This window comes from Triticum urartu, chromosome 5 (assembly GCF_003073215.2).
Source record: "Triticum urartu cultivar G1812 chromosome 5, Tu2.1, whole genome shotgun sequence".
Classification (NCBI taxonomy): domain Eukaryota; kingdom Viridiplantae; phylum Streptophyta; class Magnoliopsida; order Poales; family Poaceae; genus Triticum; species Triticum urartu.
Window position 1 is genome coordinate 635,107,887 of NC_053026.1, and position 72,089 is coordinate 635,179,975.

General features: G+C 45.6%; 1 protein-coding gene and 1 pseudogene across 1 annotated transcript; one reads left to right on the top strand and one right to left on the bottom strand.

Annotated features, from left to right (window-relative positions):
- Nucleotides 1–17,332: 17,332 nt before the first annotated feature.
- LOC125506400 lies at nucleotides 17,333–19,251 on the bottom strand (annotated as a pseudogene).
- A 3,041-nt stretch (nucleotides 19,252–22,292) lies between these two features.
- Nucleotides 22,293–26,224, top strand: LOC125506401 (phospholipase D beta 1-like). The gene is made up of 10 exons (XM_048671220.1): nucleotides 22,293–23,323; nucleotides 23,498–23,614; nucleotides 23,704–23,898; nucleotides 23,993–24,241; nucleotides 24,322–24,390; nucleotides 24,479–24,626; nucleotides 24,856–25,004; nucleotides 25,126–25,296; nucleotides 25,424–25,621; nucleotides 25,705–26,224. The coding sequence occupies exons 1-10, from the start codon at nucleotides 22,418–22,420 to the stop codon at nucleotides 25,996–25,998; spliced, it is 2,496 nt and encodes an 831-aa protein (XP_048527177.1). The 5' UTR covers nucleotides 22,293–22,417; the 3' UTR covers nucleotides 25,999–26,224.
- Nucleotides 26,225–72,089: the final 45,865 nt, after the last annotated feature.

A 72,089-nucleotide genomic window follows, 5' to 3' on the forward strand; every position in this document is an offset into this window, starting at 1 on the left:
CTCGGAGGTGCCGGAGTAACGGTGCTTGGATCGGTTGGACCGGGAAGACGTACGACTACTTCCTCTACGTTGCGTCAACGCTTCCGCTTCGGTCTACGAGGGTACGTAGACAACACTCTCCCCTCTCGTTGCTATGCATCACCATGATCATGCGTGTGCGTAGGAATTTTTTTGAAATTACTACGTTCCCCAACAGATACGTCTCCAACGTATCTATAATTTTTGATTGCTCCATGCTATATTATCTTCTGCTTTGGACATTATTGGGCTTTATTATTCACTTTAATTTTATTTTTGGGACTAACCTATTAACCGGAGGCCTAGCCCAGAATTGCTGTTTTTTTGCCTATTTCAGAGTTTCGCAGAAAAAGAATATCAAACGGAGTCCAAACGGAATGAAACCTTCGGGAACGTGATTTTTGGAACGAACAAGATCCAGGAGAGTTGGACCCTACGCCAAGCAACCAACAGGGAAGCCATGAGGTAGGGGGCGCGCCTACCCCCCAGGCGCGCCCTCCACCCTCGTGGGCCCCCTGTTGCTCCACCGACGTACTCCTTCCTCCTATATATACCTATGTACCCCCAAACGATCAGATGCGGAGCCAAAACCCTAATTCCACCGCCGTAACTTTCTGTATCCACGAGATACCATCTTGGGGCCTGTTCCGGAGCTCCGCCGGAGGGGGCATCGATCACGGAGGGCTTCTACATCAACACCATAGCCTCTCCGATGAAGTGTGAGTAGTTTACCTCAGACCGTCGGGTCCATAGTTATTAGCTAGATGGCTTCTTCTCTCTTTTTGGATCTCAATACAATGTTCTGCCCCTCTCTTGTGGAGATCTATTCGATGTAATCTTCTTTTACGGTGTGTTTGTTGAGACCGATGAATTGTGGGTTTATGATCAAGTTTATCTATGAACAATATTTGAATCTTCTGAATTCTTTTATGTATGATTGGTTATCTTTGCAAGTCTCTTCAAATTATCAGTTTGGTTTGGCCTACTAGATTGATCTTTCTTGCAATGGGAGAAGTGCTTAGCTTTGGGTTCAATCTTACAGTGTCCTTTCCCAGTGACAGTAGGGGCAGCAAGGCACGTATTGTATTATTGCCATCGAGGATAACAAGATGTTTTTTTTATCATATTGCATGAATTTATCCCTCTACATCATGTCATCTTGCTTTAGGCGTTACTCTGTTCTTATGAACTTAATACTCTAGATGCATGCTGGATAGCGGTCGATGTGTGGAGTAATAGTAGTAGATGCAGGCAGGAGTCAGTCTACTTGTCTCAGACGTGATGCCTATATACATGATCATACCTAGATATTCTCATAACTATGCTCAATTCTGGCAATTGCTCAATAGTAATCTGTTCACCCACCGTAAAATACTTATGCTCTTGAGAGAAGCCACTAGTGAAACCTATGGCCCCCGGGTCTATCTTCCATCATATTAATCTTCCAACACTTAGTTATTTTCGTTGCTTTTTTACTTTGCTTTTATTTTACTTTGCATCTTTATCATAAAAATACCAAAAATATTATCCTATCATATCTATCATATCTCACTCTCGTAAGTGACCGTGTAGGGATTGACAACCCCTTATCGCGTTGGTTGCGAGGATTTATTTGTTTTGTGTAGGTGCGAGGGACTCACGCGTAGCCTCCTACTGGATTGATACCTTGGTTCTCAAAAACTAAGGGAAATACTTACGCTACTTTGCTGCATCACCCTTTCCTCTTCAAGGGAAAACCAACGCAGTGCTCAAGAGGTAGCAGAAAGCTGCTGGACTTCATCGTTTTCAATAGAGGGATTGAGGCAAATCCAACCAAAATCCGAGCTTTGTCACAATTGGCTACACCAATCAACCTTAAATAGGTCCAAAAACTAGCCGGATGCGTGGCAGCTTTAAGCCGCTTTATCTCCAGACTAGGAGAAAAAGCATTGCCACTTTATCGCGTTCTCCGACGTACCGACCACTTCGAGTGGACGGAAGCGGCAACGGTCGGACTAAAGGAAATAAATGCTCTTTTAGCGAGCAACCCAATCCTGGCCGCGCCAAACATCGGCGAACCGATGTTATTATACATCTCTGCAACACACCACGTGGTGAGCGCAGTGCTCGTCGTTGAGCGAAAGGAGGATGGACACAAGTTCCCACTTCAGAAACCAGTATACTACGTATCCACCGTCCTCACACCATGCAAATCCGGGTACCCTCATTACCAAAAGATAGCATACGCGGTCTTCATGGCATCCCAGAAGCTACGACGCTACTTCCAAGAGTGTTCGATCATGGTGACTTCCGAAGTACCACTCAGTGATATAATAAATAACCGCGACGCTACGGGTCGGATTGCCAAGTGGGCTATCGAGCTCCTACCATTCGACATAACATACAAACCACGCCGAGCCATTAAATCCCAAGTATTGGCTGACTTCGTCACTGAATGGACAGAGGCCGAACTCCCTAAAGAGTACGATACATATTCCAACTGGGTCATGCACTTCGATGGCTCTAATATGCTAGCCGGCTTAGGATCGGGTGTTGGGGAACGCAGTAATTTAAAAAAATCCTACGCACATGCAAGATCATGGTGATGCATAGCAACGAGAGGGGAAGATTGTTGTCCACGTACCCTCGTAGACCATAAGCGGAAGCGTTATGACAATGCGGTTGATGTAGTCGTACGTCTTCATGATCGACCGATCCTAGTACCGAAACTACGGCACCTCCGCGATCTACACACGTTCGGCTCGGTGACATCCCACGAACTCTCGATCCAGCTGAGTGTCGAGGGAGAGCTTCGTCAGCACGACGGCGTGATGACGGTGATGATGATGCTACCATCGAGGGCTTCGCCTAAGCACTACGATGATATGAGCGAGGTGGATTATGGTGGAGGGGGGCACCGCACACGGCTAAGGGATCAATGATCAACTTGTGTGTCTATGGGGTGCCCCCTGACCACGTATATAAAGGATGGAGGGAGTAGGAGGCCGGCCCTCATAGGGCATACCCAAAGTGTGGAGTCCTGCTAGGACCCCCTAGTCCTAGTAGGATTCCACCTCCCACACGGAATAGGAAAAAGGGAAGGGAGAAGGAGAAGGAAGGAAGGGGACGTCCCCTTTCCCTAGTCCAATTCGGACCAGTCCATGGGGAAGGGGCGCGACCACCCTTGAGGCCTTTCTCTCCTTTCCCGTATGGCCCATTAAGGCCCAATACGAATTCCCATAACTCTCCGGTACTCTGCTAACTCTTGAGCACTGCGTTGGTTTTCCCTTGAAGAGGAAAGGGTGATGCAGTAAAGCAGCGTAAGTATTTCCCTCAGTTTTTGAGAACCAAGGTATCAATCCAGTAGGAGACCACGCACGAGTCACCTCGTACCTACACAAACAAATAAGAACCTCGCAACCAATGCGATAAAGGGGTTGTCAATCCCTTCACGGCCACTTGCAAGAGTGAGATATGATAGAGAAGATAATATAAGATAAATATTTTTGGTATTTTTATGATATAGATTAAAAGTAAAGATTGCAAAATGAACAGTAATGGAAATAACGTTAGATTAATATGATGGAAGATAGACCCGGGGCCATAGGTTTCACTAGTGGCTTCTCTCAAGATAGCATAGGTATTACGGTGGGTGAACAAATTACTGTCGAGCAATTGATAGAATTGAGCATAGTTATGAGAATATCTAGGCATGATCGTGTATATAGGCATCACGTCCGAGACAAGTAGACTGAAACGATTCTGCATCTACTACTATTACTCCACACATCGACCGCTATCCAGCATGCATCTAGAGTATTAAGTTCATAAGAACAAAGTAACGCCTTAAGCAAGATGACATGATGTAGAGGGATAAACTCATGCAATATGATATAAACCCCATGTTTTTATCCTCGATGGCAACAATATAGTACGTGTCATTTCCCCTACTGTCACTGGGATCGAGCACCGCATGATTGAACCCAAAGCTAAGCACTTCTCCCATTGCAAGAAAGATCAATCTAGTAGGCCAAACCAAACTGATAATTCGAAGAGACTTGCAAAGATAAACCAATCATACATAAAATAATTCAGAGAAGATTCAAATATTGTTCATAGATAATTTGTATCATAAACCCACAATTCATCGGATCTCGACAAACACACCGCAAAAAGAGATTACATCGAATAGATCTCCAAGAGAATCGAGGAGAACTTTGTATTGAGATCCAAAGAGAGAGAAGAAGCCATCTAGCTAATAACTATGGACCCGTAGGTCTGAAGTAAACTACTCACACATCACCGGAGAGGCCATGGAGTTGATGTAGAGGCCCTTCGTTATCAATGCCCCCTCCGGCGGAGCTCCTGAAAAGGCCCCAAGATGGGATCTCTCGGGTACAGAAGGTTGCGGCGGTGGAATTAGGTTTTCATGGTGCTCCTGGATGTTTGCGGGGTACGTGGACTTATATAGGAGGAATAAGTAGGTCGGTGGAGCAACGAGGGGCCCACGAGTGTGGAGGGCGCGCCCCCCTGCCTCGTGGCCTCCTTGATTGTTTCTTGACGCCCACTCCTAGTCTCCTGGATCACGTTTGTTGAGAAAATCACGTTCGCGAAGGTTTCATTTCGTTTGGACTCTGTTTGACATTCCTTTTCTGCGAAACACTGAAATAGGCAAAAAACAGCAATTTGAGCTGGGCCTCCGGTTAATAGGTTAGTCCCAAAATGATATAAAAGTGTAAAATAAAGCCCATTAACATCCAAAATAGATAATATAATAGCATGGAGCAATAAAAAAATTATAGATACGTTGGAGACGTATCATACTCCAAAAAATACCCGAATCACTCGGAACCTTTCCGATGTCCGAATATAGCCTTCCAATATATCAATCTTTACGTATCGACCATTTCGAGACTCCTTGTCATGTCCCGATCTCATCTGGGACTCCGAACAAACTTCGGTCATCAAATCACATAACTCATAATACAAATCATCACAGAACGTTAAGCGTGCAGATCCTACGGGTTCGAGAACTATGTAGACATGACCGAGACTCATCTCCGGTCAATAACCAATAGCGGAACCTATATGCTCATATTGGCTCCTACATATTCTATGGAGATCCTTATCGGTCAAACTGCATAACAACATACGTTGTTCTCCCTTTGTCGTCGGTATGTTACTTGCCCGAGATTCGATCGTGGTATCATCATACCTAGTTCAATCTCGTTACCGACAAGTCTCTTTACTCGTTCCGTAATGCATCATCCCGCAACTAACTCATTAGTCACATTGCTTGCAAGGCCTATAGTGATGTGCATTACCGAGAGGGTCCAGAGATACCTCTCCGATACTCGGAGTGACAAATCCTAATCTCGATCTATGCCAACTCAACAAACACCGTCGGAGACACCTGTAGAGCATCTTTATAATCACCTAGTTATGTTGTGACATTTGATAGCACACAAGGTGTTACTCCGGTATTCAGGAGTTGCATAATCTCATAGTCCGAGGAACATGTATAAGTCATGAACAAAGCAGTAGCAATGAAACTGTAACGATCATAATGCTAAGCTAACGAATGGGTCTTGTCCATCACATCATTCTCCTAATGATGTGATCCCGTTCATCAAATGACAACACATGTCTATGGTTAGGAAACATAACCATCTTTGATAAACGAACTAGTCAAGTAGAGGCATACTAGGGACACTTTGTTTTGTCTATGTATTCACACATGTACTAAGTTTCCGGTTAATACAATTCTAGCATGAATAATAAACATTTATCATGAAATAAGGAAATAAATAATAACTTTATTATTGCCTCTAGGGCATATTTCCTTCAGCGGGCATCGTCTTGTCGTCCCCCACTGGAGACATAGTCCAGTACATACTCCAAATATTATACACAGACTCCAACAATGCAGCCGAATACGAGGCCCTATTGCATGGTCTTCGGATGTCTGCATCCATGGGCATACAACGCCTGGAGGTGCGCGGGGATTCAAATATCGCGATATCCCAACTAAACGGAGACTTCAACGCCAAAGATCCAAAGATGGCGGCCTATCTAATGTCATACTCAAAGTATCAGCTCGGTTCAAGGGACTCGAGTTTCATCATTTGGCTTGAGAAAGTAATCAAGAGGCGGATGTCCTTGCTCGCATGGGCGCCAAGCGTGACCCCGTCCTACCTAACATCTTTCTGGAAAGGCTCTTCAAGCCATTCATGGTGTGGCAGGACGAGAGCAGCAACGCCAGTCCAGATCCGATCATACCCCCCAGATTCCAAACACAATACTAATATCATCGGGGGCTCAGCCACCGAGATAACACCATCGGCCCATCTAATAATGGCAGTAATTGCCGCATGGACCGAACCCTTCTTGGCCTACCTTAATAGGCGAGAGCTCCCCGAGGATCAGAATGAGGCTCGCTGCATTGTTCGGCGTTCAAAAGCCTATAAGGTCCATGAAGGAGAGCTCTACAAGAAAAGTGCTACCGGAGTCCTTCAAAGATGTATCTCTGAAGAAGAGGGACAGCAGCTCCTGGCTGAAATCCATGCTGGTCTCGGCGGTCACCATGTCGCGGCTCGGGCCCTTGTAAGTAAAGCCTTCCGTACATGTTTCTTTTGGCCGACGGCCCGAGCAGATGCACATGACCTTGTCCAACGCTGTGTCGGATGCCAGGTTTTCGCCAATCAAAGCCATATGCCACCTACCACTCTACAAACAATCCCCATTACTTGGCCTTTTGCGGTCTGGGGGCTTGATATGGTAAGACCCCTTAAAGGAGGAAGCCATAAGAAAAAATACCTGCTAGTCATGGTAGATAAATTCACCAAATGGATAGAGGCCAAACCAGTGAAAATGGCCGAAGCTGGACCGGTGATAGACTTTATATCCGACGTCGTGCACCGTTATGGTGTCCCACATAGCATCATCACCGATAACGGCTCCAATTTCACAGCCGATGAAGTGAAACCCTGGTGTCCTAAATTGGGCATTAAGCTCGATTATGCCTCGGTCTATCATCCACAAACAATCGTTCAAGTTGGACAAGCTAATGGTCTTATTATGAGCGGCATCAAGCCTAGACTAGTGCGGTCTTTGAAGGAATCAGACAAACACTGGGTTGAGGAGCTCGACTCCGTACTCTGGGGGCTGCAGACCACACCCAATTGCACTACCGAATACACGCCATTCTTCATGGTGTATGGCGCAGAGGCCGTTTTGCCCTGCGACATCATTCATGACTCACCTTGAGTGCGCATGTACGAAGAGAGAGAGGCCGAGCTCGATCGGCAGGACAGTCTAGATGCCCTGGAGGAGGAGCGCGACTTTGCAAAAGCCCGTTATGCATTCTATCAACAATAGGCTCGCAGATACCAAAGCAGAGAAGTGCGGGCCAAGACTTATAATGTTGGTGTACTCGTTCTGCGCTTGCCAGAAAAGAAAAAGGACAAGCTCAAGCCCAAGTGGGAGGGTCCCTTCATCATATAGATGAGGTTCTCACTGGAGGAGCGTACTGCCTGCGTGCTGCATCTGACAATCGCCTAGAGCCGAACCCGTGGAATGCCGCAAGACTCCAAAGATTGTACGCCTAGAGCCATACTCTTTGTTCGTCTTCTTCTCCCTTTGTTTTCATTTTTACCCTCTTTAATTTTCTCTAGCTTTTTAGCTCTTGTGCGGCCAAACCGCACACCTATGATGTGCACATCCTTAAATGTATACACTCATAATACCTAGGGCCTTCTTTTACAGAAGCTTATTATTATTATTTTCCGAGCATCAAGCTCAACACATATGTGTCCTCTTCCGCATATGTAACTTTTCTTCGCCATTATATGCATCGTTATGACTTAAGCTTTTGCCAAGCTGTGTTGCCTGGCTCCTGTGCTTATGCCCTACGTTCCCGTTTGTTCGGCTAGGGCATAAAGGGAGCACCTCTGCAATTGTTACAGCCGAGTCATCCGGACTTGTACCTCAGACTGGGTGAAGCCGAAAGCTAGCGTTCTTAAGGGAATATTCGATCGGCGAACTAAAGACGTTTTACCTTCATCACACCATGAACCCCCAGATGTTACGTATACTACGATTTTTCAATCACAGTTCGGACATGCATTAACGCATATCTGCCCAGGGAAAGGAACCCTTAATGGAACTATTCTCCCTGGAAGATGTTTCTTACAATCAACATGTAATATAACATAGCTAGCCGGATACAACTTGTTTGTTCAAGCAACTATGACCCCTACGTCTGGTTTCCACACATGCCCCGGTCTATGTTACCGAGCGGGTATTCGGAAACACTCCGCACCTTCGGGTCCAGAGGTCGAAGCGAAAAGGTCTGCCATGACAATCGTTTTACAATCCGGCTAGGGACAAATTTGTCAATTGAAGTACATAGTCACTTGGACTCAAAAACTTCTTCCTCTATGCCATCTAACATGTTATCTAGCTTACAATCCTGTTGGGAATACTTGGCGGCTATCTTTACTTTGTCATATACCAGACTAACGGGAATTTCTTTTCCATCTGACCCCCGAGGTCCGCCCCGGGCCATATGATTCGGATCAAGCTTGGTGTACCGTGTTTTTACCATGGCCCAGGCCTCTCGCGCACCTTCTCGGCAGGCCGATATCTTCCATAATCGGAAGCGCTGCCGAGCTCCCTGGAATAGCTTCACAAGCTCCTCCATACTCCCTGGAGGAGAGGCCTCCATACTCCCTGGAGGAGCTCCACATTGCTTGCCGAGCTCGCTCGTGCAGTTGGGACAGCTCTTGCAGCAGGTCGCCTTGAGAGTCGGACATTTCCTCTTCGGGACGGCCAGTCAGCATACCTGCAGACATAAATCGGTTAGATCATTTCTTCGCTGAATTACATAAAGGTAAGGTTAAAGGCATACTAAATATGCCACCTCGTAGCCTCCTATTCTCCTTGACGGCGTCGGCTAGCTGGGCTCATACATCTTTTAGTTCTTCGCCCAGCAAGATGTTGGAATCCTGCAGCTTGTTCTTGTCATCCGTGACCCGCATCAGCACACGTTCGCCTATTGCCTGTTGCCTTTTGGCCTCCTGTTCACCAGCCTGAGCGACTTTCAGTTTCTCTCTCAGTTGATCTACTGATCCTGTCAGCAGAAACACAACAGTATTAATATTACTGGTATATGATTATACTTTTTCTGGATGGAGGGAAACATTACCAGGCTCTGCCTCCTTGGATTTCTCCAATTCAGTGATAGCCGCAGCTAGCTGGGTCTGACACATTTCCAGCTCTTGAGACAGCAGGTTGTTCTTATCTGTAAGTGCCTGATTATACAATGATACTTAAATCAGTTGTATCAACTGCTTCAAGTCTCGAGGGCTACTGGTATATGATTAGAAAGGCTGTACAATGCGTACTTACCCGCATATCTTTCAAATGTTGATCCATGGCTCTGGTAAGCCCGTCCCGAGCAGCTCGGATGTACACATCAGCCGAGCTGAAGGCACTAAATGCCTCTTTTGTAAAACCTGGCTCGCGAAGAGCGGCCCTTCGGTACCGATGATTCATGGCGCTCTCCACTTGAGAGTTCGTGACGGACATATCATCTGAAACCTCTGTAGAAGGACAATTCGGCGTCACTCCCGTGCCAGCCCCCGTCCTTAGGGCAGGGTCTGGAATTTGACTAGTGGAGGCGCGACCGGCAGGACCCCTGGACATAGTCCGGCGAACACTTTTCCTGATAAGACGCAGCGGATAATGTTACAGTTCGATGTGACGGCCAGGAAGCATATTTAAAAAAGCCATACTCTTCGATGAAGGTTCGGCCGGGTTATCGTCTGCCTTCATCTTCGACGACTTGTTTGGCGTGGGCGTCGCGCTCTTACGAGACGCCTCTGGTGTAGCATGGCGTGCCGAGCACCTCCCCTTTGCAGCACGAGATAGTGCGGTGGGTGAGGTACAATGAGGAAGCTCTGTCGGAGGAGATGTCTCCTGATTACTTACATGTGAGGCAGGAAGGAGGCCGGGATAGTCGGCCATGATTGGCACTACCGTGCCATCATAGCTCGCCTGGTAGAATACTCCCTCCTCAAGCTCTACAAATATCTCCGGATCCTCTTCGTATCCGGGGTCAAGGTCCTGGTTACGGTTCTTCGGCTGTGGAGCGGGGCTATAGATCCCCGCTATAACCTTCCGCCATTCCTGTTGCAAATGGATGGATTAATGGCAATTAAACATGACTCAGGGAGAGGATTGAGTAGAGTGATGGGATTAAAAACTCACCCAGCTAGGAGGATTGTACATAGAAAATCCTTCCCGGAGCGTAAGACGAGTGAACTCCTCTTTCTCCCCTTTATACAGATCGGCCAGTATTGCGGCCAGGGCGGTAAGGGAATCCAAACCCTTTCGTCCACAGCGCGAGGCGTCGTCTTCCCCATTGTAGTGCCACATGGGAAGCCCCCTGAATTGGAGCGGCTGAACACCTCGCACTATGGAAGTGGCCATTACCTCGATTATTGATAATCCGGACTGGGCGAGTGTCCTTATCTTGCCCATTAATTGTTGGACTTCCGCACTATCTTCCTCCTCGAGGCTCCGAGGGCGCCAACTGTGGCGTTTCTTCAATGGAGCACTGGTAAATTCAAGAAGGCCCATTCGGACTGGGTCAGGGAGAGCGACGTCCTCAATATAGAACCACTCTGAGGGCCACTCTTCGGACGCCTTCTTCGGCGTGCCGGATAAGTATCCGGTCCCGGCTATGCGCCATATTTCGGCGCCGCCCACCTCAAATATAGATCCCTTTTAGGAGCGAGTGACGAGGCAGAACAGTTTCCTCCATAGCTCGAAATGGGCCTCGCAGCCCAGGAATAGCTCGCAAAGAGCAACATAGCCGGCGATGTGCAGAATGGAACCCGATGTGAGATTGTGCAGTTGGAGGCCGTAGTACTCCAGAAGACCTCGGAGGAAGGGGTGGATTGGAAACCCGACGCCTCTAATTAAGAAGGATGTAAAGCACACTCGCTCCCCCCTGGCTGGATTGGGGAAATTTTCCGCGAGGGCTTCGCCCGTAAAAGAGGTTAATCCTGCCCGGATAGGGACTAGATCCACGGGGGGGGGGGGGGGGGAATCCCTGCGTTTGAAGCTTACTTAGCTGGCCGTGGGATACTGAGCATTTCCCCTAATCGCCTTTTTTCGGAGCCATGGGGGCGGGAGGAAGAACTGGGAACGCTAGCCATGCTGGAATGATTTCTCCTAGCAAGCTCTAAGGATTTTCCGCTCGATGTGGAATGGGATCTAAGATACAGTCCCTTTAAATAGATGCCCTTCTTACATGGCCAGGGTGGTATGTGCAAAAAGTACTCTGACCTTTCTGGTCACTTGACACGTGGATGCCGAAGCGGTGGAGGCGCAGAAGCCAATGGGTACGACATTAAATGGAAAGCCGAGTATGACTCTTCGGATCAAACACTTTGAAGTCTTTGGAGGAAGAACCCGCCTTGCAATGCCGAAGACTATCAGCGCGCCGGACACATCGTCATTGAAGCCTGATTCGGGGGCTACTGAGGGAGTCCTGTATTAAGGGGTCCTCGGGCGTCCGGCCTGTGTGATATGGGCCGGACTATTGGGCCATGAAGATACAAGATAGAAGACTTCCTCCCGTGTCCGGATGGGACTCTCCTTTGCGTGGGAGGCAAGCTAGGCGTCCGGATGTATTATTTCCTTTCTCTGTATCCGACTTTGTATAGCCCTAGGCCCCTCCGGTGTCCATATAAACCGGAGGGTTTAGTCCGTAGAGGCGATGACAATCATACAGGCTAGACTTCTAGGGTTTAGTCACAACGACCCCGTGGTAGATCAACTCTTGTACTCCTCATACTCATCAAGATCAATCAAGCAGGATGTAGGGTATTACCTCCATCAAGAGGGCCTGAACCTGGGTAAAACATCGTGTCCCCTGCCTCCTGTTACCATCGACCTTAGACGCACAGTTCGGGACCCCCTACCCGAGATCCACCGGTTTTGACACCGACAACCTCCACGCGAGAATATCCCCCAAGTGGATTCAAGACCCCTTCATGGGAAGACCCTCCTAGGATTCAAGACCTCTCTCCTCCAAGGATTGGGATGAACTAGCTACCCTTTGTATTCTTCTTGTGTTGACTTTGGATCTTTGTACCTCCTCTTTGTGTATGTGGATTTAGCACATGTGTGATTTAGATCTTGTTGATCGAGTGTTTCCCCTCTCGTGTTCTTCGTGGGACCCCCTCCAATTCGTGAAAGATTGGCCCTTAGGGTTCTACCCTACATCAGCTGAGCTTTTCTTCAGTCAGCCTCACAACCAATGATGATTGCTGCAGCACATTGATGTCATTGTGAAATCTAGGCATGCGAAAGAAAGCGTACCAAATCCAAAGATCTTGCGATCGCATTGCTTCACGAATTATGGTGGGCTTCTAACATGACCCTGATATTGCCCTTGTTAAGCCTCCGGGAAGTTCTTCCATTTCTAATATATGCAGTCAAGAGATCCAAGCAAACCTTGCCACCCTCTTACTTCTGAGAACACCTTGACCATTGCAGTTGCAAATCTGACCATGGCATCTCCGCATGTGCTCTCAGACATCCATAGGTACTCATCCAACGAATCAATGGCCATGCCATATGCAAGCATCCGGAGTGCGATAGTGCAGTTCTGATAACCAGAGAACACAATCACACCTATGGCGTCCTTCTTCAGGATGAAGTAGTCATCATAGGACCGAACGCCATTGTACAAACGATCGAAGACAGTCTTAAGCACTTGAAAACACCGGCGCAAATGGTTAGCGAAGAGTGCATCATGGGCAAGTAGTAGTCAGCCATCAGTGTCAAATGCCCACGCGCCCTGTTATGATTGATCGCTCGATAACCCTTGATTAAGCCCTTGAAATTGAGAATATGCTCCTCCGCATGCTCGGAGTCTTCAAGGACCGCCTGCATCATCGCCATCTCATCGGAGTACTCCCTCTCGTCCGATGAGCCGTCGGACGACTCAACAAACTGCTTGTATATGTACTCGAGATCGGAGTCCATTCCTAGAAAGAAATAGGGAAAAAAATAGCTGCGGCAATTCATCAAACAGTTACTGACCATGGTGAGTATAGCAGTAGCTGACAGTACCTGGCGGGGCGGTTGAAGGACATGGGTTGAACGGCGGCGGAGGAAAAGCGGGGTGGAGCCCTACCGGAGCGCTGGAGGTGATGGAGACGCAGAATTCCGGCATGGGTGTGGCGTGGTGGCAAAGGTAAGAGACAAAGAAGGAAGAAGAGAAATGGGAAGGATGGAAGCGCCGGGTCCGGGAATGGTTTTGGGTGGGCCGAAGGTGTCGGAGTCCTACGTGTGTCGTGTCCGGACTCCCGTACACCTCCATCACGTTTGTCCCCGGTTTGCGGGAGAAAACACGTCCGGACTGTTTCGCAAACTGATAAAGGCCCATGTTAGATGGCTTGGGTTGTCGGACAGCGCGATCCGGACGAATGCGGGCGGTTTGCGGGTCGGCCTTGAAGGGAAAATATCCAATGATACCAATACTCACATGCTACCAACTTAAAAATAAATCAAATTTAAACATTCCAAAAAAATCTGAAATAGATCATGGATGTTCCCAGCACATACGTAGACAACCTCTAAAAAATTCAGATCAAAACTTGAAATACATATGAAGAAACAGAAAAGACAAATTCAGATATGAATAGCGTCATTCCTGTTTTTGTCTTCTTTTGACGCTACTCATGACATATTTCAGTTTTTTGTTTCTCGATGTGTATTTTGAATTTTGATCTGGATTTCTTTGGGGTTGTTGACATATGTGTCGTGAACATCTATGAATTTTTTTTCAGATTTTTTAAAAATACTTGAATTTGAATTTTTCAAGTTGGTATCATGGTAGCTTTTGAGGGTTGGGATCACCTCATACTTCCCCACGCCTTGGAGATGCCCTTACAGTGTTTGAGACCACCAATGCCCCATGAACGAGCCGGTCGTGTCTCGTGTGCCATTGCCCATTGCTATCCAGTTTATGAAATGCCACAGCAGACAGTACTAGTCTCTGACTCACACGAGGAGTGCAAGTAAATGAGTGGATTGATGATAGCCAGAGCCAGAGTCAGAGCCATTTACTGAAGACGCGTTCGACTTTTGCAGTGCACACGGGTAATTAATTACACTGTTGGCTTGAAGTCCATTTGCTTCCAGCTGGAGTACTACGTAGCGGTACGACTCCACCTCGTTCGCTTGAGGACGGCCAACATTGCATTTCCAGCCTGTGAGTGAGGTGCCGAGCACACGGTACACGCGCAAGTTGGCCTGAGCCTGACAGACCCACTGTGGCACTGCTCACTGTTGATGCCCCGCACCGTCGTACACTACCACTCACCAGCCTCTGCTTACCCAGCGGCCCATGCAGATGGATTTACAGCGTGTTCGTTCGTTCGTAGCATAGCATTAGCATAGCAGGGCTGGCTGCTGCCTGCTGGTTGCTACTACCTGCTCCACTGTTGCTCACGTTCAGATCCAGTGCAGTGCTGCTCCTTTTGAATCCACACGCTGTTTTCTCACTCCTTCACTGGCACCGGCACCTACTAGCATGTAGTAGTAGTCTGGTAGCAGCACATTAAGGAAACCTTGGTGGGTTAACCTAATCACCGTCTTTTCATTAGCCCTGCCTATTATTAGCCTCCAAGTTATCCCTGCTCAAGTGCTCAACACCTGCACTGGCCACTACTATACTTTGATGGAGCCGCTGGTGATTTGTTTTTTTTTTCAAGGGTACACCAAAGGCGTACCATAGTCTGGTGATTTGTTTGGACACCAAGGCATGGCTGCGACGACACGCTGTCCCGTAACTTTACAGTGTGACAGTGAGTAAGAGCAGCTCAGCTGGGCCGCTTATTTGATGTGCTCTCGGGACATCAAATAAGCTGAGCTGCTCTTACTCACTGTCACACTGTGACTGCGTGCTGGACGTGAGTCCGGTTAGCGAGCGGCAGATCCTTGGATCATCCCGTCAGAGCGACCTTCGATTAGCTAACAAAATGTAGCGTGGCGTGGATAACACCGCCTCGTGCATGCTTCTAGAAACACCACCAAATACTGTCCATGGCAACAACAAAGATGTGTGCTACCTACACTTGACACTTTGCTCTCCTCTGGCTGGCACGCACGATGATCCCATCCATGATCGGATAAAAGAGGCCGATGAAAGCGCAGTGGACCTGCGGGAAAGGGGTTGCATTTTTCAGGCAAAAGTTAGATCCCCGTTGTTGTTTTTGCTGACAGCAACTATCTTCAGAAAAAAGGGCGTTGCATTGTTGGTGCCGCTGTTCGCTGGCGTGACCAGCAGTTTTTACGCCCAGACACCTGGTCCGCAAGCGTGCGCGCCGTGTCGGCCACCTTCCTTCCCGGGACGCACAGAGAGAGCCACGGTAGAAGGAACGAACGTCACCGTTGTCGACGAGACATGAAGATCAGGAGAGATCTGGAGCGGCGGCCGGCCGGGAGGCAGCGGAGATCGAGCGAGCACGGCGCCGTTGGCGTGCGGGCGTAGAGAGTACACGGGCGGGCACACGCTGATGGTGCTGGTGCAGCTGCTGTGCATGTAGGAGTAGCACGCACGCACGCACGCACGCAAGCATGCTCCGGGCGTGAGCTGGGGAGGCCGAGGGCTGGCGGTAGGAGCTTGTAGGCCTCCTGGTCATGGGCCATGGCGATGCGGCAAGGGGGCACAGCTGTGGGCCGTACCGGGACCCATAAGCCCCGCCTGCGTGCCTGGCTGCAGAAAAGAAAGCAGGCGCCATGGCGTCAGGAGGGTTGACAAATCAAATCAGCCGCACGCGCGCGCGCTCTGGCGTGTCCGGGCTATCTGATGCATGCGCCAGCGCGTGTCCTAGCGTCATGGACCCGACCCACCGTGCTGCTCCCAGTAGTACGTACGTCGAGGGTGGTTGATTTCAAAACGTGTGGCCACCACGCCTGGCGCTCACTCTTCATGTCTCGGCACTTCACCGTTCAGACCAATGCTTGGATGCATGGCTCCTCGCAGAATCAGGCGAGGTTCTTCTGAGCACCCTCTTCCAGTTTCACTAGAGAGAGGGACCGACCGTGGAACAGTCGCCTGGTGGCTAAATTTCGGGTTTTGACCATTTTCTGAAACTAACTCAAGATCTGATCCTAGTCTGACCTCTTTTTTTTTTTCAAAATTTAACCTTTTTACTACCGCCAATTTTCTGAAACTAACTCAAGATCTGATCCTAGTCTGACCTCTTTTTTTTTTTCAAAATTTAACCTTTTTACTACCGCCAATGTTCATGGCGGTAGGGTGTAACAGAATACCGTCAGGGACCTTGATGATAGGAAACAACCCGCTGTAGGCACGATCACACGCTATGTTCAATACTTAAGAGAAATTTACGATAGGACATGCAACCCTACCACCAGGGACCTTGGCGGCAGACTGTTACACCCTACCGCCATGGACTCTGACGGTAGCAAAAGGGTCAGATCTCGATTTTTTTCAAACTAGGGTCAGATCTTGATTTAGTTTGAGAAAATGATCAAAACACAAAATTTTGCCTTGCCTGGTTTTTGAATTTGGGTCGGACAACTTCTAATATCTCGTTGATTCTTGACCAAATGGACAGGCAACAAGCCACGTTCGCGTGTATGCGTGTTGGATCTTCTTTAAGATAAGACAAAACTATAACAAGCTATATTGGAATTCAAACTTAGCAGCAAGTACACTAAATGAACCTGCAGACTCTGCCAGGCAGAGGGATGCCAATATTTACTCAGCAATATGTAACAATACGTGGACATGAAAGAATACATATTTACTCAGCAAGAGAACAACGATTACATTTCAAGAACAATCTCTTCCGTTGTGAAAATCAATGAGGACTAGTTTTCTGTCATCCCAGAAAACAAAAACATGCACCAAAGGGGAAACAGTTTTGGGGCAAAAAAGGAGAAGTGCCTCACATGACACTCTTTTGCAATGGAAGCCAAATGGCAAAAGGCATCAGGACCCATGAAGTTATAATGACAAGAATGAGTATTACCTTGCTGCTGGTCTACTTGATGTTGTTTACCGACATCCTTCCAATATTCATCAAGGCAGAGGAATGTAGAATCCTGACCTTCTTTAAGATAAGACAAAACTATAACAAGCTGTATTGGGATTCAAACTTAGCAGCAAGTACACTGAATGAACCTGCAGACTCCGCCAAGCAGAGGGATGTCAATATCACCTTGGACGAGCAGATCCTAGCTGGCATAACAGCATACTAAAAGCTCAAATTTTCTCATCATCCCCTTGGGTAGACATAAACCACCGGTCATTTTTTAATTCACAAACAAGCTCACTTCTCACTTCATCAAGAAGTGAGACAAGGTTTTCTTAATTCTGGTTACATCATCATATTGATTACATTGGAAGCATTAGGAATAAAGAAATTAAATAATATTCTCATTTTCAATGAGTAGTCTAAAATACAGAGAGAAAATGAGTAGTCTAAAATACAGAGGGACTATTATTTCTTCGGTGCCGCATGCCTACTTATCCTATATCTGATTCAATCTCTCACGCGTGAAATCCTCACTTGGGAATCCTGGGTTCTTATTTTCTTCCACAGCCCTTGAAAAGACTCGGGTATGAAGTAGTACTCATGAAACATCAGTCCATTTGACCTGCAAGAGGATGGATGGATGGATGGCGAAATGAGATCATTAGTTAGAGCGATCATGCTGAACACTAATCGAGGAGGAGGTAGGAAGCTAGTAATTGAGAAACCGTACCATTCATGATGATTGCAGTAGGTGAGAAGATGATCAGCAAGAGTGAAGGGCCGCACGGATGGGCAGACCATCTCCTTTCCATCGTGTACCTGACACAACGCCGTTGGCCGCTCGAACGATCGGCTGCTCAAACAATGCACGACGACCGGATCCGGGAGTGATACCGTGAGGTAAATCGAGTTGCTGCTGATGGACGGAAGGTTGTTGGACGACACGGACAAGCACCTGTCCAAGGAGACGAACAATGCCCGGTCGCCGAGACTTCTTACGGGAATCAGTTCATGGTGGCCGCTCATGCTTATCTTCACCTTGAAGATGGCAATGATGTAACGTCGCCACACCTCTACATCAGGGTGTACAAACTTTGGCGACTTGACAACGAGTAGCATGTCTCCATCGGACTACATGTCTGTTTGGATGACCTCCCAGCTCGGGTGGCCTGCATCGGCGCTGAGCACCACAGACGACCAAGGGAACCAGGCCACGACGGCAATGGAGGTGGTGGATGATACACTAGTACAAACCGCAGCGTTCATGCCAAGGACGCAGTTGCGGTTCCTGATCAGCTGCTGGTACACGGGGATGAGGGACGGGAAGTCGACCGCGGCGCCTGTGAAGGGGTTGAGCACGCGGACCGCGGTGGTTCGCTTGTGCAGCAGGATGACAAGACCATCGGTGAAGCCAATGATCCTGTGGCGCCGGAGCTCGGGCAGGCGGACGCGGAGGCACCTCGCCGTTTGAGTGTGGAAGAAGGTTATCTGGCAGAGCGCGACCCAGCCGACCGGGCGGAGAGACGGGATCCGGAGGGTGGGGTCACGCGGAGCGGGCGCGCAGGTGCGCCATCCGGAGCAGACGGCGCGGAAGGCAATGTAATGTAGTCCACGACGCCGGATTTCAGCACCAGCGCGGCGACCTGGCGGGCTATGTCGTCCGGGAGGGACGCCCAGCCGGTGGCTGCCCGCGCCGGAGTGGGGATAAACCGGCGTTTGCCGGGGGAGAGAAAGGGGAGCGACGGACCTTTGCGTTTCCGCCCGGCCGGAGCAAAAGGAGGCGCCTTTCTCCCCATCCCGCACCTTGGCTTGTTCGGATGCGTTGCTCTCGCTCGTCGGCCGGAGCTATATACAGGACGGCTCCTACCGCGATCCCAAATCGGAGTTGATAGATTGAAGGGGAATCCGAGTAGCGCCTGGATCTAGATGGAACACCCAGCGACGTATTTAGACACCAAAGACCAGTAAATTGGAGGAGGAATATGAACCTGCGTTGCCGAAGCGGCGGCGGCCGCCGCCGGAATAGGGTGGAATCACGCCGCTGCCAGAACGGCGAATGCAGGGAAGGAGAAAGGCAAGCGCTCCCCGCACTCCTTTTTTTTTTTCGTTTTCTTCTTCTCTTTGCGATTTCTTTCTTTAATACTCCACGTCATCTCAGACTTTCGGAGCGTGCGGGTCTCAGGCTGGTTGTAATATCAAGTATCATATATACTACTATCATGCTTATGATACTAGGGTATGATACTATCCCGTAGTACATAGTATCATATGTTAGTATTATAGATGACTTCATTTATCAGCATGCATGACACATAGTAGCACAACATTTAATATAATACAGTATCATGATGTGATACTCAACCCTCTGTTTCTTCATTTAATTTTATGCCACCTCATCAAATTTGCCTAGTTGGCATGCATGGTACTATCTATGATACTCCCATTACGACCAGCCTCAGCGCGGCCCCTGCGTCATCTTTTACTTTTTCGGATTTGCTATTTTGCACTCAACTGTTTTTTAATTCGCCAACATTTAAATCATTGTTCGTCCGCTGTTGCGCGGAGATTCGCTCCTGGACTGTCTAGTTTTCTTTGTCGGGTGCGATTTTCTGTCCCAGCACGAAACCGCTGCGTCCGGCCGCCCCTCCCCCTCTTTTGGTTTTTGTCGTTTTTGAATTTTCCGCAAGGTTTCCCCCTTTCATTTGAGCTCCACTGTTTCGATTAGGGGGGGAGGGGGGAACATCCGCTTGGCCGGCGGAGGCGATTCCTCTGTGTTCATGTCGATTCCAAGATCCTCCACCCGTGGAGCTTGATTTCTCTCCCCTTTCTCTTCGATTTCTCGCATCCTTTGGTTGGTTGATCTCATAATTCTCTCTCCCGCACGTAGTTTTTTTCCATTTCTGGTTGTGTGGCTTCCAGATCTAGGGTCTGTCGCTGATGTGATTTTGTTTCGGTTCGTGTTAGGTGTCTGTCGTGATCCCGGGTCGTGCTGTTGTAGATTCGTGGTAGGTGCTTGTAGTTTTAGCGGTTTGTTCTGCTTCATGCTATGCGTAGTCCGCCATTGTTCCTCGTTGCTCATGTTGGATCCCCTCTTGTGTAGGCGCTTTTGTGGCATGCGTGTGTTCTTTTTGTGGTTCAGTTAGATGTATGGATGAGATATAAGTTTTGAGATGGGTGTTTTTGTGGTTAGGGGTTGGTGATTTGCGTTGGTAAATGGTCTCTTTGTTCGCTGGTAGATTGGTGTTCCTTCTCTGGCCGTGTTGGTTTTAGTCTTTTAGAGTTGTAGGTGTTGTCATCCATGGCCTCTGCCGCATGCAATGCACATGCCCCTTGGCTTCTGAGTGCATAGATGGCTCTCGGTGTATGCTATTTACCCAGCACATCAGTGCTCTGTTTTTGGTGTTTCATTTTTGTGTTCTAGCCCTGTATTGGCTTCTAAGTGCTTTTCTCTGTATTTTTGTGTGCTTTTGTAGTGTAATCCCAATAAGCTTCTCCTTGTTAGTGCCCCTGGGTGATTGAACTGTATTTCTGCTGCAGGTTTAGAGTGCATCTCAGAGTTGCTGTGTAACCCCATAGTTTCAGCATAATATACACTAGAATTACTATGTAATTTGCTCCAGAGTTACTGTGTAATTCACCCCATAGTTTCAGTGTAATATACACTAGATTTACTGTGTAATTTGTCCCGGAGTTACTGTGTAATTCACTCTACAGTTTCTGTATCATTTACAGTGTAATTTGCCCCAAGTTTCAGTGCAATTTATCCCATAGTTTCAGTTTAGAATTTCTGTGTAATTTGTGCCAGAGTTACTGTGTAATTATATGTATTTTACAGTGTGTTCTTGCCCTTATTTACAATGTACTTTTAATGTTTCAGTTATGTAATTTCTGAATTTCTTTGGCTTCTATTCTCAACTATGTGTCTTGGTTGCAGTGTAATTTTCCAAATAATTCATGGTTTCTACATGTATTTTACAGTGTATTTTCCCCTTTTTTACAGTGTATTTTTCTTGATTCAGTTATGTAATTCAGGAATTTTTGGCTTCGTTATTTGGTGATTGTTCTCATGCTTATTTTATGAACTATGTGTCTTGTTTCCAGTGTTGTCTTCCCAAGAATTACAGCGTACCCCTAGTTTTACACTGTAATTGCCTTGCTTATATATATATAATGTATTTTTTGCTCCTAATTTGTAGTGTAATGTTCATGTTTTAACTCTGTAATTTATCGGTTTAGTTTAATGGGTAAGCTTCGGAAAGTCTCTCACCAGGATGTTTCGTTAGTATCATCTTTCGAGTGTGCAGATTCTATTGGTAAACCATTCGTGCCTAATGACTTTGCGAAAGATGGATCGTGTCCAATGTCTACAGTAGTTATTTTTCTCTCTTTTTTTTTCTATTTTTCAGGAACTTTCTGGTGATGAAGGATCCTTTGACAAAGCTCTTTTCAAGTTTTATCTTCATCGAGTTCGTTATCTTTTTTTTTCTTTTTCTTTTTCTTCTGCATGCTGTTTATGTTTTATCTAAAGTTTTTCATGGCAATTTTTATTGACACGATGATGTCAAATTTAGTTTGCAAGTCCAGCAATTTTCTAGAAAAAAAAAGAAAAATAACTCACGCGGATTTGCCATACTCGTCAATTAAACATGCAATCCTTGACAAAAAAATTTGCCATGAAAAACATTCAACTTGCTATGCCTAAAAATCTGACGGTCGCTCGATATTCGGGTCCTAAGATTAATCATCTTGTAGTATATTTCTATGTGGCAATGTTTTGGGAGACACAAGAAATCGAAATGTGGCAATGTTTTGGGAGACATAAGGAATTAGTATGTTTCCAACAAAAGAAAAGAAAAAAAAACCTCCCCTGCATTTCAGGGGAAGCAGCTAGCGATCTGCCACCAGCACTGAACAACGGAAAAAAATTATGAGACCAGGTCTCACGGTTAGCAGGTGAAACCCCGTCCTGATGGATGACATGTGGCATTCACAAATCACAAAGCATCTAATCTCTCTCCTCCCTGATTTTAAGTAGGGAGTGGAGGATACTTTGTGATTTGTGAATGCTACATGTCATTCATCAGGATGGATCTCGCGTGAGACCTGGTCTCATAGAATTCTTTTCCCCGAACAACAGGGAGAAGGAGAGACCATGCTGCATGCAGACGCGGTCGCGGTGCCGGCACATGCAGACGCGTGCGCAGCGACTAGGGGATCATCGCGGCAACAACGCGAGACCACCAACCGATCCGTAGGCTAGACGTGCGTAGGAATCGAGACACAGATCGATCGTCGTGCGCGCGCGGGCGATCGATCCAGCAGCAGCGGCGGCGATGTCGGACGACGAGGACTGCCGGACGACGGCGGCGCTGCTGGCGTCGACGTCGTCTAACCACCGGGCGGTGCTGCTCCACGGCAGCCTGGACATCTGGATCGACGAGGCGTGCAACCTCCCCAACAAGGACATCCTGTCCAACACCATGGGCGGCCTCCTCAAGAGCTGCACCTCCGACCCCGGCGCCAAGTCCACCAGCGACCCCTACGTCACCGTGCTGGTCGGCTCCGCCACGGTGGCGCGCACCCACGTGATCCAGGACGACGAGAACCCCAAGTGGCGGCAGCACTTCCTGGTGCCCGTGGCGCACGAGGCCGCCGCCGTGAGCTTCGTCGTCAAGGACAGCGACGTGATCGGGGCGGAGCTCATCGGCGCCGTGGCGGTCCCCGCCGAGTCCCTCCTGGCCGGCGACCGCGTGGACGGCGTGTACCCGGTGCTGGAGCCGTCCGGGAAGCCGTGCGCTCCGGGCGCGACGCTGCGGATGTCGGTGCAGTACGTGCCCGTGGCGAGGCTCACCATGTACAGCCACGGCGTGACGCCGGGCCCGGACTTCCCCGGCGTGCCCAACACCTACTTCCCGCTCCGGCGCGGCGGGCGGGTGACGCTGTACCAGGACGCGCACGTGCCCGGCGACGGGCAGTGCCTGCCGGAGATCCGGCTCGGGAACGGGGAGCTCTACCGGCACGGGCAGTGCTGGCACGACGTGTACGACGCCATGTCGCAGGCGAAGCATCTCATCTACATCACCGGGTGGTCGGTGTTCCACACGATCCACCTGGTGCGCGACGGCGACAAGGCGCGGCCGCTGGGTGATCTGCTCAAGAAGAAGTCGCAGGAGGGGGTCCGGGTGCTGCTGCTCGTCTGGGACGATCCCACGTCCAGAAGCGTCCTTGGCATCCAGATGGTAACTGAATTCAGATGTCGATTTAATTAAAATGCTGCAGAATCTACAATTTATATATGTTCATGTCATTTATCCGAATTCTGCTCAAATTTCATCGTTGGCTTTGATGAATTTGAATGAAGTGATAAGAATACTTTGCATATGTAAATTATGACATGCCATGGTCATATGTAGGAAGGTTACATGGGCACACGAGATGAGGAGACACGTAGATTTTTCAAGCATTCTTCGGTTCAGATACTGCTCTGCTCACGATCTGCCGGGAAAAGGCACAGCTGGGTTAAGCAAAAGGTTGTATTTCATTTCATCCGAGGAAATAAACTTACTTAGATATTATCTTTATGGGCAATGAGCTGATGATGGCAACCATTGGAAACCAGGAGACAGGAACTATTTTTACCCACCATCAGAAAACGGTGATCGTCGACGCCGATGCCGGCAATGGTAAACGGAAGATAGTCGCTTTCGTCGGAGGCCTTGATCTATGTGGTGGGAGATATGACACTCCAAGGCACAATCTGTTTCACACTCTTCACACAGTGCACAAGGAGGATTATTACAACCCAAACTTCGCGGTGAGAACTCCTGAATATGATCTGAACTCTGCTGGAGGTTTTCATGTATCAATTCTACATTTGATAGCCTAATGGGCCGCTTGTCTCGATGCAGGTAACTGATGAGCGTGGGCCGAGAGAACCATGGCATGATTTGCATTCCAAGATCGATGGCCCGGCAGCATTCGATGTCCTGAAGAACTTTGAGGAGCGTTGGTCAAAATCATCCAAGCGCCACGGGTCCAAGAAATTGTCCAAATCATGTAATGACACGTTGCTCTGGATCGAAAAGATATCCGAGATGGCAGCTATTGACGACGATGTATACTCCAATGACAATGACACAGAGAGATGGGATGTTCAGGTAAGATCTTCCATAGTATTCCAGAGTTTCCAACCAAAGTCGTCTGTCGAAACATTGAACAGTTTTACGTTGGATTGCAGATTTTCCGATCGATCGACTCGAACTCCGTCAAGGCTTTTCCAAAGGATCCACGAGAAGCAACCATTCAGGTAACTGAAATACAGTTTTCACCTGACCATAACTGTATTGAGAGCTCCATTTGTTTTACCTGATAGACAACTTTTGCTTTCTTGACAGAATCTTGTTTGCGGGAAAAATGTACTAATCGATATGAGCATACACACAGCCTACGTTACTGCCATCCGAGCAGCCCAACACTTCATCTATATTGAAAATCAGTATTTCCTTGGCTCTTCATTTCAATGGGATTCACATAGAGATCTTGGTAAGCAAGGACTAGTACAGTTTCTTTCAGTTGATCTTAATGGCATGCTAGGTTGTCTTGTTTAGTCTTTAGTGTCGACTTTGCTATCTCTTTGTTCTTGATGAACTAGTGCAGGTCACCAAATTAAAAAAAAAACTGATACCTTAATTTCCCACATCATGCCAGCAACAAATATGCCCGGTACTTAAATTTCTGGCAGCCCCGGACTCTGAAATTCGTTTTCTTGCAGGCGCGAATAATTTAATACCGATCGAGGTAGCCCTGAAAATTGCTAACAAGATCTACGCGAACGAGAGATTTTCGGCCTACATAATAATTCCGATGTGGCCTGAAGGCAACCCAACCGGTGCTCCTACACAGAGAATTCTTTACTGGCAGGTAGGTTCTTTATCTCTCTCAATGTCTCTAAAGCATAGCAGCTTCTACTAACCTTCATTATGCTCTGTCAAGTTTGAAGTATAGCTGCTTCTATTCATATGTGTCGTCCTGGCCAATGCAGAAAAAAACGATGCAGATGATGTACGAGATAATCTACAAGGCACTGAAAGACACGGGACTGAATGGTTCATATGACCCACAGGACTACCTGAATTTCTTCTGCCTCGGCAACCGAGAAGCGGTGGAAAATGCCAACGCTTTCGCCGATGCATTTTCACCCACCAACCCTCAGGTGAGTGAGAATCAGGGATTGCAAGCAGCTGAAATTCTGTAGCAATGGCAGCACTACCAGGAGCCACTCTTTCTGAAAGATTACGCAGTAGCAGTACTCGATCAGACCTGTCTTTGTGATGGTTCAGGACCAAGCTAGGAAGAACAGGAGGTTCATGGTGTACGTGCACTCCAAGGGCATGATCGTGGACGACGAGTACGTGATCATCGGGTCGGCCAACATCAACCAGAGGTCCATGGAGGGGACGAGGGACACCGAGATCGCCATGGGCGCGTACCAGCCCCACTACACCTGGTCCAACATGTTCTCCGCTCCCCGCGGACAGGCAACCAGCCAGCCAACCAAATCCATTCCCTCACCTCATCATCATAAATCTACAACGACTGACGAACTGGAATGTCGCTGCAGATATACGGGTACAGGATGTCGCTGTGGGCGGAGCACATCGGGGGCGTGGAGGCGAGCTTCGAGCGGCCGGACACGCTGGAGTGCGTGCGGCGGGTGCGGGGCATCGGGGACGCCAACTGGAAGCGGTTCGTGGCGGAGGAGGTGACCGAGATGCGGGGGCACCTCATCAGGTACCCCGTCGCCGTCGAGTGGAACGGCAAGGTCGGGCCGCTGCAGGGGTGCGCCGCCTTCCCGGACGTCGGCGGCAACATCTGCGGCTCCTTCTCCGGCATCCAGGAGAACCTCACCATATGATCTCTTCTACTAGTAGGGCACTAAGCATTCATAGACGCACGATTAACAAATTAGTGGTCCAGATGCAAAGAGAGAGACAACTCAGTCATATGTAGTGCTTCCCGCAGTTTTATGCTCTTTCTCCGGTAAAAAAAACGTATGTTCGCATGGGTTTCTTCACAATATTTTCACGCATGCTTGAGCAGTGTTTGCTGAGCTGAACATACTTCCAGGGAAAAAATGTTTTCAACACGTTTGTTTTTCTGTTTTGAAATACGCGATTTCAAACAAGTTCCACGGTTCATTTCCTTTGGCCGCGTTAAGTTTTCCAATAATATTTAGATATATTTCGCATGATTTTGTGAATGCTTGAGCATTTCGCCAAATGTGGTTAACATTTACACATTGCTTACAAAGCCGTTTCATTCGAGTTTCCATAAATGAAAATTTCAAAACATATTCCACATTGATCATGTATCGAAGAGCACGTCAAGACCAAGAGGATGGCAAAAACAGTTCCTGAATCGGACACACTTCGAAAAAAAGATCTTACTTTGGGTAATTTTTTTAAAGCATGGATCAAATAATCAGAGACCGAAATGGTAGACTGTGGGCAGTTTTTTTTAAATAGCTCACATATGTAAGTGAAAAAATGTTTGAATCTAGATCAGCAAATCGAACGTCAAACAGTTTAGACCCATCAACATAGTTGTGCTTCCCCAAAAATTCAACCACACATGTGCTTCTGCATGAAGCACATTTGTGCTTCCTCGAAAGTGAAGCATACCGTGGAAGCACATGTTTTTCTAGGGGATGGGGAAGGACATGTTAGTTTACTTGAAAGCACAGGTTAGAATAGTTTGAAGGCAACATATTTGGTGAATCCTACCTAGTTCGTGTATCCGTGTAGCCGTTCCATTTCAGCCCCACGATCTTAATCCCGAGCATCACACGAGCCTAGGGACTAATTACGTTTAGCCGCCCGCTCTGTAATCTAACAACCATCTTAATTCACAGAAAACCCCCCAAAGCCTTTTAACCAAGAGTACCCCGACTGCTAGATGCTGCGATCCGGCTGACTAACATGTACTAGTGCAAAAGACCGTAGCAGTAAACTGTATCAATTTTTGCAGCATAATGAATGGCAATGGCAGGTTCACATCAGAGGCTTTGGTTGAGCTTTTTCCTGTTAGTTTGCTTGGCATTTGGTAAAAAAAAAAGAGTTCTCTTTGCTGTTGCCAAGAAGGCTAGTGACTTATTCAGTTATGCGTTAGTAAAACAGGTGACCATTTCAGTAAAGCTTTAAAGTACAGAAGTGGTCTGGGATGGCTATGCAGTTTTGGGATCAAAGCTATAAGCAAAGTTCACCATCATAAGTTTTCTGAACACCTACAAACTTCATTGTGTGCTACTGGACAATGCAAGTCTGATAAAAAAAATAAGGAGGAAATAAACATGCAGTATTGCCACAGTACAAGTTTTAATACTAAAAATAAATTTAATCATGCTTGCATAGCTGATAAAAATGTCTGAAGTAGATAAATATGTTTGATATTCTGTAGCAATTTGACAAGCATTAAACTTCTCAGAAATCAAGTCAACTTTAATTTGACACGACGCAAATTCTCATCCATTACATAATTCAGTACATCAGAGTGTGCATGATAATATAGATAAAATCATTCTTTGCTTGGACTGTATCAGGAGGCACCATTTGGCTGCATATCTTGCACAGTCACACTCCCTTTCCCTTTTTTGCCTGGACAATTACGACTATCATGAAATACCATTTGCTTTGCACGCCTTGCACAAGCGTGCGACCTTTGCCTTGCCTTCTCTGTCCTTATTTTTTTGACCCCCCTCCTTGATCTCCTTTCCTCGCTTTATTCTTTTGCATCTCCCCACGGTACGAACATCAGTCGGCGGATGAATATGAACTTCAGTGGGAATATTGCAACCAATAAAAGCCTCATTTCCTCTTGCCTAGTGCTTTGGGTGGCTTCAGGGATCATTTGGCCCAAAGGCGCCGCAATGTTCATCACACTTGATGTTAAGAAGTCCAATGCTTCATCTGAATGTTTCGCCTTTTGAATAAGCTCTTCCATCTTATCTCGTACAACTGAAATCTTCTTTCTTGTGGCCGCATCAAATGAATCCATGGGCTTTTCTTCTAGTAGGTTCCCCTGTTCATCATAAACATTCTCCCTGCAAAACAAAAGAATGTTGCTAGTCATATGATTTTGGAATAACAATAAGAAATCGGTTGGCATGCCTTATTATTTTTACCTTTTGCACCTTTTCTGCCATCTTTTCATAATGTAGTAGCTAGGAAGCTCATTTTGGTTTTCAATCCTCAAAACTTGGATAATATGGCGACATGGAATACCGAGTGACTCAAATAACTTGCACGAACAATTTGCTGTCATGCTTCCAATGTCATAGCAAACCTCCCTAATCTTACCAGACCGACCTCTCAGGGTCACATTTTTTACCCCCACACCTTGTGTAATATTCTGAACACAACAATGGTCTCTAGCAGCAATAACCTGTAGCTGAAATTTCTCGAACACCTCATATGTGAATACCTCACTACCTTGTTTCTCCATTGTCCATGGCGTAAATAGTTGCAGGGTGGTATGTATGCTTCTGTTGTCTGCCATTAATTCTTCCTCACGTTGGCATTCCAAAGCTGTGTCAAACCTAAGCCAAAACTCAACAAAAGCGAGCCTTCGATGAATGAAGCGGTTAAAAAAGGAATTTGCACTTTCTGATCTTGAAGTGGTTCGGAGAATGCTGGCTAGAGGTATATCCATAAAGTACGCTGGTATCCATTTATCTTGAATGCTAAACCTTTTACTCAACCACTCATTTTCCTCCAACCCAAAATCTGTAATGATGGAATTCCATTGTGACTGTTGAAGTTTCCGAACCCCAAACACATGAGTTCAATCTCGTCCAAAATTGAGAATCTTCTCTAATCACAGGTCCAACTTTTTCAGGAACCTTTTCCATTATATGCCACATGCACAACCTATGAACGATGGTTGGAAGAACTTCGTCAATACCATTCTTGATGCTAGTGGCTTCATCGGTTATGATGAGTCTAGGTGCTATCCCTCCCATTGCTCTTAAGAAGGTCTCAAATAACCAAATGTATGACTCATCCTTCTCATTTGATAAGAATGCAGCAGCAAAAAATACACTTTGTAAGTGATGATTAACCCCGGTAAATGATGCGAATATCATGTTGTACTGATTAGTGGTGTATGTAGAATCAAAGGATATGACATCACCAAAGTGACTATCACTACTGGAATTCTGTTGTACGTCGGGTGCCACGGACACTCGGCAAAGGGCCGAAAACCGGCGGCAAATCCTTTGCCGAGTGTCACCCTCGGCAAAAGCCACCCGGTGTACACCTCTCCGGCAAACAGGAATTTACCGAGAGCCAGAACACGGGCACTCGACAAAGACTTTGCCGAGAGCTAAACAGTACAGCTCGACAAAATAAAGTAGCTAGTGGATAACAGATGGGTTCGGCGGTTGCCACGTTGGCCAACTTTGCCAAGAGCCCCACTCAGCAAAGAGAGCCAGTAGCAGGTTGACTCGTGTCAGCTCCTGACATGTGGGACCAGGAGAACAGGCCGAGGGCCAACTTTGCTGAGAGCCCCACTTGGCAAAGTGAGCCAGTAGCAGGTCGACACGTGTCAGCTCCTGACATGTGGGACCAGGTGAACAGGCTGAGGGCCAACTTTGCCGAGAGCCCCTCTCGGCAAAGAGAGTGAATAGGAGGTCGACACGTGTTAGCTCCTGACATGTGGGACCAGGTGAACAGGCCGAGGGCCAACTTTGCCGAGAGCCCCTCTCGGCAAAGAGCGTGAATAGGAGGTCAACACGTGTCAGCTCCTGGCATGTGGGACCAGTTGAATAGGCCAAGGGCCAACTTTGCCGAGAGCCCCTCTCAGCAAAGAGAGCGAATAGGAGGTCGACACGTGTCAGCTCCTGACATGTGGGACCAGTTGAACAGGCCGAGGGCCAACTTTGCCGAGAGCCCCTCTCGGCAAAGAGAGCGAATAGGAGGCTGACACGCGTCATCTCCTGACCCGTGGGACCGAGAGAACAGGCCGAGGGCCAACTTTGCCAAGAGCCACCGTCGGCAAACTCTATCTGTGCCGAGTGCAGCCCTCGGCAAACTAAGCGAATAGGGGAAGGCCACGTCACTTGTCCTAAAAGCCATGTCCATACTTTGCCGAGCGCCACCGTCGGCAATCCTTTTACCTTTACCGAGAGGCCTCTCGGTAAAGTTCTCAGGAGCACTACAGGTTATTATTGTTTACCGAGAGGTCTCTCGGTAAAAGTGCCAGGTTCTACTGGTTGGTACAGTTTTACCGAGATGCCTCTCGGTAAAGGGTGCATGCTGGTCCAGTTTCATAGTCTTTACCGAGAGGCACCCTCGGTAATGGGTGCATGCTGGTCCAGTTTCACACCCTTTTTCATTTTTGTTTCTTTCCTACAGCGAAACATATACATCAGCAACATATAGTTAATCACACATAGAACATGTGACATATAGGCATCATTGAACAAAAAAAGCAATGATTCTGAATACCATTCCACATAAAAGCAATAGTGCCTAAAATATGAAATAGTAGTCAAGACACTCGAGTACCACAAGTTTACAAGTCTCAAGATGCAAGAGTTCTCAAGCACATACCAGGAACAGTTTCAAACAGAACATAACATGAAGTTCACGCGATTTTGGAGATCAGAGTGATAACATCAACATTAGAAGGCGTCATTCCGTTTGCTGCCCCAACTCCACCAACTTGAGGTGGAACTACCGGAACATTGTTCGACCCTTGTGTTGGGTTGAGCTATGATGGATTGATCCAATAGTGAGATGAATGCATATGGTAATTCCGAAAATGGTGATAGAAATAGCTTGAACGAAACTCACAATGTTCCACTCTGGCGTCGGTGGCATCTCTGGCACTGGTTGGCCTTGCATGGAATAAAGATTGGACACCATACGTTGTAAAGACTTCACTAGATCATCTTGTGCCTTTGGCTTGGCCCGGTTTTCATCTCGTTCTTTCTCGGTGTCAATCAGTCGAGTCTACAATATGGTAATGCAAATGTCATTCATGTTGAAATGCAAATATGCAGGACCATGAAGGATCAATGAAGAAGCACTGGCCTGAATATCCCAATAATGCTCACGGAATGTGGTATGTGACGCTCTACGGTAGGAGTAGAGCCAATACTCATAGCATGGAGCGCGTTGACTCTCGGAAGGGAGGAGGTTATGATAGAATCAAGGTGAACCGCCATCGGGCCATTCGGTCTACCTCCTGCCACGGTAATGGCCACAAGAGGGTCAAACGGTAGCATGTGAGGATCAGCGTCAGGCCCATACGTCTCCTTCAATTTTTTGGTGTAGTTCTCTCCATCTGACCGGGCTCTAGAGCTGATCCAGTCCCTCTCCGGGTGGAGAGGGTCCTTGTCCTTGTCGTCTTTGGTACGTTTGATGGCCCATGCCTCAAAGTAAGTGATATCCTTGCCAGTGTCTTCTTTCTGTAAAAGAAAGCAATCCAAACAATCAAGGGAATGCTCACAAATGAAAGAGAACACAATGAAAAGAAAATGATGTGGTTGCCTACATGTTTTGAGACGACACCTGGGATGGTGAGGTTTCCTTGACGGTGTCCTGCACAACCCATCAACTTATGTCGTTCAAATATTTCTTCGTGTTCATCCTGCCACCCTGGATCTGTCCACCGTTCGACGATCTTCTCCCAGCACGGACGTTTGTCAGCGCAGCACCGAGGAATCACTTGTAAATTAAACAAATACATCTTAGTAAGGATTCTAATTTTGCGGTAATGTAGGGAATAACAAGCATCCATCGTCACTTTCCTTGAAGTAATTGTCCCGTGAAAGATGCTTCCCTCGGGCCTCCTGTTTGGAAATCTTCTGGTTGAGATAGTTCGTGTGATACTTGACCACTATCCGGACGCGCTTCTCATAGTGCATGTCATGGACTAGTTTCTTGGCAATATTCTCAACCACCACATTTGCACGATCCTTCTGACCCTCAACGCATGTATAGAAATCCTACAAACATGCATACATGTGAGAAGGGTTAAATCATGACTATGGCAAATTTAAACCTTTTAGTATTGACATTTAGGTGTTTGAAAGGACTTGTTGGGGATCGTAGCAGAAATTAAAAAAATTTCTATGCATCACCAAGATCAATCTATGGAGTATTCTAGCAACGAGGGGAATAGGAGTGCATCTACATACCCTTGTAGATCGCGAGCGGAAGCGTTCAAGTGAACGGGGATGATGGAGTCGTACTCGCCGTGATGCAAATCACCGATGACCAAGTGCCGAACGGACAGCACCTCCGCGTTCAACACACGTACGGTTGGGAAGACGTCTCCTCCTTCTTGATCCAGCAAGGGGGAAGGAGAGGTTGATGAAGATCCAGCAGCACGACGGCGTGGTGGTGGATGCAGTAGGATCCCGGCAGGGTTTCGCCAAGCACAAGCGGGAGGAGAGGTGTTACGGAGGGAGAGGGAGACGCCAAGAGCAAGGTGCGGCTGCCCTCCCTCCCTTCCACTATATATAGGGGCTAGGGGGGGGCGCATGCCCCCTTGGAGATCCCATCTAAAAGGGGGGGGGGCGGCCCCTGGGGGCAACGGCCCCCTTAGGGTTTCCAACCAGGGGGCGCATGCCCCCTCGGGGGGCAACGCCCCCTAGGGTTTCCAACCCTAGGCGCCTTGGGTCCTTGGGTGGGGCGCACCAGCCCATCAGGGGCTGGTTCCCACACCACTTCAGCCCATGGGGCCCTCCGGGATAGGTGGCCCCATCCGGTGGACCCCCGGGACCCTTCCGGTGGTCCTGGTACAATACCGGTAACACCCGAAACCTTCCCGCTGGCCGAAACTGGACTTTCTATACATAAATCTTTACCTCTGGACCATTCCGGAACTCCTCGTGACGTCCGGGATCTCATCCGGGACTCCGAACAACTTTAGGGTTACTGCATACTAATATCTCTACAACCCTAGCGTCACCGAACCTTAAGTGTGTAGACCCTACGGGTTCGGGAGACACGCAGACATGATCGAGACGCCTCTCCGGTTAATAACCAACAGCGAGATCTGGATACCCATGTTGGCTCCCACATGCTCCTCGATGATCTCATCGGATGAACCACGATGTCGAGGACTTAATCAATCCCGTATACAATTCCCTTTGTCAATCGGTACGTTACTTATCCGAGACTCGATCGTCGGTATCCCAATACCTTGTTCAATCTCGTTACCGGCAAGTCAATTTACTCGTACCATAATGCATGATCCCGTTGTTGGGTTTCGTAGTAATTTCAAAAAATTTCCTATGCTCACGCAAGATCATAGTGATGCATAGCAACGAGAGGTGAGAGTATGATCTATGTACCTTATAGATCGCAACGGAAGCGTTTGGTTGATGCAGTCGTACGTCTTCACGGCCCGACCGATCAAGCACCGAAACTACGGCACCTCTGAGTTCTAGAACATGTTCAGCTCGATGACGATCCCCGGACTCCGATCCAGCAAAGTGTCGGGGAAGAGTTCCGTCAGCACGACGGCGTGGTGATGATCTTGATGTACTACTGCAGCAGGGCTTCGCCTAAACTCCGCTACAATATTATCGAGGACTATGGTGGAAGGGGGCACCGCACACGGCTAAGAATAAGATCACGTGGATCAACTTGTGTCTTTCTGGGGTGCCCCTGCCTCCGTATATAAAGGACTAAAGGGAGGGGGTGCGGCCGGCCTAGGAGAGGCGCTCCAGGAGAGTCCTACTCCCTCTGGGAGTAGGATTCCCCCCCCCCAATCCTAGTTGGAATAGGATTCGCGGATGGGGGGAAGAGAGAGAGGGTGGCCGGCCCCCTCTCCTTGTCCTATTCGGACCAAGGGAGGGGAGGGGCGCGCAGCCCACTTTGGGCAGCCCCTTCTCTTTTCCACTAAGGCCCACTATGGCCCATCTAGCTCCCGGGGGGTTCCGGTAACCTCCCGGTACTCCGGTAAAATCCCGATTTCACCCGGAACACTTTCGAATCCAAACATAGGCTTCCAATATATCAATCTTTATGTCTCGACCATTTCGAGACTCCTCGTCATGTCCGTGATCACATCCGGGACTCCGAACAAACTTCGGTACATCAAAATGCATAAACTCATAATATAACTGTCATCGTAACCTTAAGCGTGCGGACCCTACGGGTTCGAGAACAATGTAGACATGACCGAGAAATGTCTCCGGTCAATAACCAATAGCGGAACCTGGATGCTCATATTGGCTCCTACATATTCTACGAAGATCTTTATCGGTCAGACCGCATAACAACATACGTTGTTCCCTTTGTCATCGGTATGTTACTTGCCCGAGATTCGATCGTCGGTATTCCAAATACCTAGTTCAATCTCGTTACCGGCAAGTCTCTTTACTCGTTCTGTAATACATCATCCCGCATAAATCATTAGTTGCAATGCTTGCAAGGCTTAAGTGATGTGCATTACCGAGAGGGCCCAGAGATACCTCTCCGACAATCGGAGTGACAAATCCTAATCTCGAAGTACGCCAACCCAACATGTACCTTTGGAGACACCTGTAGAGCTCCTTTATAATCACCCAGTTACGTTGTGACGTTTGGTAGCACACAAAGTGTTCCTCCGGCAAACGGGAGTTGCATAATCTCATAGTCATAGGAACATGTATAAGTCATGAAGAAAGCAATAGCAACATACTAAACGATCGGGTGCTAAGCTAATGGAATGGGTCATGTCAATCAGATCATTCATCTAATGATGTGATTCCGTTAATCAAATAACAACTCTTTGTCCATGGTTAGGAAACATAACCATCTTTGATTAACGAGCTAGTCAAGTAGAGGCATACTAGTGACACTCTGTTTGTTTATGTATTCACACATGTATTATGTTTCCGGTTAATACAATTCTAGCATGAATAATAAACATTTATCATGAAATAAGGAAATAAACAATAACTTTATTATTGCCTCTAGGGCATATTTCTTTCAGTATCCCACTTGCACTAGAGTCAATAATCTAGTTCACATCGCTATGTGATTAACACCAATAGTTCACATCTTTATGTGATTGGTTCACATCTCCATGTGACTAACACCCAAAGGGTTTACTAGATTCAATAATCTAGTTCACATCGCTATGTGATTAAGACCCAAAAAGTGATCATGTTTTGCTTGTGAGAGAAGTTTAGTCAACGGGTCTGCCACATTCAGATCCGCATGTATTTTGCAAATTTCTATGTCAACAATGCTCTGCATGGAGCTACTCTAGCTAATTGCTCCCACTTTCAATATGTATCCAGATTGAGACTTAGAGTCATCTGGATCAGTGTCAAAGCTTGCATCGACGTAACCCTTTACGACGAACCTTTTGTCACCTCCGTAATCGAGAAACATATCCTTATTCCAGTAAGGATAATTTTGACCGCTGTCCATTGATCTACTCTTAGATCACTATTGTACTCCCTCTCTTAACACAGTGTATGGTATACAATAGATCTGGTACACAGCATGGCATACTTTATAGAACCTATGACTGAGGCATAGGGAATGACTTTCATTCTCTTTCTATCTTCTGCCGTGGTCGGGCTTTGAGTCTTACTCAATTTCACACCTTGTAACATAGGTAAGAAACTCTTTCTTTGATAGTTCCATTTTGAACTACTTCAAAATCTTGTCAAGGTATGTATTTATTGAAAAACCTTATCAAGCGTCTTGATCTATCTCTATAGATCTTAATGCTCAATATGTAAGAAACTTCACCGAGGTCTTTCTTTGGAAAATTCCTTTCAAACACTCCTTTATGCTTTGCAGAATAATTCTACATTATTTCCGATTAACAATATGTCATACACATATACTTATCAGAAATGCTGTAGTGCTCCTACTCACTTTCTTGTAAATACAGGCTTCACCGCAAGTCTGTATAAAACTATATGCTTTGATCAACTTATCAAAGCGTATATTCCAACTCCGAGATGCTTGCACCAGTCCATAGATAGATCGCTGGAGCTTGCATATTTTGTTAGCACCTTTAGGATTGACAAAACCTTCTGGTTGTATCATATACAACTCTTCTTTAATAAATCTTTTAAGGAATGCAGTTTTGTTTATCCATTTGCCAGATTTCATAAAATGCGGCAATTGCTAACATGATTCGGACAGACTTAAGCATATATACGAGTGAGAAACTCTCATCATAGTCAACACCTTGAACTTGTCGAAAACCTTTTGCGACAATTCTAGCTTTGTAGATAGTAACACTACTATCAGTGTCCGTTTTCCTCTTGAAGATCCATTTATTCTCAATTGCTTGCCGATCATCGGGCAAGTCAACCAAAGTCCATACTTTGTTCTCATACATGGATCCCATCTCAGATTTCATGGCCTCAAGCCATTTTGCGGAATCTGGGCTCACCATCGCTTCTTCATAGTTCGTAGGTTCGTCATGGTCAAGTAGCATGACCTCCAGAACAGGATTACCGTACCACTCTGGTGCGGATCTCACTCTGGTTTACCTACGAGATTCGGTAGTAACTTGATCTGAAGTTACATGATCATCATCATTAGCTTCCTCACTAATTGGTGTAGTAGTCACAGGAACAGATTTCTGTGATGAACTACTTTCCAATAAGGGAGAAGGTATAATTACCTTATCAAGTTTCTACTTTCCTCCCACTCACTTCTTTCGAGAGAACCTCCTTCTCTAGAAAGGATCCATTCTTAGCAACGAATGTCTTGCCTTTGGATCTGTGATAGAAGGTGTACCTAATAGTAACTTTTTGGGTATCCTATGAAGACACACTTTTCCGATTTGGGTTTGAGCTTATCAGGATGAAACTTTTTCACATAAGCATTGCAACCCCAAACTTTAAGAAACGACAACTTTGGTTTCTTGCCAAACCACAGTTCATACGGTGTCGTCTCAACAGATTTAGATGGTGCCCTTTTAATGTGAATGCAGCTGTCTCTAATGCATAACCCCAAAACGATAGTGGTAGATCGGTAAGAGACATCATAGATTGCACTATATCCAATAAAGTACGGTTATGACGTTCGGACACACCATTATGCTGTGGTGTTCCATGTGGCATGAGTTTGTGAAACTATTCCACATTGTTTTTAATTGAAGACCAAACTCATAACTCAAATATTTGTCTCTGTGATCAGATCGTAGAAACTTTATTTTCTTGTCACGATGATTTTCCACTTCACTCTGAAATTCTTTGAACTTTTCAAATGTTTCAGACTTATGTTTCATCAAGTAGATATACCCATATCTGCTCAAATCATCTGTGAAGTTTAGAAAATAACGATACTTGCCATGAGCCTTAACACTCATCGGACGGCATACATTAGTATGTATTTTTTCTAATAAGTCAGTTGCTCGCTCCGGAGAACGGAGTCTTAGTCATCTTGCCCATGAGGCATGGTTCGCAAGCATCAAGTGATTCATAATCAAGTGATTCCAAAATCCCATCAGCATGGAGTTTCTTCATGCGCTTTACACCAATATGACCTAAACGGCAGTGCTACAAATAAGTTGCACTATCATTATTAACTTTGCATCTTTTGGTTTCAATATTTATGATTATGTGTATCACTACGATCGAGATCCAACGAACTATTTTCATTGGGTGTGTAACTATATAAGGTTTTATTCATGTAAACAGAACAACAATTTATTCTCTTACTTAAATGAATAACCGTATTACAATAAACATGATCAAATCATATTCATGCTTAACGCAAACACCAAATAACACTTATTCAGGTTCAACACTAATCCCGAAAGTATAGGGAGTGTGCGATGATGATCATATAAATCTTGGAACCACTTCCAACACACATCGTCACTTCATCCTTAACTAGTTTCTGTTTATTCTGCAACTCCCGTTTCGAGTTACTAATCTTAGCAACTGAACTAGTATCAAATACTGAGGGGTTGCTATAAACACTAGTAAAGTACACATCAATAACATGTATATCAAATATACTTATGTTCACTTTGCCATCCTTCTTATCTGCCAATCACTTGGGGTAGTTCCGCTCCAGTGACCAGTCCCTTTGCAGTAGAAACACTTAGTCTCAGGCTTAGGACCAGACTTGGGCTTCTTCACTTGAGCAGCAACTTGCTTGCTGTTCTTCTTGAAGTTCCCCTTCTTCCCTCTGCCCTTTTCTTGAAACTAGTGGTCTTGTCTACCATCAACACTTGATGTTTTTCTAGATTTCTACCTTCGTCAATTTCCGCATTACGAAGAGCTTGGGAATCGTTTCCGTTATCCCTTGCATATCATAGTTCATCACGAAGTTCTACTAACTTGGTGATGGTGACTAGAGAATTCTGTCAATCACTATATTATCTGGAAGATTAACTCCCACTTGATCCAAGCGATTGTAGTACTCAGACAATCTGAGCACATGCTCACTAGTTGAGCGATTCTCCTCCATCTTTTAGCTATAGAACTTGTTGGAGACTTCATATCTCTCAACTCGGGTATTTGCTTGAAATATTAACTTCAACTCCTGGAACATCTCATATGCTCCATGACGTTCAAAACGTCTTTGAAGTCCCGATTCTAAGCCATTAAGCATGGTGCACTAAACTATCAAGTAGTCATCATATTGAGCTAGCCAAACGTTCATAACGTCTGCATCTGCTCCTGCAATAGGTCCGTCACCTAACGGTGCATCAAGGACATAATTCTTCTGTGCAGCAATGAGGATAAACCTCAGATCACGGATCCAATCCGCATCATTGCTACTAACATCTTTCAACACAATTTTCTCTAGGAACATATCAAAATAAACACAGGGAAGCAACAACGCGAGCTATTGATCTACAACATAATTTGCAAAATACTACCAGGACTAAGTTCATGATAAATTTAAGTTCAGTTAATCATATTACTTAAGAACTCCCACTTAGATAGACATCCCTCTAATCCTCTAAGTGATCACGTGATCCAAATCAACTAAACCATGTCCGATCATCACGTGAGATGGAGTAGTTTCATTGGTGAACATCACTATGTTGATCATATCTACTATATGATTCACGCTCGACCTTTCGGTCTCCGTGTTCCGAGGCCATATCTGTATATGCTTGGCTCGTCAAGTATAACCTGAGTATTCCGCGTGTGCAACTATTTTGCACTCGTTGTATTTGAACGTAGAGCCTATCACACCCGATCATCACGTGGTGTCTCAGCACGAAGAACTTTCGCAACGGTGCATACTTAGGGAGAACACTTCTTGATAATTAGTGAGAGATCATCTTATAATGCTACCGTCAATCAAAGCAAGATAAGATGCATAAAAGATAAACATCACATGCAATCAATATAAGTGATATGATATGGCCATCATCATCTTGTGCTTGTGATCTCCATCTCCGAAGCACCTTTGTGATCACCATCGTCACCGGCGCGACACCTTGATCTTCATCGTAGCATCGTTGTCGTCTCGCCAAGCTTGTGCTTCCACGACTATCGCTACCGTTTAGTGATAAAGTAAAGCATTACAGCATGATTGCATTGCATACAATAAAGCGACAACCATATGGCTCCTGCCAGTTGCCGATAACTCGGTTACAAAACATTATCATCTCATACAATAAAATTTAGCATCATGTCTTGACCATATCACATCACAACATGCCCTGCAAAAACAAGTTAGACGTCCTCTACTTTGTTGTTGCAAATTTTACGTGGCTGCTACGGGCTTAAGCAAGAACCAATCTTACCTACGCATCAAAACCACAACGATAGTTTGTCAAGTTGGTGCTGTTTTAACCTTCGCAAGGACCGGGCGTAGCCACACTCAGTTCAACTAAAGTTGGAGAAACTGTCACCCGCAAGCCACCTATGTGCAAAGCACGTCGGGAGAACCGGTCTCGCGTAAGCGTACACGTAATGTCGGTCCGGGCCGCTTCGTCCAACAATACCGCCGAACCAAAGTATGACATGCTGGTAAGCAGTATGACTTATATCGCCCACAACTCACTTGTGTTCTACTCGTGCATATAACATCAACATATAAAACCTAGGCTCGGATGCCACTGTTGGGTTTCGTAGTAATTTCAAAAAATTTCCTACGCTCACGCAAGATCATAGTGATGCATAGCAACGAGAGAGGAGAGTATGATCTATGTACCTTATAGATCGCAACCGAAGAGTTTGGTTGATGTAGTCGTACGTCTTCACGGCCCGACCGATCAAGCACCGAAACTACGGTACCTCCGAGTTCTAGCACACGTTCAGCTCGATGACGATCCCCGGACTCCGATCCAGCAAAGTGTCGGGGAAGAGTTCCGTCAGCATGACGGCGTGGTGACAATCTTGATGTACTACTGCAGCAGGGCTTCGCCTAAACTCCGCTACAATATTATCGAGGACTATGGTGGAAGGGGGGCACCGCACACGGCTAAGAATAAGATCACGTGGATCAACTTGTGTCTTTCTGGGGTGCCCCTGCCTCCGTATATAAAGGACTAAAGGGAGGGGGTGCGGCCGGCCTAGGAGAGGCGCTCCAGGAGAGTCCTACTCCCTCTGGGAGTAGGATTCCCCCCCCCAATCCTAGTTGGAATAGGATTCGCGGATGGGGGGAAGAGAGAGAGAGGGTGGCCGGCCCCCTCTCCTTGTCCTATTTGGACCAAGGGAGGGGAGGGGCGCGCAGCCCACTTTGGGCAGCCCCTTCTCTTTTCCACTAAGGCCCACTATGGCCCATCTAGCTCCCGGGGGGTTCCGGTAACCTCCCGGTACTCCGGTAAAATCCCGATTTCACCCGAAACACTTCCGATATCCAAACATAGGCTTCCAATATATCAATCTTTATGTCTCGACCATTTCACTCCTCGTCATTTCCGTGATCACATCCGGGACTCCAAACAAACTTCGGTACATCAAAATGCATAAACTCATAATATAACTGTCATCGTAACCTTAAGCGTGCGGACCCTACGGGTTCGAGAACAATGTAGACATGACCGAGACATGTCTCCGGTCAATAACCAATAGCGGAACCTGGATGCTCATATTGGCTCCTACATATTCTATGAAGATCTTTATCGGTCAGACCACATAACAACATACGTTGTTCCCTTTGTCATCGGTATGTTACTTGCCGGAGATTCGATCGTCGGTATTCCAATACCTAGTTCAATCTCGTTACCGGAAAGTCTCTTTACTCGTTCTGTAATACATCATCCCGCAACTAACTCACTAGTTGCAATGCTTGCAAGGCTTAAGTGATGTGCATTACCGAGAGGGCCCAGAGATACCTCTCCGACAATCGGAGTGACAAATCCTAATCTCGAAGTACGCCAACCCAACATGTACCTTTGGAGACACCTGTAGAGCTCCTTTATAATCACCCAGTTACGTTGTGACGTTTGGTAGCACACAAAGTGTTCCTCCGGCAAACGGGAGTTGCATAATCTCATAGTCATAGGAACATGTATAAGTCATGAAGAAAGCAATAGCAACATACTAAACGATCGGGTGCTAAGCTAATGGAATGGGTCATGTCAATCAGATCATTCATCTAATGATGTGATCCCATTAATCAAATAACAACTCTTATCTTTGATTAACGAGCTAGTCAAGTAGAGGCATACTAGTGACACCCTGTTTGTCTATGTATTCACACATGTATTATGTTTCCGGTTAATACAATTCTAGCATGAATAATAAACATTTATCATGAAATAAGGAAATAAACAATAACTTTATTATTGCCTCTAGGGCATATTTCCTTCACCCGTGTCCAACCCCTTGGTCACATTGAGCTCATTATGATGATGCATTACCGAGTGGGCCCAGAGATACCTCTCCGTCATACGGAGTGACAAATCCCAGTCTCGATTCGTGCCAACCCAACAGACACTTTCGGAGATACCTGTAATGTACCTTTATAGTCACCCAGTTACGTTGTGATGTTTGGCACACCCAAGGCACTCCTATGGTATCCGGGAGTTGCACAATCTCATGGTCTAAGGAAATGATACTTGACATTCAGAAAAGCTACAGCAAACGAACTACACGATCTTTGAGCTAAGCTTAGGATTGGGTCTTGTCCATCACATCATTCTCCTAATGATGTGATCCCGTTATCAATGACATCCCCATGTCCATAGCCAGGAAACCATGACTATCTGTTGATCAACGAGCTAGTAAACTAGAGGCTCACTAGGGACACATTGTGGTCTATGTATTCACACATGTATTACGATTTCCGGATAATACAATTATAGCATGAATAATAGACAATTATCATGAACAAGGAAATATAATGATCATTTTATTATTGCCTCTAGGGCATATTTCCAACAGTCTCCCACTTGCACTAGAGTCAATCATCTAGTTACATTGTGATTAATCGAACACCCATGGAATTCTGGTGTTGATCATGTTTTGCCCTAGGGAGAGGTTTAGTCAACGGATCTGCTACATTCAGGTCCGTATGTACTTTACAAATCTCTATGTCTCCATTTTGAACATTTTCACGAATGGAGTTGAAGCGACGCTTGATGTGCCTTGTCTTCTTGTGAAACCTGGGCTCCTTGGCAAGTGCAATAGCTCCAGTGTTGTCACAAAAGAGTTTGATTGGCCCCGACGCATTGGGTATGACTCCTAGGTCGGTGATGAACTCCTTCACCCAGATTGCTTCATGTGCTGCCTCCGAGGCTGCCATGTACTCCGCTTCACATGTAGATCCCGCCACGACGCTCTGTTTGCAGCTGCACCAGCTCACTGCTCCACCATTCAACATATACACGTATCCGGTTTGTGACTTAGAGTCATCCAGATCTGTGTCGAAGCTAGCGTCGACGTAACCCTTTACGACGAGCTCTTCGCCACCTCCATAAACGAGAAACATATCCTTGGTCCTTTTCAGGTACTTCAGGATGTTTTAGACCGCTGTCCAGTGTTTCTTGCCGGGATTACTTTGGTACCTACCTACCAAACTTACGGCAAGGTTTACATCAGGTCTGGTACACAGCATGGCATACATAATAGACCCTATGGCTGAGGCATAGGGGATGACACTCATCTCTTCTATATCTTCTGCCGTGGTCGGGCATTGAGCCGTGCTCAATCGCACACCTTGCAATATAGGCAAGAACCCCTTCTTGGACTGATCCATATTGAACTTCTTCAATATCTTGTCAAGGTACGTACTTTGTGAAAGACCGATGAGGCGTCTCGTTCTATCTCTATAGATCTTGATGCCTAATATATAAGCAACTTCTCCAAGGTCCTTCATTGAAAAACACTTGGTTCAAATAGGCCTTTATGCTTTCCAAGAATTCTATATCATTTCCCATCAACAGTATGTCATCCACATATAATATGAGAAATGCTACAGAGCTCCCACTCACTTTCTTGTAAACACAGGCTTCTCCATAAGTCTGCATAAACCCAAACGCTTTGATCATCTCATCAAAGTGAATGTTCCAACTCCGAGATGCTTGCACCAGCCCATAGATTGAGCGTTGGAGCTTGCACACCTTGTTAGCATTCTTAGGATCGACAAAACCTTCCGGCTGCATCATATACAATTCTTCCTTAAGAAAGCCGTTAAGGAATGCCGTTTTGACGTCCATTTGCCATATCTCATAATCATAGAATGCGGCAATTGCTAACATGATTCGGACGGACTTCAGCTTCGCTACGGGTGAGAAAGTCTCATCGTAGTCAACCCCTTAAACTTGTCGATAACCCTTAGCGACAAGTCGAGCCTTATAGATGGTCACATTACCATCCGTGTCTGTCTTCTTCTTAAAGATCCATTTATTTTCTATGGCGCGCCGATCTTCGGGCAAGTCAGTCAAAGTCCATACTTTGTTTTCATACATGGATTCTATCTCGGATTTCATGGCTTCTAGCCATTTGTCGGAATCCGGGCCCGCCATCGCTTCTTCATAGTTCGAAGGTTCACTGTTGTCTAACAACATGATTTCCAAGACAGGGTTGCCGTACCACTCTGGTGCGGAACGTGTCCTTGTGGACCTACGAAGTTCAGTAGCAACTTGATCTGAAGTTTCATGATCATCATCATCAACTTCCTCTCTAGTCGGTGCAGGCACCTCAAGAACATTTTCTTGAGCTGCGCCACTTACCGATTCAAGAGGTAATACTTCATCAAGTTCTACCTTCCTCCCACTTATTTCTTTCGAGAGAAACTCTTTCTCTAGAAAGGACCCATTCTTGGCAACAAAGATCTTGCCTTCGGATCTGAGGTAGAAGGTATACCCAACAGTTTCTTTTGGGTATCCTATGAAGACGCATTTTTCCGACTTGGGTTCGAGCTTTTCAGGTTGAAGTTTCTTTGACATAAGCATCGCATCCCCAAACTTTTAGAAACAACAGCTTAGGTTTCTTCCCAAGCCATAATTCATACGGTGTCGTCTCAACGGATTTCGACGGAGCCCTATTTAAAGTGAATGCGGCAGTCTCTAAAGCATAGCCCCAAAATGATAGCGGTAAATCGGTAAGAGACATCATAGATCGCACCATATCTAATAGAGTGCGATTACGATGTTCGGACACACCATTACGCTGAGGTGTTCCAGGCGGCGTGAGTTGTGAAACTATTCCACATTTTCTTAAGTGTGTGCCAAATTCATGACTCAAGTATTCTCCCCCACGATCTGATCGCAAGAACTTGATTTTCCTGTCACGTTGATTCTCAACCTCACTCTGAAATTCCTTGAACTTTTCAAAGGTCTCAGACTTGTGTTTCATTAAGTACACATACCCATATCTACTCAAGTCATCAGTGAGGGTGAGAACATAACGATAGCCACCGCGAGCCTCAAGACTCATTGGACCGCACACATCAGTATGTATGATTTCCAATAAGTTGGTTGCTCGCTCCATTGTTCCTGAGAACGGAGTCTTGGTCATTTTACCCATGAGGCATGGTTCGCACGTGTCAAATGATTCGTAATCAAGAGACTCTAAAAGTCCATCTGCATGGAGCTTCTTCATGCGTTTGACACCTATGTGACCAAGGCGGCAGTGCCACAAGTATGTGGGACTATCATTATCAACCTTACATATTTTGGTATTCACACTATGAATATGTGTAGCATTACGCTCGAGATTCATTAAGAATAAACCATTCACCATCGGAGCATGACCATAAAACATATCTCTCATATAAATAGAACAACCATTATTCTCGGATTTAAATGAGTAGCCATCTCGAATTAAACGAGATCCTGATACAATGTTCATGCTCAAAGCTGGCACTAAATAACAATTATTGAGATTTAAAACTAATCCCATAGGTAAATGTAGAGGTAGCATGCCGACGGCGATCACATCGACCTTGGAACCATTCCCGACGCACATCGTCACCTCGTCCTTCGCCAGTCTCCGCTTATTCCGCAGCTCCTGCTTTGAGTTACAAATGTGAGCAACCGCATCGGTATCAAATAACCAGGAGCTACTACGAGTACTGGTAAGGTACACATCAATTACATGTATATCACATATACCTTTCGTGATGCCGGCCTTTTTGTCCGCTAAGTATTTGGGGCAGTTCCGCTTCCAGTGACCACTTCCCTTGCAATAAAAACACCCAGTCTTGGGCTTCGGTCCATTCTTTGGCTTCTTCCCAGCAGCTTGCTTACTGGGCGCGGCAACTCCCTTGCCGTCCTTCTTGAAGTTCTTCTTACCCTTGCCTTTCTTGAACTTAGTGGTTTTATTCACCATCAACACTTGATGTTCCTTTTTGACTTCTACCTCTGCTGATTTCAGCATTGCAAATACTTCAGGAATGGTCTTTTCCATCCCCTGCATATTGAAGTTCATCACAAAGCTCTTGTAGCTCGGTGGAAGCGACTGAAGGATTCTGCCAATGACCGCGTCATCCGGGAGATTAACTCCCAGCTGAGTCAAGCGGTTATGCAACCCAGACATTTTGAGTATGTGCTCACTGACAGAACTATTTTCCTCCATCTTACAGCTGAAGAACTTGTCGGAGACTTCATATCTCTCGACCCGGGCATGAGCTTGAAAAACCATTTTCAGCTCTTCGAACATCTCATATGCTCCGTGTCTCTCAAAACGCTTTTGGAGCCCCGGTTCTAAGCTGTAAAGCATACCGCACTGAACGAGGGAGTAATCATCAGCACGTGTCTGCCAAGCGTTCATAACGTCTTGGTTCTGTGGGACGGGTGCGTCACCTAGCGGTGCTTCTAGGACATAATCTTTCTTGGCAGCTATGAGGATGATCCTCAGGTTCCGGACCCAGTCCGTATAGTTGCTGCCATCATCTTTCAGCTTGGTTTTCTCTAGGAACGCGTTGAAGTTGAGGACAACGTGGGCCATTTGATCTACAAGATATATTGTAAAGATTTTAGACTAAGTTCATGATAATTAAGTTCATCTAATCAAATTATTAAATGAACTCCCACTCAGATAGACATCCCTCCAGTCATCTAAGTATAACATGATCCGAGTTAACTAGGCCGTGTCCGATCATCACGTGAGACGGACTAGTCAACATCGGTGAACATCTTCATGTTGATCGTATCTTCTGTACGACTCATGCTCAACCTTTCGATCTTCTGTGTTCCGAGGCCATGTCTGTACATGCTAGGCTCGTCAAGTCAACCTAAGTGTATTGCGTGTGTAAATCTGTTTTACACCCGTTGTATTCGAACGTTAGAATCTATCACACCCGATCATCACATGGTGCTTCGAAACAACGAACCTTCACAATGGTGCACAGTTAGGGGGAGCACTTTCTTGAAATTATTACGAGGGATCATCTTATTTAAGCTACCGTCGTTCTAAGCAAATAAGATGTAAAACATGATAAACATCACATGCAATCAAATAGTGACGTGATATGGCCAATATCATTTGCTCCTTTGATCTCCATATTCGGGGCTCCATCACTAGTAGAAAAGGGTCAAATGTGAAGCACATTAGTGCCGGTTTGAATTTGAGCCGGCACTAATGGTACCATTAGTGCCGGTTCGAACGACTATGCATTAATGCCGGTTCGTGTTGAACCTTTAGTACCGGTTCGTGCCACGAACCGGTACTAAAGGGGTGATGGCAGGCTGGCGTCAGGCTGGGGCCCCACGATCACCTTTAGTACCGGTTCATGGCACGAACCGGTACTAAAGGGCTAACCTTTAGTACCGGTTTGTGCCACGAATCGGTACTAAAGGGGTCTGGCCTATAGTACCGGTTTGTGACACAAACCGGCACTATAGGGCAATTTTCAAACTCTACCCCCCCCCCCCCCCCGTGTGTCGCCATTTCAGTTCTGAAAAAATCAAAAGAAAATGATAAAAACTTCAAAAAATAAAATCCTTCGAGAGGTAGTTATATTACTACATCTACTAGTTAGGAAAATTTGAAAACTTAAATTTGGACATGTTTTGCAAAAAGTGTAGGGAAAATGTAAAATGGCTATAACTTTTGCATATGATGTCGGAAAAAAACATATAATATATCAAAAAATTCAGCATGAAAATCCGCATCCAGTGGAGACGGCCTATGGCCTGTTTGCAATTTTTTAGAATCCTCAAATTCCAAAAAGAAAAAAAGATATGGTCAAATTTAAGTTTTTTAATTTTTTTTGTTAAATCTGGTCAAACTACTAATTCAAGAAGTATTAATGTTACTACATAATTATTCAAGAATATTAGTGTTACTAAATAATTATTTCAATTTTTTGAATTTTGGTCAAATCTAGTCAAACTATGGTCAAACTGTGGTCAAACTATGGTCAAACTTATTCAAGAAATATTAGTGTTACTAAATAATTACTGTTTTTTAGAATAATAGTTTCAAACTCAAATAGTGAAATGTGTGGCTTCATGCTCAAGCTAAACTCCTGAGGGTTAATAGGATTGGCATCTTACTATTGTCACGAAAACAACAAGTGCATACTTGGAAATGAAGGAGAATAGAACTTGAAAGTTAAGCGTGCTCGGGCTAGAGTAGTGAGAGGGATGGGTGACCGATCGGGCATTTAGATGATTTGGAATGAGTGATCCACACTTGAGTAGTTAAGAGAGGTGATTAGAGACTAAATCACGAAATAATTCAGAAAAATTAAAAATTGAAAAAAAATAATCAAAAAAATTCCAAAATTTTCAAATTTTTTTTCAAAAAAAACCTTTAGTACCGGTTGGTAAGGTCCCCCATACCAGGGCGTGAGCTCACGCCACGTGGTGGCACTTTAGTGCCGGTTCGTGCCGAACCGGTACTAAAGGGGGGGGGCCTTTAGTGCCCACCATTTAGTGCCGGTTATGGAACCGGCACTAAAGGCCCTTACGAACCGGTTTTAAAGCTCCATTTTCTACTAGTGCATGATCATCGTTGTCACCGGCATGACACCATGATCTCCATCATCGTATCTTCTTGAAGTTGTCTCGTCATCTATTACTTCTACTACTATGGCTAACGCTTTAGCAATAAAGTAAAGTAATTACATGACGTTTATGTTGACACGCAGGTCATAAATAAATAAAGACAACTCCTATGGCTCCTGCCGGTTGTCATACTCATCGACATGCAAGTCGTGATTCCTATTACAAGAACATGATCAATCTCATACATCACATATATCATTCATCATTCATCACAACCTTTGGCCATATCACATCACAAAACACTTGCTGCAAAAACAAGTTAGACGTCCTCTAATTGTTGTTGCAAGTTTTTACGTGGCTGCTATAGGTTTCTAGCAAGAACGTTTCTTACCTACGCCAAAACCACAACGTGAATTGCCAATTTCTATTTACCCTTCATAAGGACCCTGTTCATCGAATCCGATCCGACTAAAGTGGGAGAGACAGACACCCGCCAGCCACCTTATGCAACTAGTGCATGTCAGTCGGTGGAACCGGTCTCACGTAAGCGTACGTGTAAGGTTGGTCCGGGCCGCTTCATCCCACGATGCCGCCGAATCAAGATAAGACTAGTAACGGCAAGAAAATTGAAAATATCAACGCCCACAACTACTTTGTGTTCTACTCGTGCATAGTAACTACACATAGACCTAGCTCATGATGCCATTGTTGGGGATCGTAGCAGAAATTAAAAAAAATTCTACGCATCACCAAGATCAATCTATGGAGTATTCTAGCAACGAGGGGAATAGGAGTGCATCTACATGCCCTTGTAGATCGCGAGCGGAAGCGTTCAAGTGAACGGGGATGATGGAGTCGTACTCGCCGTGATCCAAATCACCGATGACCAAGTGCCGAAGGGACAGCACCTCCGCGTTCAACACACGTACGGTTGGGAAGACGTCTCCTCCTTCTTGATCCAGCAAGGGGGAAGGAGAGGTTGATGAAGATCCAGCAGCACGATGGCGTGGTGATGGATGCAGCAGGATCCCGGCAGGGCTTCGCCAAGCACAAGCGGGGAGGAGAGGTGTTACGGAGGGAGAGGGAGACGCCAAGAGCAAGGTGCGGCTGCCCTCCCTTCCACTATATATAGGGGCTAGGGGGGCGCATGCCCCCTTGGAGATCCCATCTAAAAGGGGTGGGGGCGGCCCCTGGGGGCAACGGCCCCCTTAGGGTTTCCAACCAGGGGGCATGCCCCCTCGGGGGGCAACGGCCCCCTAGGGTTTCCAACCCTAGGCGCCTTGGGCCCTTGGGTGGGGCGCACCAGCCCATCAGGGGCTGGTTCCAACGCCACTTCAGCCCATGGGGCCCTCCAGGATAGGTGGCCCCATCCGGTGGACCCCCGGGACCCTTCCGGTGGTCCCGGTACAATACCGGTAACCCCCGAAACCTTCCCGCTGGCTGAAACTGGACTTCCTATACATAAATCTTTACCTCCGGACCATTCCGGAACTCCTCGTGACGTCCGGGATCTCATCCGAGACTCCGAACAACTTTCAAGTTACTGCATACTAATATGAGGGTGTCTGGGTTGCCATATGAGCCTTACACTAGGCACGAGGTAGCCATAGTTCAGGCCATGGGGGCTCCAGGGAGAGTGTGTCGCCATACCGGATGACCTTTCCCTCGAGAGATCCTCTTCCCTGGTCCGTCCGTGTATAATTCAGGTAACCCGATAACCGATATCTGCTTGGCGAATCTCTGGACCGTCCTACTAACATTAAATCTTTCTCCGGTACCAGGTCCAGGTAAGCAAGCTCGCGCGGTGACGTCGCGGAGAAATACCTCTATCCGAGACTACCCCGTAACAACGTCAAGTTACTCACCTGGCATTAGCATGAGAATCTCTACAAGGAGGGGTGTCTACCGAACATTAAGTCGTAGTAGACCGCTAACCGGTGTTGATCGGAGTAGACCACGCAGACGAACTAGTACCGATTTACAGACCTCATCCGGGGCTGGAAGAAGCGAGTATCAGCCGGGATCCTGGCCCATATCTCTCTATCGTGTTGACTTCCGGACAGCTCGATTGAGTGAAAAGCTCACAGATGCACCACTGATGTCATGAAGGGAGTTTAAATACAATCATCGTATACAGACTTACTCGTTGCTCAAACGTGTACATTAACTTGTCTCGAGACTCGATCGTCGGGTTATCCCAATATCTCTTTTCAAGGCGTAGGTATCTCGTTACAACGTTCTGGGCTCAAACTGATAACATCGTCCATAAGCAGCCACGCTATAAGAATCGTGTCGAGACAAAACAATCCTTGGATGCAAGACGTTCTAAACTAGGCTCATTATGATGATGTCTAGTTACCGAGAGTGGCAGAGTGAGATGATGTGATGTGATCATATGGCCAAGTATAAGAGTTGGTACGAAAGTCCACATGGCTTATCGAGAGATGTACTATGAGTGTGATGCCAGTACTGCCAGCATATAGATCAGACATCGTTCTTCGGTAGATTAACGCGACATCAGCTGAACTTGTTACGTTTACTCACGATAAGCCTCCAGATTGAGCTGATTGTGAACGTTGGACAACCAGGCACAGCCATAGGAGTTGTCTTTATCCTTCACTCAATGCAACTCCCGGTACGCGTGCAGTGTCCAGAACATGAGAATTGCGATCAATCGTCATTGGTCATAGTACTATGTGTAACAGCGCTCTACTTACATTGCATAGAAGCGTTAGCACAAGCTACGCATGAAAAGCTGAAGCTAAACGAGAATATCTATTGAATCGACGAGCATAAGCTTAGCGAAAGTAAGAGGTTCATCGATGTCAGTATGCACGATCATGGTGTCATGCCTGGTGCAATAACGTAGTGAGTGATCCAGCTCGCTGTATATCAGAAGTGGAGAATCAAAATGGGAACAACTTTAAAACCGGTCCATCTGTACCGGTAGCCTAGAACTATCTCAATATGGCACTTCGTGTGATCCACTAACAGGCTGGTCAACACTCACTAGAGGACTCACTATGGTGGAGCGCAACATAATGGATGTAGTCGTATCCTCACACATGTCTTAACGTAGTACTCCGAGAGAGTTCGACATCTATCCGCGAAACACATAGGGTCACAGTAACAATGATTGCATCTGAACAAGGAAATAAAATATCATATCTATATTATTGCGCGCCCCACTGAGGGTGCGCATTTCCAAAGGATTTGAGCCTCACAGGAACTCTAGTTATGGGACGGCACACCTTACGCATGCACAGTCTACATAAACCCTCTGACAGTAGTAGTCTTATTGTTGAAATCCGGAATGCAAGTTTGTATAGTGATCCCATGACCAAGCTCGAGCTTCAATGATACTCGTCAAAGTGACCAGTCCAGGATAATTTAACCTACAAAGACCCCAATGATGCCACTCGGACGACCGTGGCAGACGCTCTCACCACCTTTTACTAAGCTTCTGCATTACGAAGAGTGAAGTCATATTATATGTGAGGAAATGACAAAAGGTACAATTTATATGGGATGAGTCGAGATAACCACTTCTCTCCCATTGGTTTAATCAACACGTCTCTATGCACATATGGACGTCTTGGAAGCTTTGAAGGACCACGCAGCCACACTTTCCCTCTGGAAGTAGTGCTGATAGTCGAACCGCTCGGTTGCGAGCCGCTCACCTCGTGGTGCTCTGTCACCCCGAGGGTCCATCCCCACTCAGAAACCTGATGAACAACCAGCCTCCTCTCGGCGCGGCGTTCCTCTCTCACCACCGCCTCCTCATCCTCCACCTACCTCCTTTCAATTCGCTCTGTCACTCCTCCGTGACATATCAGTCTATATGCGATGACCATACCTATTACTAGAATTTAATTGATATAGAGAGCCTCTCACATCTCGTCCCTACCTCCTTTAATTGCTACTTTGGAGTCATTCGGCATCAACTTACTGTTTTCCTACTCCCGCTGAATAGAGGCACGAGACTAGCACTTGATATTAGAGAGGGAACACGAGAGTAGATTATTCAGACAGGCTAATATTTCTTGAATAAGTTTGACCATAGTTTACAGGACTTCTGTAACTAACTTGACCATAGTTTGACCATAGTTTGACCAGATTTGACCAAAATTCAAAAAATTGAAATAATTATTTAGTAACACTAATATTCTTGAATAATTATGTAGTAACATTAATACTTCTTGAATTAGTAGTTTGACCAGATTTAACAAAAAAAATTAAAAAACTTAAATTTGACCATATCTTTTTTTCTTTTTGGAATTTGAGGATTCTAAAAAATTGCAAACAGGCCATAGGCCGTCTCCACTGGATGCGGATTTTCATGCTGAATTTTTTGATATATTATATGTTTTTTTCCGACATCATATGCAAAAGTTATAGCCATTTTACATTTTCCCTACACTTTTTGCAAAACATGTCCAAATTTAAGTTTTCAAATTTTCCTAACTAGTAGATGTAGTAATATAACTACCTCTCGAAGGATTTTATTTTTTGAAGTTTTTATCATTTTCTTTTGATTTTTTCAGAACTGAAATGGCGACACACGGGGGGGGGGGGGGGGTAGAGTTTGAAAATTGCCCTATAGTGCCGGTTTGTGTCACAAACCGGTACTATAGGCCAGACCCCTTTAGTACCGATTCGTGGCACAAACCGGTACTAAAGGTTAGCCCTTTAGTACCGGTTCGTGCCATGAACCGGTACTAAAGGTGATCGTGGGGCCCCAGCCTGACGCCAGCCTGCCATCACCCCTTTAGTACCGGTTCGTGGCACGAACCGGTACTAAAGGTTCAACACGAACCGGCATTAATGCATAGTCGTTCGAACCGGCACTAATGGTACCATTAGTGCCGGCTCAAATTCAAACCGGCACTAATGTGCTTCACATTTGACCCTTTTCTACTAGTGATGGAGCCCCGAATATGGAGATCAAAAGGAGCAAAATGATATTGGCCATATCATGTCACTATTTGATTGCATGTGATGTTTATCATGTTTTACATCTTATTTGCTTAGAACGACGGTAGCTTAAATAAGATGATCCCTCGAATAATTTCAAGAAAGTGTTCCCCCTAACTGTGCACCGTTGTGAAGGTTCGTTGTTTCGAAGCACCACGTGATGATCGGGTGTGATAGATTCTAACGTTCGAATACAACGGGTGTAAGCCAGATTTACACACGCAATACACTTAGGTTGACTTGACGAGCCTAGCATGTACAGACATGGCCTCGGAACACAGAAGACCGAAAGGTCGAGCATGAGTCGTATAGAAGATACGATCAACATGAAGATGTTCACCGATGTTGACTAGTCCGTCTCACGTGATGATCGGACACGGCCTAGTTAACTCGGATCATGTTATACTTAGATGACTGGAGGGATGTCTATCTGAGTGGGAGTTCATTGAATAATTTGATTAGATGAACTTAATTATCATGAACTTAGTCTAAAATCTTTACAATATGTCTTGTAGATCAAATGGCCCACGTTGTCCTCAACTTCAACGCGTTCCTAGAGAAAACCAAGCTGAAAGACGATGGCAGCAACTATACGGACTGGGTCCGGAACCTGAGGATCATCCTCATAGCTGCCAAGAAAGATTATGTCCTAGAAGCACCGCTAGGTGACGCACCCGTCCCACAGAACCAAGACGTTATGAACGCTTGGCAGACACGTGCTGATGATTACTCCCTCGTTCAGTGCGGCATGCTTTACAGCTTAGAACCGGGGCTCCAAAAGCGTTTTGAGAGACACGGAGCATATGAGATGTTCGAAGAGCTGAAAATGGTTTTTCAAGCTCATGCCCGGGTCGAGAGATATGAAGTCTCCGACAAGTTCTTCAGCTGTAAGATGGAGGAAAATAGTTCTGTCAGTGAGCACATACTCAAAATGTCTGGGTTGCATAACCGCTTGACTCAGCTGGGAGTTAATCTCCCGGATGACGCGGTCATTGACAGAATCCTTCAGTCGCTTCCACCGAGCTACAAGAGCTTTGTGATGAACTTCAATATGCAGGGGATGGAAAAGACCATTCCTGAAGTATTTGCAATGCTGAAATCAGCAGAGGTAGAAGTCAAAAAGGAACATCAAGTGTTGATGGTGAATAAAACCACTAAGTTCAAGAAAGGCAAGGGTAAGAAGAACTTCAAGAAGGACGGCAAGGGAGTTGCCGCGCCCGGTAAGCAAGCTGCTGGGAAGAAGCCAAAGAATGGACCCAAGCCCGAGACTGAGTGTTTTTATTGCAAGGGAAGTGGTCACTGGAAGCGGAACTGCCCAAATACTTTAGCGGGACAAGAAGGCGGGCATCACCAAGGATATATGTGATATACATGTATTGATGTGTACTTACAGTACTCGTAGTAAGCTCTGGTTATTTGATACCGGTGCGGTTGCGCTATTTGTAATCAAAAGCAGAGTCTGCGGAATAAGCGGACTGGCGAAGGACGAGGTGCCGATGTCGCGTCGGGAATGGTTCCAAGTCGATGTGATCGCCGTCGGCATGCTGACCTCTACATTTACCTACGGGATTAGTTTTAAACCTCAATAATTGTTATTTAGTGCCAGCTTTGAGCATGAACATTGTATCAGGATCTCGTTTAATTCGAGATGGCTACTCATTTAAATCCGAGAATAATGGTTGTTCTATTTATATGAGAGATATGTTTTATGGTCATGCTCCGACTGGTGAATGGTTTATTCTTAATGAATCTCGAGCGTAATGCTACACATATTCATAGTGTGAATACCAAAAGATGTAAGGTTGATAATGATAGTCCCACATACTTGTGGCACTGCCGCCTTGGTCACATAGGTGTCAAACGCATGAAGAAGCTCCATGCAGATGGACTTTTAGAGTCTCTTGATTACGAATCATTTGACACGTGCGAACCATGCCTCATGGGTAAAATGACCAAGACTCCGTTCTCAGGAACAATGGAGCGAGCAACCAACCTATTGGAAATCATACATACTGATGTGTGCGGTCCAATGAGTGTTGAGGCTGCGGTGGCTATCGTTATGTTCTCACCCTCACTGATGACTTGAGTAGATATGGGTATGTCTACTTAATGAAACACAAGTCTGAGACCTTTGAAAAGTTCAAGGAATTTCAGAGTGAGGTTGAGAATCAACGTGACAAGAAAATCAAGTTCTTGCGATCAGATCGTGGGGAGAATACTTGAGTCACGAATTTGGCACACACTTAAGATAAATGTGGAATAGTTTCACACTCAACTGCCGCCTGGAACACCTCAGCGTAATGGTGTGTCCGAACGTCGTAATCAGCACTCTATTAGATATGTGCGATCTAATGAATGTTCTCTTACCGATTTTACCGCTGTCCATTTTGGGGCTATGCTTTAGAGACCTGCCGCATTCACTTTAAAATAGGGCTGCGTCGAAATCCGTTGAGACGACACCGTAATGAATTATGGTTTGAGAAGAAACCTAAGCTGTCGTTTCTAAAAGTTTGGGGATGCGATGCTTATGTCAAGAAACTTCAACCAGAAAAGCTCGAACCCAAATCGGAAAATTGCGTCTTCATAGGATACCCTAAAGAAACTGTTGGGTATACCTTCTATCTCAGATCCGAAGGCAAGATCTTTTTCCAAGAATGGGTCCTTTCTAGAGAAAGAATTTCTCTCAAAAGAAATAAGTGGGAGGAAGGTAGAACTTGATGAAGTATTACCTCTTGAACCGGTAAGTGGCGCAGCTCAAGAAAATGTTCCTGTAAGGTGCCTGCACCGACTCTAGAGAGGAAGTTAATGATGATGATCATGAAACTTCAGATCAAGTTTGCTACTGAACTTCCGTAGGTCCACAAGGACACGTTCCGCACCAGAGTGGTACGGCAAACCTATCTTGGAAATCATGTTGTTAGACAACGGTGAACCTTTCGAACTATGAAGAAGCGATGGCGGGCCCGATTCCGAAAATGGCTAGAAGCCATGAATCCGAGATAGAATCCATGTAATGAAACAAAGTATGGACTTTGACTTGACTTGCCCGAAGATCGGCGAGCCATAGATAAATGGATTCTTTAAGAAGAAGACAGACACGGAATGTAATGTGACCATCCTATAAGGCTCGACTTTGTCGCTAAGGGTTATCGACAAGTTCAAGGGTTGACTACGAATGAGACTTCTCACCCGTAGCGAAGCTGAAGTCCGTCCGAATCATGTTAGCAATTGCCGCATTCTATGATTATGAGATATGGCAAATGGACGTCAAAACGGCATTCCTTAATGGTTTCCTTAAGGAAGAATTGTATATGATGCAGCCGGAAGGTTTTGTCGATCCTAAGAATGCTAACAAGGTGTGCAAGCTCCAACGCTCAAATCTATGGGCTGGTGCAAGCATCTCGGAGTTGGAACATTCACTTTGATGAGATGATCAAAGCGTTTGGGTTTATGCAGACTTATGGAGAAGCCTGTGTTTACAAGAAAGTGAGTGGGAGCTCTGTAGCATTTCTCATATTATATGTGGATGACATACTGTTGATGGGAAATGATATAGAATTCTTGGAAAGCATAAAGGCCTATTTGAACAAGTGTTTTTCAATGAAGGATCTTGGAGAAGCTGCTTATATATTAGGCATCAAGATCTATATAGGCATCAAGATATAGAAGAAGTTCAATATGGATCAGTGCCTGTATTGCAAGGTGTGCGATTGAGCACGGCTCAATGCCCGACCACGGCAGAAGATATAGAAGAGATGAGTGTCATCCCCTATGCCTCAGCCATAGGGTCTATTATGTATGCCATGCTGTTTACCAACCCTGATGTAAACCTTGCCGTAAGTTTGGTAGGTAGGTACCAAAGTAATCCCGGCAAGGAACACTGGACAGCGGTCAAAAACATCCTGAAGTACCTGAAAAGGACCAAGGATATGTTTCTCGTTTATGGAGGTGACGAAGAGCTCGTCGTAAAGGGTTACGTCGACGCTAGCTTCGACACAGATCTGGATGCCTCTAAGTAAAAAACCGGATACGTGTATATTTTGAATGGTGGGGCAGTAAGCTGGTGCAGTTGCAAGCAAAGCGTCATGGTGGGATCTACATGTGAAGTAGAATACATGGCAGCCTCGGAGGCAGCACAAGAAGCAATCTGGGTGAAGGAGTTCATCACCGACCTAGGAGTCAATACCCAATGCGTCGGGGCCAATCAAACTTTCTTTTGTGACAACACTGGAGCTATTGCACTTGCCAAGGAGCCCAGGTTTCACAAGAAGACAAGGCACATCAAGCGTCGCTTCAACTCCATTCGTGAAAATGTTCAAGATGGAGACATAGAGATTTGTAAAGTACATACGGACCTGAATGTAGCAGATCCGTTGACTAAACCTCTCCCTAGAGCAAAACATGATCAACACCAGAATTCCATGGGTGTTCGATTCATCACAATGTAACTAGATTATTGACTCTAGTGCAAGTGGGAGACTGTTGGAAATATGCCCTAGAGGCAATAATAAAATGATTATTATATTTCCTTGTTCATGATAATTGTCTATTATTCATGCTATAATTGTATTATCCGGATCGTAATACATGTGTGAATACATAGACCACAATGTGTCCCTAGTGAGCCTCTAGTTGACTAGCTCGTTGATCAACAGATAGTCATGGTTTCCTGGCTATGGACATGGATGTCATTGATAACGGGATCACATCATTAGGAGAATGATGTGATGGACAAGACCCAATCCTAAGCTTAGCTCAAAGATCGTGTAGTTCGTTTGCTGTAGCTTTTCTGAATGTCAAGTATCATTTCCTTAGACCATGAGATTGTGCAACTCCCGGATACCGTAGGAGTGCCTTGGGTGTGCCAAACGTCACAACGTAACTGGGTGACTATAAAGGTACATTACAGGTATCTCCGAAAGTGTCTGTTGGGTTGGCACGAATCGAGACTGGGATTTGTCACTCCGTGTAAACGGAGAGGTATCTCTGGGCCCACTCGGTAATGCATCATCATAATGAGCTCAATGTGACCAAGGGGTTGGACACGGGTGAAGGAAATATGCCCTAGAGGCAATAATAAAGTTATTGTTTATTTCCTTATTTCATGATAAATGTTTATTATTCATGCTAGAATTGTATTAACCGGAAACATAATACATGTGTGAATACATAGACAAACAGGGTGTCACTAGTATGCCTCTACTTGACTAGCTCGTTAATCAAAGATAAGAGTTGTTATTTGATTAATGGGATCACATCATTAGATGAATGATCTGATTGACATGACCCATTCCATTAGCTTAGCACCCGATCGTTTAGTATGTTGCTATTGCTTTCTTCATGACTTATACATGTTCCTATGACTATGAGATTATGCAACTCCCGTTTGCCGGAGGAACACTTTGTGTGCTACCAAACGTCACAACGTAACTGGGTGATTATAAAGGAGCTCTACAGGTGTCTCCAAAGGTACATGTTGGGTTGGCGTACTTCGAGATTAGGATTTGTCACTCCGATTGTCGGAGAGGTATCTCTGGGCCCTCTCGGTAATGCACATCACTTAAGCCTTGCAAGCATTGCAACTAGTGAGTTAGTTGCGGGATGATGTATTACAGAACGAGTAAAGAGACTTTCCGGTAACGAGATTGAACTAGGTATTGGAATACCGACGATCGAATCTCCGGCAAGTAACATACCGATGACAAAGGGAACAACGTATGTTGTTATGTGGTCTGACCGATAAAGATCTTCATAGAATATGTAGGAGCCAATATGAGCATCCAGGTTCCGCTATTGGTTATTGACCGGAGACATGTCTCGGTCATGTCTACATTGTTCTCGAACCCGTAGGGTCCGCACGCTTAAGGTTACGATGACAGTTATATTATGAGTTTATGCATTTTGATGTACCGAAGTTTGTTTGGAGTCCCGGATGTGATCACGGAAATGACGAGGAGTGAAATGGTCGAGACATAAAGATTGATATATTGGAAGCCTATGTTTGGATATCGGAAGTGTTTCGGGTGAAATCGGGATTTTACCGGAGTACCGGGAGGTTACCGGAACCCCCCGGGAGCTAGATGGGCCATAGTGGGCCTTAGTGGAAAAGAGAAGGGGCTGCCCAAAGTGGGCTGCGCGCCCCTCCCCTCCCTTGGTCCAAATAGGACAAGGAGAGGGGGCCGGCCACCCTCTCTCTCTCTTCCCCCCATCCGCGAATCCTATTCCAACTAGGATTGGGGGGGGGAATCCTACTCCCAGAGGGAGTAGGACTCTCCTGGAGCGCCTCTCCTAGGCCGGCCGCACCCCCTCCCTTTAGTCCTTTATATACGGAGGCAGGGGCACCCCAGAAAGACACAAGTTGATCCACGTGATCTTATTCTTAGCCGTGTGCGGTGCCCCCCTTCCACCATAGTCCTCGATAATATTGTAGCGGAGTTTAGGCGAAGCCCTGCTGCAGTAGTACATCAAGATTGTCACCACGCCGTCATGCTGACGGAACTCTTCCCCGACACTTTGCTGGATCGGAGTCCGGGGATCGTCATCGAGCTGAACGTGTGCTAGAACTCGGAGGTACCGTAGTTTCGGTGCTTGATCGGTCGGGCCGTGAAGACGTACGACTACATCAACCAAACTCTTCGGTTGCGATCTATAAGGTACATAGATCATACTCTCCTCTCTCGTTGCTATGCATCACTATGATCTTGCGTGAGCGTAGGAAATTTTTTGAAATTACTACGAAACCCAACAGTGGCATCCGAGCCTAGGTTTTATATTGTTGATGTTATATGCACGAGTGGAACACAAGTGAGTTGTGGGCGATATAAGTCATACTGCTTACCAGCATGTCATACTTTGGTTCGGCGGTATTGTTGGACGAAGCAGCCGGACTGACATTATGCGTACCCTTACGCGAGACCGGTTCTCCCGACGTGCTTTGCACAAAGGTGGCTAGCGGGTGACAGTTTCTCCACTTTAGTTGAACCAGAGTGTGGCTTACGTCCGGTCCTGCGAGGTTAAAACATCGCACCAACTTGACAAACTATCGTTGTGGTTTTTGATGCGTAGGTAAGATTGGTTCTTGCTTAAGCCCGTAAGCCACGTAAAATTTGCAAACAACAAAAGTAGAGAACGTCTAACTTGTTTTTTGCAGGGCATGTTGTGATGTGATATGGTCAAGACATGATGCTAAATTTTATTGTATGAGATGATCATGTTTTGTAACCGAGTTATCGGCAACTGGCAGGGGCCATATGGTTGTCGCTTTATTGTATGCAATGCAATTGCGCTATAATGCTTTACTTTATCACTAAGCGGTAGCGATAGTCGTGGAAGCATAAGATTGGCGAGATGAGAACGATGCTACGATGAAGATCAAGGTGTCGCGCCGGTGACGATGGTGATCACAAAGGTGCTTCGGAGATGGAGATCACAAGCACAAGATGATGATGGCCATATCATATCACTTATATTGATTGCATGTGATGTTTATCTTTTATGCATCTTATCTTGCTTTGATTGACGGTAGCATTATAAGATGATCTCTCACTAATTATCAAGAAGTGTTCTCCCTAAGTATGCACCGTTGCGAAAGTTCTTCGTGCTGAGACACCACGTGATGATCGGGTGTGATAGGCTCTACGTTCAAATACAACGAGTGCAAAATAGTTGCACACGCGGAATACTCAGGTTATACTTGACGAGCCAAGCATATACAGATATGGCCTCGGAACACGGAGACCGAAAGGTCGAGCGTGAATCATATAGTAGATATGATCAACATAGTGATGTTCACCAATGAAACTACTCCATCTCACGTGATGATCGGACATGGTTTAGTTGATTTGGATCACGTGATCACTTAGAGGATTAGAGGGATGTCTATCTAAGTGGGAGTTCTTAAGTAATATGATTAACTGAACTTAAATTTATCATGAACTTAGTCCTGGTAGTATTTTGCAAATTATGTTGTAGATCAATAGCTCGCGTTGTTGCTTCCCTGTGTTTATTTTGATATGTTCCTAGAGAAAATTGTGTTGAAAGATGTTAGTAGCAATGATGCGGATTGGATCCGTGATCTGAGGTTTATCCTCATTGCTGCACAGAAGAATTATGTCCTTGATGCACCGTTAGGTGACGGACCTATTGCAGGAGCAGATGCAGACGTTATGAACGTTTGGCTAGCTCAATATGATGACTACTTGATAGTTTAGTGCACCATGCTTAATGGCTTAGAATCGGGACTTCAAAGACGTTTTGAACGTCATGGAGCATATGAGATGTTCCAGGAGTTGAAGTTAATATTTCAAGCAAATACCCGAGTTGAGAGATATGAAGTCTCCAACAAGTTCTATAGCTAAAAGATGGAGGAGAATCGCTCAACTAGTGAGCATGTGCTCAGATTGTCTGAGTACTACAATCGCTTGGATCAAGTGGGAGTTAATCTTCCAGATAATATAGTGATTGACAGAATTCTCTAGTCACCATCACAAGTTAGTAGAATTCGGATGAACTATGATATGCAAGGGATAACGGAAACACTCCCAAGCTCTCGTGATGCTGAAATCAACGAAGGTAGAAATCAAGAAAAAGTATGGAGACGACAATACTTAAGATAATTGAAAAAATTAGACAGCACCAAACTTATCGACAATATAGCAAAACGACAGATAATCATGTAAAATAACATAAGGAACAAACAAAGAAAATAAATAAACACCTGTGAGAAAATCAATGAAAACAAGATAAGCATACGAATTAGTTATCCGATTAATATTATGATGCACGTACGAGGAGAAATATTAAAACTATGAAGTAATTCTTACCAGTCGACAATAACTAAAGAACAAAAGTTAGTATGATATAGAAAATATCATAACAAGTGAAAACAAAACCCCCTTCTCGTCCCCCTACTCCCCCTCCTCGTCCGCCTCGTCCTCCTGCCTCACCTACTCCCCCTCCTCGTCCGCCTCCTCATCCGCCGCCTCCTCCCGCCTCACCTACCCCCCTCCTCGTCCGCCGCCTCCTCCTGCCTCACCTACTCCCCCTCCTCGTCCGCCTCCTACTCCTCCCCCGCGTGATACTCGACCGTGTTTCGCACGTTTTTTCGGACGGGTGTCTAGACCCACCAATCCTTTGGCCTTCTTGGCGGGTGTGGCAACCGATGAAGGTGCGGCCACCGCTTTCACCGGTCGAGCAAGTTGATCATTGTACATAACATTCACTTTTTCAAACTTTCCTTTGGATTCTTGTTGCTACCTGTCATGTTTCAATCACATGATACGAAGAAGAACAAACCAGTTAGTACAGATGATACAACTTGATGTAAATACAATAAATATATCACATATGAAGAATAAATGGAATTGTCACAATAATACATATAGTTGTTACACACACAAATACATAGAGTTGTTGCACACACGAATACATAGAGTTGTTGCACACACGAATACATAGAGTTGTTACACACACGAATACATAGAGTTGTGACACACATACATAGAGTTCTCACACGATTACATGGAGTTGGTAGAAATAAGGGTCAATATTAGGTGCAACATTTGGATCAGGGCTTTCATCATCGCTATCACGCCCGTTCATACATTCATCGTCGAAGTCTTCAGGGGGCCCTCATCATCATCTAGCCCCGTGTGCCATCGCATAAGTAATGCCAAATCTCGAGGGTCAGAAACATCCTCGTGTTCGTCCTCTGCATTATCTACTTCCATGTCATCCATGGCCTCATGTTCCATAGCATCATGTTCGTGATGCACGCCATCATCTTCCTCTGCACCATCTTCGTCTTCGTGAGTGTCTGCTTCTTGAAAGAACTCTCCCTCATGCATGTTAGGGTTTATATGGTAATCGTCCTTGTTTGGGGTAGGTACCTTGATACGCGGGGGTACCTTGTACACGACATCCCACTTCAAGAGATCAATATATTCCGTAGACGTGCACGCGTATGGGAGAAAAAACACTTGTGTAGCCTGTTGAGCCATAATATATACATCATTTCCTACATATTTCAATGCTCGTTCAACTTCGACCAAGCCAATACTAGGGATTCGTCTCACTTTCTCAGGATTGAGCCAGCTGCATCTGAATACGATGGGCTTCACTCCTTGTAAACCACAATACTACAGCTCATAAATTTCTTCGATGGTTCCATAGTAGTTACGTCCATCTGTCCCTAGACAATAGACTGCACTATTTATTGACCTTCGGTTGGGCCTCTCACGCGTGTGTTTATCAGTGTGGAAGAGATACCCATTCATGTCGTAAGCCTTAAATGACTTGGCCTCGTATTCAAAACCTTTGGCTACTTCTCTCACTTTGGCGTCCATATCAACCTCCTGATATGCCTATAAAATCAATAGGAGATTGTCTGGTTCATTAGTGGAAGCATTACCGGCAAGTAAGATCAACATAGCCTCTATGATGTTTATGTTCATGGTGAATTATATCCTATTCAAGCTTGCATTTGGTGTTGATTAATTTTAATGCATGTTCATGACTGTTGTCGCTCTCTAGCTGGTCGCTTCCCAGTCTCTTTCTAGCTTTCACTTGTACTAAGCGGGAATACTTCTTGTGCATCCAACTCCATAAACCCCAAAGTTGTTCCATATGAGTCCACCATACCTACCTATATACGGTATCTACCTGTCGTTCCAAGTAAATTTGTATGTGTCAAAGTCTAAACCTTCAAATAAACATTCTGTTTTTTATGCTCGAATAGCTCATGTATCAACTAGGGCTGTCTGTATCTTCCATGCTAGGAGGGTTATTCTCAAGAGGAGTGGACTCCGCTCCTCACTCACGAGAAAATGGCTGGTCACCTGGATGCCCAGTCCCATGCTCAAATCAAATCAAAATAATTGCAAACAAAACTCCCCCAAGATTGTTGTTAGTTGGAGGCACCTGTTGTTTCGGGCAAGCCATGGATTGATGCTTGTTGGTGGTGGGGGAGTATAAACTATACCATTTTGCTTGGGAACCGCCTATAATGTGTGCAGCATGGAAGATATTGACATCTCTCGGTTGTTATGTTGACAATGAAAGTATACTGCTCAAAATATTATTCACATCTATTTCAAACTCGAGCTCTGGCACCTCTACAAATCCATGCTTCCCTCTACGAAGGGCCTATCCATTTACTTTCATGTTGTGTCATCATCGTCTTATTAAAAAGCACCAGTTGGAGAGCACCGCTGTCATTTGCATCCATTACTGTTAGTTTACATTGAGTATGACTTGACTGGATCTCTTTTACCATGAATTACAATGTCTAGTCAGTCCTTGATCTTTAAAGGTGCTCTGCATTTATGTTTTGCGGTCTCAGAAAGGGCTAGCGAGATACCATCCTGTTATATCATATCATGATTGTTTTGAGAAAGTGTTGTCATCCGAGATTTATTATTATTGCTCTCTAGTTGATTATGCCATTGATATGAGTAAACATGAGACCTAAGTGTTATTGTGAATATGGTTAGTTCATAATGTTTGCTGAAAACTTGAATGCTGGCTTTACATATTTACAACAACAAGAGCAAACAAAGTTTGTAAAAATTTTTCTTTATCACTTTCAGTTTATCAACTGAATTGCTTGAGGACAACCAAAGGTTTAAGCTTGGGGGAGTTGATACGTCTCCGTTGTATCTACTTTTCCAAACACTTTTGCCCTTGTTTTGGACTCTAACTTGCATGATTTGAATAGAACTAACCCGGACTGACGCTGTTTTCAGCAGAATTGCCATGGTGTTATTTTTGTGCAGAAATAAAAATTCTCGGAATGACCTGAAAATCAACGGAAAATTATTTTGGAATATATAAAAAATACCGGAAGAAGAATCCACATCAGGGGGGCCTCCACCTGTCCACGAGGGTGGGGGGCGCGCCCCCTGCCTCATGCGCCCCCTGACGCTCCACCGACCTGAACTCCAACTCCATATATTCGTGTTCGGGGAGAAAAAAATCAGAGAGAAGGATTCATCACATTCTACGATACGGAGCCGCCACCAAGCCCTAAACTCTCTCGGGAGGGCTGATCTGGAGTTCGTTCGGGGCTCCGGAGAGGGGAACCCGTCGCCATCGTCATCATCAACCTTCCTCCATCACCAATTTCATGATGCTCACCGCCGTGCGTGAGTAATTCCATCATAGGCTTGCTGGACGGTGATGGGTTGGATGAGATTTATCATGTAATCGAGTTAGTTTTGTTAGGGTTTGATCCCTAGTATCCAATATGTTCTGAGATTGATGTTGCTATGACTTTGCTATTCTTAATGCTTTTCACTAGGGCCCGAGTGCCATGATTTCAGATCTGAACCTATTATGTTTTCATCAATATATGAGAGTTCTTGATCCTATCTTGCAAGTCTATAGTCACCTACTATGTGTTATGATCCGGCAACCCCGAAGTGACAATAGTCGGGACCACTCCCGGTGATGACCGTAGTTTGAGCAGTTCATGTATTCACTATGTGTTAATGCTTTGGTCCGGTACTCTATTAAAAGGAGGCCCTAATATCCCTTAGTTTCCAATAGGACCCCGCTGCCACGGGAGGGTAGGACAAAAGATGTCATGCAAGTTCTTTTCCATAAGCACGTATGACTATATTTGGAATACATGCCTAGTCAGTCCGAGATTTATGTTTAGTCAGTCCTTGATCTTTGAAGGTGCTCTGCATTTATGTTTCGCAATCTCAGAAAGGGCTAGCGAGATACCATCTTGTTATATCATATTATGATTGTTTTGAGAAAGTGTTGTCATCCGAGATTTATTATTATTGATCGCTAGTTGATTATGCCATTGATATGAGTAAACATGAGACCTAAATGTTATTGTGAATGTGGTTAGTTCATAATCTTTCCTGAAAACTTGAATGCTGGCTTTACATATTTACAACAATAAGAGCAAACAGAGTTTGTAAAAGTTTTTCTTTATCACTTTCAATTTATCAACTGAATTGCTTGAGGACAAGCAAAGGTTTAAGCTTGGGGGAGTTGATACGTCTCAGTCGTATCTACTTTTCCAAACACCTTTGCCCTTGTTTTGGACTCTAACTTGCATGATTTGAATGGAACTAACCCGGACTGACGCTGTTTTCAGCAGAATTGCCATGATGTTATTTTTGTGCAGAAATAAAAGTTTTCAGAATGACCTGAAAATCAACGGAGATTATTTTTGGAATATATTAAAAATACTTGAAGAAGAATCCATGTCAGGGGGCCCACACCCTGTCCACGAGGGTGGGGGCGCGCCCCCTGCCTTGTGGGCCCCTTGACGCTCCACCAACCTCAACTCCAACTTCATATATTCGTGTTCGGGGAGAAAAAAAATCAGAGAGAAGGATTCATCACGTTTTACGATACGGAGCCGCCGCCAAGCCCTAAACTCTCTTGGGAGGGCTGATCTGGAGTCCGCTCGGGGCTCCGGAGAGGGGAATCCGTCGCCATCGTCATCATCAACCTTCCTCCATCACCAATTTCATGATGCTCACCGCCGTGCGTGAGTAATTCCATCGTAGGCTTGCTGGACGGTGATTGGTTGGATGAGATTTATCATGTAATCAAGTTAGTTTTGTTAGGGTTTGATCCCTAGTATCCACTATGTTCTGAGATTGATGTTGCTATGACTTTTCTATGCTTAATGCTTGTCACTAGGGCCCGGGTGCCATGATTTCAGATCTGAACCTATTATGTTTTCATGAATATATGTGAGTTCTTGATCCTATCTTTCAAGTCTATAGTCACCTATTATGTGTTATGATCCGTTAACCCCGAAGTGACAATAATCGGGATACTTACCGGTGATGACCGTAGTTTGAGGAGTTCATGTATTCACTATGTGTTAATGCTTTGGTACGGTACTCTATTAAAGGAGGCCTTAATATCACTTAGTTTCCAATAGGACCCCGCTGCCACGGGAGGGTAGGACAAAAGATGTCATGCAAGTTCTTTTCCATAAGCATGTATGACTATATTCGGAATACATGCCTACATTATATTGATGAACTGGAGCTAGTTCTGTGTCACCCTATGTTATAACTGTTGCATGATTGATCGCATCTGACATAATTCTCCATCACCGATCCATTGCCTACGAGCTTTTCATATATTGTTCTTCGCTTATTTACTTTTCCGTTGCTACTGTTACAATCACTATAAAACCAAAACTGCTACCGTTACTTTTACCACTGTTACCACTACTATAATATTACTTTGCTACTAAATACCTTGCTGCAGATATTAAGTTTCTAGGTGTGGTTGAATTGACAACTCAGCTTCTAATACTTGAGAATATTCTTTGGCTCCCCTTGTGTCGAATCAATAAATTTGGGTTGAATACTCTACCCTCGAAAACTGTTGCGATCCCCTATACTTGTGGGTTATCAACGTGCCACGTCAAGGACGTGCGTTGCTTATTAAAATAGCACACCACCCCTGCATGCATATGCATGAGCCACACGCATGTAGGGGTGCCCTCCCCCCTCGGGCGGTCTCTATATCAAGCACCCATCCGGTATCCCCGGCGGTCTAGGGCGTTGATCGACACCGAGAGGGTGTAGTCCACGGTGAATAACTGCTTCTCCGTGTTAGTGCATGTCATCGCGAGATGACATACCAAGTCTAGGCCTGTTCTTCGAGATAGTCTATGGGCATTGAGAGGGAATGTGTCCGGTTTGTGCAGGAAGTGTGGGTCCTGTTGCTCCGTTGGCCTCGAAACTTCTTGTGCTCTCAAAGGAGTCCATCGCATGTATATGCATGGGCTATCCGGTGGCCCCTGCGGTCTAGGAAGTTGACCGGCACCGAGAGAGGGGGTAGGCCACGGTCAACAACTGCTTCTTCTCATGTTTATTACTTTACACTCTTTAAAGTTCTCTCTCGGTGCCGGTCTAGAAAGTTGACCGACACCGAGAGAGGGGGTAGGCCACGGTCAACAACTGCTTCTTCTCATGTTTTTTTTCCTTTACACTCTTTAAAGTTCTCTCTCAGTGCCGTTCTAGGAAGTTGACCGGCACCGAGAGAGGGGGTAGGCCACGGTCAACAATTGCTTCTTCTCATGTTTTTTACTTTACACTCTTTAAATTTATCTCTCGGTGCCGGTCTAGGAAGTTGACTGGCACCGAGAGAGGGGATAGGCCACGGTCAACAACTGCTTCTTCTCATGTTTTTTACTTTACACTCTTTAAAGTTGAGTTTTGAACAAATCTAACCCAAAAGGCATATATACATATATATCTATGAGTGCATCAAAAGTCTTTTATTGAAAAAATTCATCAAAAGTCATGGAATTTTCAAACTTTGGTCGTAAAAACATATGAAATATGAGATACAAAAAGGATAGTGCCAAACAAAAACACAAAGAGAAGGTCCACGAGCAGGAAGCCGAACCTACGTCCAAGCCCCTTGATCCTGAGCTTCTCATCATTGCTGGCCAAGGGAAGGGCCATGGCCGCCACCTCCTTTGCAACAGGGTGATCGCCACCTCCTCGCATCGCAAGCTACACGAGATACGCGCGTCAAGCACCTCCGTCCATACAGAGTCGCCCAACCGCCGCTTCACGTGAGATAGCGTGTCTCAAGGTTAGCATCCTAACCTTTCATTTATGTCCATGCCTCGAAATAGCACCGTTCCAACCTATATGAGCCTAATGCCATGTTACAGGATTTAATGGCGCAGCGGGCTGTTGAAGTGGAGCAAAGGTGGAAGGCTGAGTAGGAGTCCAAAGAAAAGGAACGGGCAGACACTAACAATAGGTTGAAGCTGCTTGAGGATCAACTACAGGTAGAACATTATCTAAACTAGAGTAGAAGATTCATTACATAGGGACGAACCATCCTCACGTGACTCTACTCTTATAGGTTCTTATGCAATCTCGAAGCAGTGCAAGTGATGCCCCTCCTCCTCCTCCGGAATGTTAACCCGATGGCCTCTCCTCCTCAAGATGATCTACATATGAACAAGTGTACTTCTATTGTGACGTGCACATGTTTTGCAAGTAGTGACAATATGTATGAATTTGCGACTTGTGTGTGACGTCTACTAGGATAATACATTCGACTTGTGTGTGACAATACGTGGACTATCCCTAATTATGCATATATATATGTGGACTAGATAAAATTATGCCTATATATGTGTGGACTACTCCAAATTGCACTGTAGTTGTTTTTATCAGCAGGGATAAGAAAAGAAATAGATTAACAGCATAATGGATGGGAAAGATTTCCGAGAGCAACACTCGGAAAACGATATACTACCGAGAGCACCTCTCAGAAACCCGGTCGTCTGGAAGACACTACTGTTGTGCCACACCTTTTCTGAGAACAGCTCTCGGAAAAGAAGGCGAGCATTGCCGAGATGAGCTCTCGGCAAAGATATGTAAACTGTCAGCTGCCATGTGGGCCACGTTGTCCTACTGGTAAGGAGGATTGCCGAGAGTTGCTCTCGGCAAAGATATCATCATTTTTTTTAAAAATATTTATCAAGTTATTTGAAACTTTTATTGATAAATGTGACCAGTGGGACTACATGCCAGTTAGAAAGAACACACACAAAAAAAGAAAATAGAATGTGGCATATACTTTGCCGAGTGTCGTATGGCGGCTCTCGGTAATGTACGCAGTAACTGACGGAGCCGTCTGTTGCGGACGGGCATGCCACGTGGCTCCTCTTTGCCGTGAGCGGCTCTCGGCGTCTGCAGGGTTTGCCGTGCGGTGCCTCTTGCCGTGAGGCAGTGACGGTAAAGAAGGCAGTTTGCCGTGAAGCTAGGTTTACCGAGTGTGACACTCGGCAAAGAGTGTCCATGTTTTAGCACTCGACAAAGAGCATGACACCCGGCGTACGTGAAAATTCCAGTAGTGTATAGTTCTTCCTGCCTGTGGCATCCGCCCAAAACACACGCATTAGCTTCCCCTCATCACTCACGTCAAAATGATAGAAAATGCTGAATTTACTTCCTACTTTCAAGCTAATTGGGCCACAAACATTTGAGCATCTGCATCTTTTATACCTGAGTGCTTGGTAGTAATTCTGCAAGTCCCTCTTTGAGCAGCCAACATTCGGAATTCCGCCCTCGCTAACTTGCAGGAGCCTATATGCTTGAGAGGTTCCAATGCTTGCCTTATGACATGTGTATAAAGTATTCTTTAGCCTCTCACTAACTGTACGATTCGATCTGATCAAATGACGCTTATCAGGTGATATAAGACCGTGAATGTGGTGCTCAACCCATGAGTCTATCTTGTAGGTGTTATCCCCACAAAGTCTAACAAAGATATGGGCATCACAACCGCATCGTGTATTTGTCTGCTTACGCCTTTTCTTCAAGGGGTCATCTGTCTCCTTACTATCTTTTGACTTGAATCCTTTCCTATTACACATGAAACACTTAGCCCGGACCACCTTATTATCAATATTTTTCTGTTATCCGATTCGAACCAAAACCTGATTCATGTGCATATGCCTTGTAGAATTTCTCTACTGCCTCGAGTCCTTCAAATGTCATACTCACTTTAGGCTTCAAGTGCTCATCACATTCAGGTGTAAAAGATGAAGACTGCAATGTCAAGAATAAACCAGAATAAGCACTTCATGCATAGTTTCAGTTGTTAGTGCAAACTGAACTTATAATGAGGGGTACGTCAGCGTTCTTTTGGGGTGTACTAAGTCCTCCATGGCTCATATGCATTTGAACGTTATTGATTGAATCGATACTGCTGCACACATGGCCACATGATTAGCCTTTCAACCTACACTCACACGTGTATACACAAGGACTGAATTTGTGTGTAGTTTTAGCAAATGACATCGTTGTACTTGCTAGTTGCTCATCGGTAGTTGCTGCTGCAGCAAAGTATTACCAGTTATAGGGGAGATAGGTCTACGTCGAGAAGTACATGCACAACAGACTGGTGCATAGGGCGTTTGCCGATGGTTGTCAGGTTCATGTTAACGTGGGATCAAACAAGCACGTACAAGACTGGGACGGTACCTGCCTCTCGTGGGTGCCGGACGACGTCGGGATCGAGTCGACGGAAATTAGAGACACACGGCGGCAGCGCAGGACGCGCAGAAGCAACAGGAGTACTCTTGGTTAAAAGGCTTTGGGGGGTTTTCTGTGAATTAAGATGGTTGTTTTTTTTGAGCATCAGTACAGACACAAACGCTCATATACACGCGCATATACTTACCCCTATGAACGCACGCACGCACATCCTATCCCTATGAGCACCTCCGAGAGACTGAGCCGGCATATCATCTTGAGATTTATGAAGTCACCGTAGGCGTCTCGTCGTCAACGGGAACGTCTCCTCTCACTGAAAGCGCATCGCCGGAAATCCTGAAATAAATCCAGAAATAATGCGAGCATCAGGATTTGAACCCTGGTGGGTTGAGGATACCACTGTCCACCTAACCAACTCAATCACAGGTTGATTCATGAATTAAGATGGTTGTTAGATTACAAAGCGGGCGGCTAAACGTAATTAGTCCCTAGGCTGCACGTGATGCTCGGGATTAATATCATGGGGCTGAAATGGAACGGCTACACGGATACACGAACTAGGTAGGATTCACCAAATATGTTGCCTAGTTTGAAAGCATATATTATTGCAAGTTAAAAGCATAAATTAGCTCGAAAAAAGTTCATCGGAAGTTATCAACATGAGATCTAGTTTCGAAGATCTTGA

Bases quoted from the DNA above. Each gene is read 5' to 3' on its own strand.
- LOC125506401 (XM_048671220.1), top strand. From the start codon at position 22,418: ATGTCGGACGACGAGGACTGCCGGACGACGGCGGCGCTGCTGGCGTCG. The intron at 24,627-24,855 runs GTAAGCAAGGAC...GTTTTCTTGCAG, and splicing joins GGATTCACATAGAGATCTTG to GCGCGAATAATTTAATACCG. The intron at 25,005-25,125 runs GTAGGTTCTTTA...TGGCCAATGCAG, and splicing joins AGAGAATTCTTTACTGGCAG to AAAAAAACGATGCAGATGAT.